The following is a 60,948-nucleotide window of genomic DNA, read 5'->3' as shown; positions in this document are numbered from 1 at the left end:
CGGTGAGCAGAGTTTGGGTAATAGAAGCTGATAAACATAAATGATCTTATCGATAAACTATGTACATAAATGTGTAGATCAAACAAATGTAGCAAGTGTGTGCCATAGGACCCATTGCGATGTTTGTATATTTCTGCATAGACCATACTTTTTCCAATGATGTTGACTACTTCAAGCATTTTTAAAAGAAAGTATGCATGTCATATCAGATCTTATTACGACACACCCATCCACACGTAGGCCTACCTAGTTATGTACGCCTATATTATACATGTATGCACGTACTAGTACATCATTTATATGCACGGTGTTATTCAATACCATGGTAGATTTATAAAAAATATTAGTATGCATGAGAAAGACACTGTATCGGGAAAAAAATTGTGAATGAATTTAATCCCTAACCCTTTTCCATGTCCACCCCCGTCCATTAAATTATCACTTAGGCCTATTAGTATGGTTGTACATGTATTTCAAATGGAAAAAGAAATTGTGAGTGAATTGATTAATAACTACATCCTCCCCCCCCCATTATACAAGTTATTACTATCTATGAAAAATAGACAGTGTTGCATTTTTTTTAAATTGATTGAACGACCCCCCCCCCCCCTCCAACAAGTACCATCATATTGCTTGTTATATAGCCATTAACGAACCGCAAAGATTCACCTTTCTTTTTAAATCAACTGTGCTATATATTAGACCACTTGATACAGCCGAGTACCTGTAGAATCATGATTTGATATAGCCTAGTATATCATATATATATTACAATACACAAAAATAACTCTTATTCAAAATCTAACTTTAAAAATAATCAAGTTAATTCCCTTGATATTGGAAATCTTTAATTAGTATTAAGATAATTAGGAATATATATATAATTTGAGATCAAATAATAAGTCTAATTATTCATATAATATGTATGTATTAGCACAGCTAACTTATAAGCAATCTGACACCCACCCACCCCACCTTAGTGTTATAACTCGAATATAAATGCATGTGTATATACAATGTATCTAAAACAAAATGCTTGCTCATAACATACTGTGCAGTAATTAAGAATTGTTTATATGTACATGTATTGATCAGCTTCAAATGGTTAACATTCAATCAACAGATTTTGGCTACAGTCAGGTGCCCCCCCCCCCTCCCCTTTTGATTTTTTTTTTTTGCGGCGATATTTTCTTCAAAATGTGTGGATTCCCGGTCTATTCCATCCCAATTTAGGCAATCGTTTCACGTTAGGGATTGGCCTTCTTCCGGTAAAATAAATCTAGCGTCAAAAAAAGAAAAAAGAAAAAAAAATAAGAAGAAGAAAGGAGGGGGGAGTAGTAATGTCCATACTTCAGGTGCCTGTGATTACAATGATGGATCATCAATATGTTTGTACATTTAATGGGTGAGAAGAAATTATTTAACAATACTTATGTGAAGCTTCTTAATTTCGGAAGGGGGGGGTACAGTATATCATCAGAAAGGTAAATATAGGCATTAAAATCTCGTATCTTTAATAATAGAAAGAACAATGAATATTACACGACTATTTGAAATTTCCAACTGCGAAAGTAGTACGGTCTAAATTAACAAAGCTAAAAATATCTGCCCACCCTTTATAAATTGAAACTGGCAGATATTCAAAACCATGTATTTCAAAAGATAATCGTTTTTTGACAGTTTTGTAAAACTACTGTTGAAAATTAGTTACATTTAACTAATGTTATATGCAATACTAAATTGTATACATACAGATTGATGTCACAGATACATGTCAAATATATATACTTGTATATGAACTGTTAGTATGAATTAGTTTATTAATTAATGTATCAATTAAGATTGCATATGTCAACACGTTGGTAAATCAATAGATTTAATTGAATAAATTTACTTCGCTTAATTATAATTCAAAGTTAATTTGGTGATCGTACGTTCAAATACACTGCTAATATGAAATTTTCTTACCTTCGTTTTCATAGTCTAATAATATAAATTTTAATTACCCCTGCCGAATTTCCTGTGCTTTCTTCTCTGCTGTAAGAAAGGGTGAAAATTTACCCTTAATTATATATATCATACCGTTCCGCAACACCATCGACGAGTGCGGTCCAATTTTCTTTCCTCCCAGTGTCTGCGCGTCAAAGCGTCGGGTTTCAGCAGGTGACCCACGAGTTACTTGCCCCTGTTCATAGATAGAAAGATGTATGTAAGTCGTACGTCGAATAATATTTCGTAAAGAAATGTGTTTACGATAAAGACGACGAAGAAAATTGTTGGGACTTTTTACTAATTAAGATTACTAATTAAACCCTAATTAGCTCTATCGGGTTTCGCGCGGTATCTATGTTCATTTCTACAACTTCATGCGCTGAAGAGTTCCATATACGACGATATACGATTACGATACGTTTTGTAAAACGGTCCTACGATCTGTCGTAAATTCTTCAAAATGACTTAGGACGTAAGATTTACGACTTTTTGTAAAACGCGCCCCAGGTTTTGTCGTGGCGGCTCACTTTATTCACACAGGTTATTAATTAGTAAACCTTTCGTTTGTAAAGACTGGTGGATTTGTAAAATTGTCAATATTCATTGGGGGATATGAAGAGGAGTTTGTGTCTGTATATTATAAAATTGAACACCAGATTTCTGAACAGGGATTTAAATTTTCTTCGGCAAAATTTTGGGTAGAACTGGATACAATTTCCTCAGATGCTTGCAAATCATCACTTGACGTATAAATTACTTCTGCGGATGAGAATGTAAATTCGTCTGCTAGTTTCGGTGTGATGTCTCTGGACTTGGCTCTGTCAACTCATTCAAGTGAGTGTTGACATGTTTTAGCCCAGGAAAGTATACCTGGTATTGTACTTTTCTGTAATATTTTACTTAAGGAGTCGTTCCTAAAAATTGAATGATTTGTTTGTTTTGAACATATTTTATTGATGAAATCAAAAGGATTGGGAACAAGTTCTGACAACTTACAAGTTACAATGATTTGTATTAAGGATGTTCATTAGCTTTTAATCAATTATTAAAAACAAACTCAATTTGTAACGTCATGCATGCTAAGCTTCAATTTAGAACTTACATTGGAATTCATTATAGAGTAGAAAATAATTTAACTACAAAATCTATATCAATATGAACTTAATATACGCAAAACAATCACAATAGGAGATTTTCGAGTTCTTCCGTTCCGTGCGTATTTTGTGTTTTAGAATCTACCTAAGTCACGTGATTTGGCGATATTTTAAGGCATGCTTTCTACCGGTTTAGTTAACAATCAGACGATTTCGTTCATTTATTTTACTCACTGGTTTTGATACCTAATTTAAGTACCAGCTGGGCCCATATTTACTAAAGTTCGTAGACGTAAACGTAGCGTAAATCTAGACGTAGCGTACGTTTACGTGTGGGACGGTATTCACGAACAGTCGTAGACGTAGATTTACGTCAGAAATAAGCGTAACTCTACGTGTGCTATACTAGTACACGTAAGCTGATCGCAACTTTAAGAATAAACAAAGCAAATGGCGACTTGTCATTTTTATCGATAATTTCTTGCGTAAAGACCTTACAAACCCTCTAGATGCATATAAGCTGGTTAGTAATACACAAATTAATTGTATTTATTCAGATTATCGTTTTCTTTGAGATCATCTGCAATTGTGTGACAATTCTCAAAATTTTGAGCCCGATCTAATTTACCTTGTGGCGGATCTCAGTCTGATTTAAAATCAAACCTCTCACTTCGCTCGATATACGGACAGTCGCTGTCCGTATATCGAGCAAAGTGCGAAATTTGATTTTAATCAGACTGGGTGGATCTAACCTTGCCTCTAGAAATAATTGGGAAGCTTTTTATTTTAGTCATGCAGGTTATTTAAAAAAGAAGAATATTTGCCATTTATCTTATTATGTAGGGTAGGTCTAGCATCTTTCAGGGAAATACATTTTTTTTAATTTTCCAAACATGGTGGAATTAATGTATATATATGCAATCAAACATGCAATGTTTTAGATTTGAAAAGAAGAGATTCACTCTCTTGTACAAGAATACATGGTGATCGACAGCTATAGAAAAACTATTTCTACTTATAGATATGTGATCTTTACTTTGTGGTCATAAGCAAATATTGGTAGTCCAAATAACTATTTGTTACATTGTAACTTACACAACAGGGAAATGAGCCTCTAAATAAATATTTCTTTAAAAAACAAGAGGCCCATGGGCCACATCGCTCACCTTAGTCACCTTGGCCCATATCTGAAGACTTTCCATATATATTTGCATGTAAAACCTTAGTCCCTATTATAGCCCAAACTACCCTTTGCAAACTTGAATCTACACTATGTCAGAAAGCTTTCATGTAAATGTTAACTTCTTTGGCCCAATGGTTCTTGAGAAGAAGATTTTAAAGCTTTTTCCTATATTTGTATGTAAAACTTTGACCCTCCCCCACTTGTGGCCCCATCCTACCCCCCGGGGGCCATGATTTGAACAAACTTGAATCTGCACTATATCAGAAAGTTTTCTTGTAAATATCAGCTTTTCTGACTCAGTGGTTATTGAGAAAAAGATTTTAACTATATATTTGTATGTAAAACTTTGATCCCTCTTGTGGCCCCATCCTACCCCCGGGGGCCATGATTTGAACAAACTTGAATCTGCACTATGTCAGAAAGTTTTCATGTAAAAATCAGCTTTTCTGTCTCAGTGGTTCTTGAGAAGAAGAATTTTCCTATATATTTGTATGTAAAACTTTGATCCCCTATTGTGGCCCCATTCAACCCCCGGGGCCCATGATTTGAACAAACTTAAATCTGCATTATGTCAGGAAGCTTTCATGTAAATCTCAGCTTTTCTGGCTTAGTGGTTCTTGAGAAGAAGATTTTTAAAGTGTTTCCCTATATATTTGTGTGCAAAACTTTGATCCCCCTTTGGGGCCCCATCATATCCCCGGGGGCCATGATTTGAACAAACTTGAATCTGCACTATGTCAGGAAGCTTTCGGGTAAATTTCAGCTCTTCTGGTCCAGTGGTTCTTGAGAAGATTTTTAAATGACCCCACCCTATTTTTGCATTTTTGTGATTATCTCCCCTTTGAAAGGGACATGGCCCTTCATTTGAAGAACTTGAAAGCCCTTTACCGAAGGGTGCTTATGGCCATGTTTGGTTGAAATTGGCCCAGTGGTTCTGGAGAAGAAGTCGAAAATGTGAAAAGTTTAACAGACAGACGGACAGACGACGGACAAAAAGCGATCAGAAAAGCTCACTTGAGCTTTCAGCTCAGGTGAGCTAAAAAGATATGCATTTCATTCCAAGAATACAATTTTGTGTAATTTGTTTCAGAGAGCAATTGTGATGCCTACTAGTGTAGTCATGTGTAGACTTTCAATCTTTCAGAGTGCCATTTCCTATTAACTATAATCCTACAGGAGTCAAACCTTCATTGATAATGCATCTATGAATCTTTCTACAATTCATGATTTGTATGTAATTGACCTTTATATGTGATCAGCTAGGTAAAAGTCTTTGCAGTGTATATTACCAAACTCCAAGGATGATGCCTTCAACATACATATTTTTTGTTGAAGGCCCCTCACCCCCAATTTACAAAAATCTCACTGATAAAAGTTCATTCTGAAGGCTTCTCACATTAAACCGACATATGTACTAATGCTCCTCTTTAACCCACCAGACAACTTTGTTGACAAATATTTAAGATTTATTTATTTTGTCATCTTTTTAATATCAAGATGTTAAAATCATTCTAGAAATGGAAGTAATACATGTACATATCAATATCAATAACAACATGAAAATTCATTTAAAAATTTATCTATTAACAAATATAATTACATGTACATAATTGTATGCATAACAATGCATGTACATGTACTTAATTTCTTAAACATGTATTGTAACAAATTCTATTTTGGTGAATATCAAACTTTTTTTTTTACTTTACTGTCAAATGTTCATATGATATAAATGAATAAATAAATATATAAGATGACATCAATGTAGCAGATGGACCATCAGCATGGATTGGTCAGTGGATAGAGTACCAGACTACGGGTCATGGGTTGGATTCTCAATCCTGCCATATATTTTTGAATCATTCCTCTGCTCGTCCTTTTACACAATCATGGCAATGGAAGATGAGCATTTCTCGGTTTTGCAAAAGATTTTTCAGGCCATTACAGCATTGTACCCATAGACCTAGAAAAATAATAGTATTACATTGATTTAAACAACTGTCATTACACTGCAATCAAATTTCATAAGGCTTGAAAAATACATGCAACATAATTGTTAGTTAATTAAACTGTAAAATTGTGATAATACTGATTTTATTTACAGTATATTTATCTACACCATATCTGGGAAGATATCAGCAAGTGTCACCTACAATTTCTAATTTTAATAATTCATACAAGATCCCATATTAAGAAAAAGATTTCAAATGACCCCAAGGTCAACTTTAGTATTTTTTCATTAACCATTCCCCTTGTAATGAAATTGGCTTCTTTCCAAAACAGAAAAAAAAACCTTTTTAACCAAGAATGGTAAGTTTCAGTTAAGGACATACACGTTTCTAAATAAAAAATAATTTTTCGTGACATTTCAGGTACAATTCACTTGCATTCTATTTTCTTTCTACAAAATTCTCAGGTTTAATTAGTCTAGAGTTAACATATTTTGATAGTTCCTGGTTGTGGCAAGTAAAAATGTAAAATCAGCTGATATGTACTGCAGTAAGGTATATGAATGGGATTTTACTGTAGCAAAGAAGGTGAGAAAAATCTTTAGCACAATTGAGTATTGAACCTGGTACCTTTGCACTGAGCTACTCAGGCTGACATATAATGCATGGTAGTACAACATTAGAAGGGGCATATTTGCTGTGAAAGTGATGGCAACCATTTTTATCTCTCAAAATCTCCCAATGGCAAAGGAACATGTATTACTGACTAATAAAAATATTTCTTTAGTAAAAGAAAACTAGAACTGTCCTAATGGGATTAATACCCCCCGCGGGGCATATAAGATGATGGGAAATATTTAATGCAAACACATTGGATATTTTCACATTATCGACAGGGCAATCAATGTGAATGCAGAAGTGTATATTCTACAGTACAGCAGTACATGAAATATTAATGAAAATAGAAGATGCACAACTACATTATATATATAAGATGAGAATAAAGTTTGAATCAAATCTGTTCAACAGTATTAGAATTAAGGTAGATCTATACTCGGCCTTAAATGGACTCAGTCATGAAAAAATTGCCTTTACAAGATAAATATACATTCCAGTAATAGATAGACATTGAAAAATATATATGTTGACATGCTATTTTCGTTGTTATTGCTTCTCAAAAGTAAGCACCCCATCAACATTAATGAAAATGCACTCCTCCTTCTTTATTTTTCTTATTAATTATTATTTTCCCAAACAAATGGGCTGTAATAAGCAACATAGACTATATACCCTTTATTTAATGGTATGTAATCATTTATTCTAATAAATTGGAATAAATATTTTCACAATGTATACTTTATGAGCCCAAACATGTGAAAGGAAATACTGTAGGAGATACCATTTGACGTCAATATTGGTCTTTTCCCTAATTTTGATGGACTAAACCTTGAATAAATTGATTTTGATTTACAGATTATTATCTTAGAATAGGGATTTGAGCAAGAGAATCATATGTTGACATATTATTTTAGAAGCTATCAGCTCTACAACAAGTACACCCCCCCCCCCCCTTAAAATCTTGAAAAATTATACATTATCATATTTTCGTAAGACGTGTGAGCATATTTACAACCTTGAATAATAATTTGAACTTTATATGTATGCTGAACTATAACTATTATAAGATACATGTGGTTTACAATTAAATTTTACATTTTATCGGAAAAAAATTCTAGAGAGGCTTTGCACAATGTAAATGTAAAACGAAAGTAACAAACTGAATTTTGATGATTTTGCTTATATGATTAATGTATACGTGTAATGTGTGATATATCTTATATCCTGAGACAAAGTTTTATATGAATCTCTACAGGTCATGAAATCATTTACATGTACATAAATTGGATGTATGCACATGTACACGTACACCACTTACGCCGGTCTAAGTAGATGCAATCTCAATAAGGAACTAAAAGATGCCGCCCTAATAATTTTGAAAAAGGAGAGAGGATGAGGAAAAAATGACAAATTCATGACGGTCGGTGAAATAAAACAAATTATTTGCAGCTGATCTTTGAAGCTTGTGTCAATATCAGTAACAATGTAGCAGCGAACACAACTAGGATATCTGTGGTCACTGGAGCAGCAAAATGTGAACTTTTCTTTTTTACACAGCGTACCATGTATTTGTTGATGATAATTTGGAACCTATTCTAACCCGGATCCTCATAAATGAAATATTATCATGATGCTCGTGGAAATCTGAATTGGTCTGACCTCCCCCCCTTTCCCATCTGTCCCCCCCCCCCCCCCCACTTTCTGATGTCCCGCAATTCCATATGTTGAACATTTGGATCATAGTAAAACAATTACATACATAAATAGTCAGTGTACACTAAATGCCTCACGGACATGTACAATGTAATTGACACACCTTCATCCACCAAAATGTTGTTTGTTCTTCAACCGATTTTTTTTCTAAAGCTATAATCATCTCTATCCCCCCCCCTTTAAAAAAAACCACACACCACATAATCTCAACTTAAGATTTGACTGATAAGAAAATAAGAACACCCAGGAAGGAATTGATATCGGATATTCATATCTCGTATCGCCATGTAAAAATCAAATGGATATCGTTAAAGTATCACATTTCGGAAAACGGAAGCGTGGTTCCGCATTTACATTTGATTGTGACGTAGGCCGAGTATAGGTCTACTTTAAACTGGACAAAGTGTGCAACCCCCAAAATGAGAAGAAAATGTGCGTAACTTCTATAACTGTTAAAATATTTCAATGAAAATAGGAGATGCACAATTACATAATATATAGAAGATATGCATAAAATTTGAATGAAATATGTCCAGTGGTATTAGAAATAAACTTCGGACAAATTGCGTCTACGGACGGACAGACGGACAAAGTGATTCCAGTATACACCCCCCCCCCCCAAACTTCGTTTGCGGGGGGTATAAAAAACAAAAAAACAAGAGAAACCTAACAAGAGGCCCACAGGCCTTATTGGTCACCTGAATACTAGTGGAAAAGTATCTCTACTTCCATGGACTATGAAATCTAGAAAAAAATTCCTGTTCTAAATATCTAATCTAATTAAATTCTAAAGTTCAGCAAGAGTATAAAACAAGATGTGTTCTTAAAACTTCACAGCCCTCAAAAGTGCATACACTGATGAAAGGCTTTAAATAGGTGTACATGTATTCGCATTAAAACATCAAAAGATATGACTAATTTGGACCCATCTTAAAGTCATAACCCTGGGTTGTGAAATTCACCATTTTTTGTACATCCTTTTCTGCTATTCCTAAGTATGCATTTATATTTTATACAGTATCAGCAAACTTATACATAAATACTATATACTAAGTTTGGCACCACCCTGGGGTCAAAACCCTTACTCTGGGGGAAATCAAATTTACAATTTTGGTAAAAGTCTACCTGCTCTATCCATTTAGTTTCAATTTAGTATCAATAGCATTAAAGAAGATGTAATTTAAGTGTTTTATACACATAAACACTATATAACAAGATTTGCCCCGCCCTGGGGTCAGAACCCTACCCCGGGGATCATAAAATTTACAATTTTGGTAGAGGCCTGCCTGCTCTACATCACTATGCATTTAGTTTTTCTTATATATGTGTGGTTCTTGATAAGAAGATTTTTGAAAATTGGTCAATTTTGGGCAGTTTTTGCCTCACCCCTAGGGTCCTAGGGGTGCTGGAGTCCTGAAATTTACAATGTATGTCCCCCTTGTCCCAATGATGCTTCATACCAAATTTGAAAAGAATTGGACTAGTAGTTATTAAGAAGAAGTTAAAAATGTTCAATTGTTAACGCACGACGGATGAAAACTAATTGCAATAGGTTACTGAGTAAACTCAGGTGACCTAATAAAAGTACATTTGATAACCGCTTTTAGTGTAAAGAAATATATAAAGAAGAATTATTGGCTTGCAAGATAATAATTATTTAATCACCAAAATTACATATATTCATTTGCTTGCTTTGAGATTAAAAGGTGTTTCAAATAACTGAATACATGTGTTATTACTGATCAGAAATATATAATATAGAGCAATTTTTATTGAGTGTTGATTTCAAATTTTGGTGACAAAATTACAGCTATTATTTTGGAAATCATGCAAGAATTTTTGATATCGAGGAGATAAAAAATAATTTCAGAGAAACATAGTGTATGTCCTTAGATTGGTTAAATTTCTATTCGCTAAAAAGGTGAAGATATGCTTAGACAGACAGGTACAAAACATGTAAAATGGACAAACTTTGATCATAAAAACTCATAAATTTATGTTCTTAAATCTTTACCTAAGGTTTTAATCATCAATGCATTACGAAAATCATTACATCATGTACCATAATTTGTTTTGGATTTTTTAAAACTTTGTAAGTACAGAAATGATTAAATGTGTACAAACAGTGGATATACTTACATCATATATATGTACTGTACATCTTGCATCCCAATCCTAACCCTGATACATTATGGAAAAACTTTCAGGAGAGGACATGAAGAGAAATGCATCTAAATCAAGGAATGCTGCTGTCTGTTGGCAATTTATTTAGTTAGGGGGTAGGGTACTAGCGTATCATGTATATTGCATAAGAACTCTGATCACTTGAATCGTAGGGAGAACACATTATGGATTCACTTCATAAATTGCATTCGTACCATTCACTTCTGCCGCCATAAAAAGTCGGAAGGGGGGGGGGGGAATTGGTGGTTGTCTCAAGAAATATATCTTTATTTGTATATATAAATAATAGAAATAGAAAGTTATGGTTGTTAAAATGGGGACCATTCCCTCCCCCCTCATTCTACGTGCATGCCTCAGATGTACCCATATATCTATTATCGGATTTGCAATGCTGAAGTCGCCGTTCATTCCAATGGTGCCCAATAGTTGTAAAGATAAATCATGACATAATAACTTCAATAGCTGGTATATGTCTTCATTCAATTTCCCCCCATAATTGTATTGATGATTTCCGACAACTCAGTCAGTTTTCTTTACCGATCGGCGATTGACTTTCAAGAGCTTGAGATCAATTCTTTTTACGTATAGATCTACACAAACATTTCTGGAAAGGATTTCCAAATTTAGATTATAGGATCAATCACAAGCTTACATAGCCTTTGTATATTAATTTTACGGTAAAAGAAACAAGAAACACTTATCTATTACAAAAATTTCTTTAGTTCGATTATACTTGCATAGAATCAACGTCCATTTCAATAGTGTATTTACGTTAACTACGATAAACCGGATATGACCATGCCTAAAAAAGTATGACGTAATAGTGACTAAATGCAGAATAAACACGGACATGGAAGAACTAAAAAATCCCCTATTGTCTTTCGATTTTAATTGAAATCTGTCAAATTTGTAAGCAGAGTTCTAATTAGACATAAATTTCTAAACACAGTATCTCATGCTAGCAGATATGCATAGATTATCAACAAGAGGGTTATGGCACGCGCGAATCACATCAATTAGATTATCCTACTTTAACGGAGATAAACTAACTATATCGACCGTTATTCCTAGTTTTTCAATTCGATAAATTAAGTTTATCGTCGCTTTAATTCAAATTAACGACCGTTAATTCAAATTAACGACCGTTAATTTGAATTAACGATCGATAATACAAGTTACCCACTTTATCTGTTTTTAATGCCTTATCGATCGTTAATTCGAGTTCACGACAGATAATGCGGGTTTTTCAAGTCGTCAATGCTAATTAATGGACAGCCAATCACAGCCGTCGATGCAAACACAAACAGACACCCCCGCCATTTTAAAATGAATCGTTTGGAGAGATCCCACCAGCCGTCTGTTAACAGCATTTTTGAGAGTGTGGATTCTTTTGGTTTTGTGATGTCAAGAGATATGATGGGTAGAAATAATTGGCCAGTAATTGAAATTGTCAGTGGGGGATTCAGCATGTGACAGTGTTCGTAACCTTATCAGATTAATCTGCACGTGCAACAAATAGCAGATCCTATTTGCAGTTTTTCTTTCTTAGTAATGGTGATATAATTACTACACAAATACTATATATCAACGTTACTTTGTAGATGTATATGTATGATATATCAAAGGCTTTAAAAATAGTTAACAGTTTTCAGTCAAATAGTTGTCCGATTTAAAATATGGTCTGCAAACAACAGCATGAGTTGACGAAGTCCAGCTTTGAAAACGAGTTTCACCACTTTTAATACCGTGATTTATTCTTAACGATTCTGATGGAAATGCATGAACATCCCTATTACAACAATACGGCACACAAAAGCAAGTTCCGGGCATGTTTCACAAGCATGTTGTTTGACAGCAGATTGTGTTTTTCTTCGATCGGTAAATACAGATAAAGCGCGTGTGTATTCCGATTAAGGACCATATTTGCCTGTGGTGCCCTCTAATGAAAAGATAATCGGAGAAGGTACCTCGTTGAGATCTGACGTATTATCTTAGCTCCGTGAAAAACATAACAATTTCTATATGTAACATTGTTTATTCCTAGCGTTTGTAGTTTAGTATCAGTGCTATTTTAGTCTTCGATTTTTTAATTTGACTTTCGATCCGATGTAAATATTCTGTTGTCCTGATGAAGGGACGGGTCGTCCAAAAACCAAAATTTTGACTATTCCATATATATATATATATATATATATATATATATATATTACAACGTGTTGTCATATTTTATATATTTAACACTGAACAGATCATGAATCGAATATATATGGTCATATATCCATTTCCATTCCTCTGCACTACACGTATTGTTGTTGGCGCAGTAAGTGTCCCAATTAAACATATAATACTTAAATATAGAACTGACATATGGCAAAAGTCAATTCAGACATATGTATTTAACCTAATAAATCGATGATTAGTATACACTCAAGTAAGAGCTCTTGTATATTGATTTATACTCTTATTCAGTTGGTCATCGGGTATTTAAAGGATAAATCCGGATTTTCTGCTTGATGAAATTGGGTCAATAAAACGTCAACCTTAAACCCTTTTGACCAACAACTATTCAATTAAAGAGGTGCTGCTGTGCTGCCACTTGTAAGACTATCCAGCAGAAAGACACCGTGCATGCTTTTACAAGTAAGTAACATGTTATCATTTTCATGACAAACATCATTGATGTGAGGCAGTTAGATGTTTGAATTAACTGGCTGGAAGTAATAGCACAATTACAATATGTAAACTTTGGTATTTGCCTCCAAGCAGTAATTTCAAACTTTCATTATTTTGTTTACATATGCTCCAATCCTGAAGAATTATTTTATAAGAGCATTGATTTATTGAAATTTAAATGTACATGTATATTCGATAGAATTGTTTTCCAAATATTTTTATTCTACAGGCCTTTTCTCTTTTAAAACTCCACAATTAATTCGAATCTTTCTATCAAAATGATATTTAGATAAAAGAATTCCTACATTTGAATAGTAGTATAAGTATTAAAAATTATTTGTATGAAATTCAGTAATTTCAGTATGGAAATAGTCAACTATCAAACAGTTACCAAAATTGTTTGATTTCTCTTGTTGGCGTCACAAAATTGGCAGTTTCTGAGGTTTTCTTGAAAATTTTCAAAGATGCTAACTTTCAGACAGTAGAGAATTTGGTCATTACAATGGAAATGTCCGGGAATCTAGATAGGTGTGTGATGGCATAAACAGTTATGTATTGTGAATTTATAATACCCTGCTAAAAGTAAGTAAACTATGACGATTTGTGAATCTAGTTCTGTTAAAGATATTACATCATATGCTCGGCATTCAGATACTCCAAAACATTGGCCAGAATTATTCACTCTTTCATTTAATTTTTTTTTTTAAAGATTATAATATAATATATTATAGTGTTGAGAATTAAATTGTGATAGACACTAAGAGTTGATAAAATATATGTTGAACCTTTTGAGTTTTGAGGCTGATCTTAATTTGCATTACAAATATTTTGTGTACATTTAGGAACATTTTAGCTTTCTTATACTGTGGAATAATTTAAATTGGGGGCGGGGCAGGGGTCCACTGTCGAGATTTTACACTTGCGTTGGATATGGTTTCTGTAGTTTTTAACATTATTTATTGTGTAGTTCCTTGTGGTTTGGAATTTGATGAATTGGGATGCTTACTAATTCCACAAAACTGAAACCTAAGTGAAATTCAATGCAAAATTCTGATGACAAGATATTTATGGGAATGGACAGGACAAAGGGGGTGGGTGGAAGAACAGAAAGAGAAGGATGAAAGAAGGGTTAGATGGACAAAAAAGAGACGTACCAGAAAGAGGGATAGACCCCGGTGTACTCCCTCCCGTATTAGATTCCGCTATTTCTACGTGGTTAAGTTATCCGATGTACATTTTAATACTCCCCCCCCCCCCCCAATATTTTCAACATTAGAAAACTTTACAGAAAACCCCTTGAAAATGTTTGAGCTATGAGAGATCATTCTTTCCTTAATAATTGTAAATGTAACATCGTAGAATTCATCTTCCCTTTTGATCCACCACAATTAATAAATGGAAAGATAATATAGCAGATTGGATTATATTCTACTTAAGATGTGTAATACTCTTTATTTAAGTCCCCCTTTTCTGATCCCCATTTTTGTACTTGTTAATCATATTTTACTACTTTTCGTCATTTACTTCAATACATGACATTTTTTCACTTCTACATGGTGTTACGTGTTGTTTGCCTGTTTTTAACAAAAAACAAGTCCAGTCGCTTGGCAGGAGAACTAAGGAACATAAAAGATAATATAACGTCTGCTACAAGTATTTTCCATGCTACGCGCAACTGCACTATTTTATGCCTTTCCATATTTGTATCCTCGAATTTCTTACAAATACAACGAACGTTTCTAATAATGTCATTTACATGTAAGAGAAATTAACCCTAATCGGTAGAGAAATCAAATACATGTCTCGTTTTTGGAAACGTAGTCCGCACTAACGAAAATCGTGGGATCGATGGTGTTGTCAATTGAAAAGGTCCTTCTGACACCAGGAAAATTACGGCTAAAACGACCCCAATCATCATAAATAGTTTTAAAATTCCAGGTAAGGTTTATTGAAAGCCGAATTATTTTGATAACTGCTCAAAGACCCACTTTAGAATCTTTTAAGTAGCATTACAGTCTTGTAATTCTAATAGTGTCATTGCAATAACAATATTGGTACACGTAAATTCAGTGCGATGTCTTATCAACATGGTATAATGAATAATTCTAAAAGTCATTAAATAGTAGCTATAAGTCTGTCCTTTTGAAGCTACACAATATTAATTAAAAAAAAAAGAAAGATAAGAATTATATTTTTCAACAAAGATGGAATACGACACGAGCGCATACTCTAATATCATCTTTCGAAAATTCTTCAAGAACTCTAGAGTTACAGTCTTGCAGTCAGCTAATACCTGGTATCATGAACGGATCCAGAATTTATTTCACGAGATAGGGTTCATCAGGATAATTTTCCCAGGAAGTTCAGGCTATTCAAACTGTCCAATTGAGAATCTTATACACCCTGATATATTGCATCAAACTAGTACCATGTAATTTCTTTTGCAGGATGAGCAGGCGGTCTTACATTGCCGTGGCGATGGTAATCGGTATCGGAGTGGGTGTGTTTTCTGCCTATTACTACGGAGGTCGTACAAAAACTGTACAAAAAGTCTACATCATGCCAAAACCTGACAAAAATCCTATAATGCCACCCCATTCTGTACACAATTACACTACAAATCCACCCTCCAAAACCCCCCACGGTGCTATACTCAAGCCAAAGACGGTGGTTAAGAAATTCAGGTCCAATCCAGATACCAACTGCATTGCAACGATACCTCCAAAATACATCACGAATGGTGAAGAACCTTTTAGAATACCAGAAGAAAAAGAACTGTCCTCACTGTCAAATGAGATTGTTACCTGCTTGTACCATCGTTATGTAACCACGCTTCAATATTACTGCGGATATAAAGAACGCATCGGTATGATAGCACGAAACGGCTGGTACGTCTGCTTGGACCCCTCCTTCGCTCCTAAAAATGACTGTGTTGTTTTCTCCTCCAACAGGAGGTTTAATGATAATGCCTTCTTGTATGATATCAAGGCACGTTATAAGTGTAGAACGTTCAATACACCCCTTTCCGACAAAGATTCTCTACAGAGTTGGATTGCAAAAACCAATACTTCAGACAACATCATTGATGTTCTTACTCTTTCAATAAGTAGCTATGGAGAACTTTTCATCATTGATAAAATGGTGGAAGAGAGGTCCATTGGGAGAGTGAAGCAACTGCTTTTAGAACTTCATTTTGACCCTGCCGTGACGAAGAAATCAGATTACGTAAAAATTTTAAAACGTTTGAAAATGCTGTTCCGAGCAGGTTTACGTATAATTTGGTACGACAGGCCATTTCAGTGTGCATCAATGAACAAATATAACAGATGTTATACAATCTATTTTGTTCAAAGATCTTTAGCAGACAGAACACACAAGTATAGAGAACTTAGTTTACCGTCAGAGGAGGAAATTCGAAAGATGAAAGGTCCAGAGTGCTCAGACCTCTACTATAAATATCTCACGACTACGCAGTTCTTCTGTAAACAAATAGTGAGAATTGGGAGAATAACGGATGGTGGCTGGGATGTCTGTCACGATATGATGCTTAAGATTGACGAGAAACCTTGCATTGCCTATTCGTTTGGTATAAACAATGACTTTTCGTTTGATGATGATATGGTAAAAACATACGGCTGCAACGTATATTCATTCGATCCTACAATGAGAAAGGAAACTCACAAACATGCGCCCAAAGTTTGGTTCTACAACAGAGGTATAGGAGAAACATACAGAAAATATGGTACCGGTGACATTGCACCTCTGAATAAAATCAGGAAGGATCTTAATCATGTGAAAGTTCCCATAGCAGTCATGAAAGGAGACACAGAGGGTGCGGAATGGCCTTCAACGCCACAGATGTTAAAAACCAATCAACTCTCCGATGTATCCCAGTTTTACCTAGAACTGCATTCAAATGGGTACGCGCCGGAACATTTGCTTCTTCTAAAGAAACTGCATGATGCTGGATTCCGTTTATTCTGGTTTCACACAAATCCATCTTGTATATTTAAGTACAAGAGTGGTCAACGTACGCTCTGTATGGAAGTGTATTTCATGAATACTCGATATCCATATACATCATAAACTGCGTCACACCATCAAGTGCATGTCCAAGGACACTAAATCACATTTGATACATTGTTATTGGAAAGACACATGTTGTTTTCACTAAATGACACCATTAAAAAGGCCCTAAAGGAGGTATGCTACACCAGAGAAATTTGATGTGGATGAAAAGTAGAGGATATGTATAACAATATTTTGAAATTAAAAACTTTCAAATTTATTTTATGTAGTCAAAAAATTCAGTTTTAGTAGAAAGCAATATGAAAAAAAATTATAACCCCTGCTGGACTTGAACACAAAATCTAAAGTTCAGCAGTCGACGTGCTTACCTACTCAGCTAGGTGGTGGGTTTTTTTTAATGAACAGACAAATATTGTTGATACACGTTGTATTTATATTTTCATCCATGTTTTAAAAGGACGTCAGCCATTATGACGATGTAGAGTACCTCCTTAAATTCATAATCATCGCATTGTCGTTCTTGGCACACTGATTTTGATTACGGATAACTCTGTTTATCTGATCAAAATATAGGGTTCACTTCACGGCAAGTGTGACCGGTCAACAGGGGATGCTTACTCCTCCTAGGCACCTGATCCCACCTCTGGTGTGTCCAGGGGTCCGTGTTTGCCCGACTGTCTATTTTGTATTGCTTGTGGGAGTTATGAGATTGATCACTGTTCGTTATCTTCACCTTGCATAGGGGCTGCTGAACCTGACTTGATACGAGACTTTCCCCGTCTGACAAAACAGGGGTGTCCTTGTTGAAGAATGAGTTAGCGTTCCTATACTGGATTTCAAACCTTCACAAAACAACCAGAGATGGATTGGATGCAGTAAATGTTCCACCAAGCCCTTATCTTTGCTCCTCGTGAACATAGTAACTGCCGCGATGGAGACTTCAAACGTAGTGTACTATGCGAGAAGTGGTGTAAATGAATGTGGATTCTAAACTTTTTTGAAGAACTTTTAGTAAATTTCAATTTCAAAACATTTTCCAAATCTACATGAGAATGTATCACACTTTATACAACCATTCCTCGCGACAGATTAAAGGCTAGGCTTTCTAACATTACGGACTTTATCTTGTCTTCAACAATAATGGAACATCGAAATATCCATACTTTGTTATCGGTCATCCAAAATTTATTAAATACCACTCTAATTCTACGAACAAGTACTTCTTATAAATATATATATATTTTTTTCATATCTTTGGTGATAGAAATTTATAAAAACAATAATATATATATATTTTCTTTTCATATTTTTTTCATATCTTTGGTGATAGAAATTTATAAAAACGATATTTATGGGGTCAAAATATAAAAAATACATTCACATTGAAGCATATTTTGCTATTATTATTTCATTCCATATCCAAGTGTAAAGTACAAAATACCTTGATCAATCTATGGAGTGAGATTATATACACATATATATAGTATACAAAGATAATTAAAAAAATTCTCTGTGCTTTTTTGCCCGGGGGTTATTAATAGTGCAGGTTTCAATAAAAATGTACGAGTACACCCAAAGTAAGGAATGGATAACAAACAAAAAAATTTAAGGATGTGTTATGCATGTAAATATTTATATTCACAAATTTTCTGCAGTAAGAGGAAAATAATTCTGGCTATTTGCAGCTTTGTTTTTGCTCAAATTATCATATACTGCATATTTCATATCAATGAAGAAAAGGACTCAAATCATGAGACAATGTCATAAATGACAAAAAAACTATCTACAATTAATTATAATTAATTGGCTGGGCTTAAAAAACAAAATATAGCAATACTACAAATTGACTAGTTAAAGTGTAAAACATACAACCAAAAACATGCTGACTAGTCACATCACACAAATATGACTAATCACATGACATGACAAAAGTAGCCCAGCCAGTGGATATATGTTAAGAATATTTACGTTCTCCAAATCTTTTCTTTTACTGATATGAATGATTAACAACATAAACATCTGTTGAGGTTTTTCCATGATATAAAAAATTCGGCATTTAAGAGATAGAGGTTCTTGTACTTTATATTGCAAATAATCAGGGTAACAAAGAAAACACTTACATACGAGAATAATTTTCCGGATAAAGTCACATTGTTATATCAAGTTTTTTTCTTTCTTTTTCCTCCCCTATTTACTAATCAAACAATGCAAAACAATACAAAGCATATACAAAACAAAGAAATACGTACTTATAGGTGTGTAACTGCAAGAGGAAACACACAAATACCAACAGTCCATAGAAGTATCCTCTTGATCTTCAAGTGAAGGACACCCCCCCCCTCCATCTTCAAATGGTGGGTTTAAGACATTCAGTTTTGATATCTCTAAATTTAGCTAACATCTTTTTAAAAAATAGAGAATGTTTGGTATTTCTAGCAGCAAATAATATTTCTGAATACTGTAAAATACATGCATAAAAATCCTTCAGATTTTTCATCAATATCTTAAAGTCTACAATACATTATACATTCGTATATCCTTAGAGCAGCAAAGGATAAAAGCAAATTGAAAACGACCGTATTTTCATTTCTGACAGAAAAATCCAACTACAACATGTTTCCATTTTACGTCAAAACTCATGAAATTACTATCTTCCATACAATTTGTACATGTGCACAATAAACTAGATGCTGTCATAAGACAGTAATACCCGCACACAAGTGTTTGCCTTTAAATATACTCTTCGTCATATTGGTGTTACTGGCAAAGAAGCTACAATCGTTATTTTATAATTTACTTGATTATACATGATTAAATTAAGCATACAATGTTCAGATGAGAATGTAGCCGATGGGCTTCCGGGGGTATACATTACTACTTATATATTTTCATGCCGATTTCAGATGTTTTACTTACTTTATAGATTAACATGCAGAATACATAAACCATTGACTAATAAAAATATGAAATGATCTCCACCTTTACATCATATTACTGTTGGCACTGGCTTCAAGTTATGATAAAATCTCTCTCTCTCTCTCTCCTCTCTCTCTCTCTCTCTCTACACTAGGGTTATATGTATATTGTTGATCAATACACATTGAAAGTACCAATGCAACGGTACTTTCAATACTTCAGTATGGATCAAAACAGCAATCGAAGTATTCTTACTTTTAAACTTTTCTTTATAATTTGGTGTTTTTCAAAACTCTATTTTCCTGAATGATTTTTTTAAATTTGTTTTTATAAAGCTCCTGATACCAAATTTGTGAATTGTTATTCAAGTTGTAAGGATGTAAAACTTATTTAATTATTTCTCTTCTTCAATTTGTTTGCTTATTGATGTTATCTCTCTGCCCCTCTCCAAAAAGTTAAACTAAATATGACAGTAGAAGTTCTGTTTGTTAATTTGTTTGTTTTAATTTAAAAAAAAAAAGAAGTGAAAAATAGATACTGAATTGAAATATGTAAAATTTTTGTAAATTAAATTGTCTCATTTTAATACACATCCCTAATATATATAGACCGTAAGTACTTAAGCTAATTTAAAATTAAAAAGATAACTTATCTAGATCTATTTGTAGAAAGGATTTCTGCTTCAAAGTCTGAAACTCAGGAGCAATTGAGATCTAATGTTTAGTGACTAGGTATTTAAATCCTAATGAGTAGTACCGGTAGTCACTAGCATGAATAGCCAGTGAAATCATTGAGTACAGTAGTAAATACTTCACAGAAAAGTTGTATGCATGGATGATTTTTGTTGATATATCTAGGGGTGAACTTTTTAAATATGTTTGATAAAATTATTGGCTCCAAAGTTCAGGAAAAATCTCTCAAACCATTTGAAACCTTTTATAATAATTGAAAAAAATTATATTTCAAGAACAAGAGGTATACACCTTTTCAATACTTTATGCCAGAATGATGAAGTGTTATAAAATTGTGATCTATTGCTATTCTTAACTTTTACTGCTTTTTGAGTGAAAATGAAGCATATATATGAATTAGTTATAATTTTGTAGTGGAGAGTCATTGGAAGTTTGTACTTTGTACAAATATTTTTTATGACCTGGGAGTGTGTCATAACCTTGACTCAAGGTCATTGTGACAAGTTCAAGGTCATTGATACCTTCCAAAAATGATTTGGTCCATGCATAAATTGTAAGAGGAGTTCTGGGAACCAAGGTTTTTTGTACAGAAAGCATCATTTTCGACCCCCATTTGGCCCCCAGGGCAAAAATAAAAATTCCAAAACCTTATTGCGCATCTACAGCACACCAGCAACCAATTTCCTAAAGATTATCAGGATACTGCTTAAAACGTAAAAAGAGTTCTGGGGACCTGAGTGTTCTTTTGTGCAAAAATGTCATTTTTCAACCCTCATTTGACCCCAGGGGTGAAAACAAAAATTCCAAAACCTTATTGCACATCTACAGGGCACCAGCAATCATCATCCAAAAGATTATTAGGATACTGCTTAAAATGTAAGAGGAGTTCTGGGAACAAGGGTTTTTTGTACAAAATCGTCATTTTTCGACCCCCACTTGGCCCCCAGGGCAAAAATAAAAATTCCGAAACCCTATTGTGCATCTACAGGACACCAGCAACCATCTCCCTAAAGATTAATAGGATACTGCTTAAAATGTAAGAGGGGTTCTGGGAACCAGGGTTCTTTTGTGCAAAAAAACCCCCCCGTCATTTTTCGACCCTCATCTGACTCCAGGGGTGAAAATGAAAATTCCAAAACCTTATTGCACATCTACAGGACACCAGCAATCATTTTCCAAAAGATTATTAGGCTACTGTGTAAATAGTAAGAGCGGTTCTGGGAACCAGGGTTGTGTTTAAAAGCATCATTTTCGACCCCCATTTGGCCCCCAGGGTGAAAATGAAAATTCTGAAACCTTATTGCACATCTACAGGACCCAACCAATCATCTTCCAAAAGATGATTGTGCTACTGCATGAAATGTAGGAGGAGTTCTGGGAACCTGGTTGTTGTTGAAAAAACGTCATTTTTTGACCCCCGTTTTACCCCCAGGGTAAAATTGAATATTCTAAAACCTTATCATATATCTACAGTACACCACCTATCATATTCCAAAAGATCAATTGGTTACCACTTGAAATAAAAGAGCAGTTTGAGGAAGAAGAAAGTGTGGCAGACGGACGGACGGACCAGGGTAACAATATACTCGAACTTTCTCTTGAAAGTGCGGGTATAAAAATTCAGTGTTGTGAATTCTCAATCTCATCACTGCACTACACGTTTTACATACGCGGGCTGAATTTCTGCTGATTTTTCTGTTAATGATTTTACTAATGTGTAATCCAGCTAGAGGCAGCGAAATTTCCAGTTTACGTAATGTCGCCGGTTCTGACCTTTTCCTGGCACGGTGAATATCAAAATCATAAAAAAACCCAGGAAAACGTCCAATATTTCGGACTATTCGGGGCTCTTGCAATCGGTGTATGAAGCGTATAAAACACAAAGGAACCACACGATCACTGAACATGTCCGGGCAATTAACGGACATTACCGTCTGAATAACGGATAAGTATATAAAATGTTTATCATACCGGTAGAAGGCCAGTCTTTAAAGCTTACAAAAAGCGTGAAAGAATTACATAAATCGAAATTGGGATGGGATAGACAGGGAATCCACACATTTCGGGGAAATCGCAAAAAAAAGAAAGAAATAAGGAATAGGTAATATCCATATCTCAGGTGCCTGTGGTAATGGTCACGTGACTGACAAAATGAATATAATTGAAAGTGGATACATCACCCTCGCGAACCTATTTCCATGATACCTCAGAAAGGAAGGTCTACAAATGTTGGGAAGGGAAGCAGGGCCCGAGGAAAGGCTACAAGACCCCACCTCCTCCCTTTGACAATGCTGGGGAAGAGCAGACTGCTCAAGATTCATAGCTAGAACTCCTACCTGAACCTGGAGAGATTCCCGAAGGCATTACTGTCTAAATAACGGACATTTACTGGGTTAAATGAACGTGGGGCGCATGAGAAACTGATATAACGTTCTTTCAACGTTAGATGACTAGTACCGGTCCCGTGGACCTCCGTTTGACAACAGTTATTCGCCAGTTTCATGCGTTTCTTGTCCGTAAACATACGGTTGGTGTGTATTACGTCTTCGGTTGACCCGCTGAATGTCCAGTAGTAGTCCGGACGTGACTCATGTACACCGGATATTAACGGATGTGACCCGGACATGTACCGGAAAAGAAGCGTATGCAATCCGATTAAAACGCATAACAACGGATATGTATTGTACAGTAAGCGGACTCCAGATAGATCAGACTTCGCCGGACAGGACAAGGAACGCGTTGGCCGAAGGAGAAACGGAAGGAAACCGAAAGAAACGGAGACGAATGGATTGACAAATTTGTTATCCAATAATTTAAAATTAAGATTACTGTACATATTCATATTTCAATTCGTATTTTTGAAAATTGGTTTTATCATTAATTATTTGAAGATAGGTTGAAATATTTGAATATACGTTAATGGCGTTCCATAGTTAACAGGCACTGTCCCTTGGTGCCCTCTGTAATCAAGTCAACAAATCATGCTTTCTTTAACTTCTTTTTATTCATATAGTACAATTATTTTCATGTATGAAAGGTCAAGATAACGAATAGTGATCAATATCATAACTCCTATAAGCAATATAAAAAAGATAGTTGGGCAAACACGGACCCCTGGACACACGTGCCTAGGAGGAGTAAGCATCCCCTGTCGACCGGTCACACCTGCCGTGAGCCCTATATCCTGTCAGGTAAATGGAGTTATTTGTAGTCAAAATCAGTGTGCCAAGAACGGCCCAACAATCGGTATGAAACATGTCAGACAGCACTTGACCCAATGATAGGTTGTATTGACGAACTAGATCGTTATGACGACCACAGAATTTGCGAAATGCTGACTTCAATCGAGACTGTTGAAACCCTTGTACCATCAACTTGTTTGTCAGTAGCTTGCCTCGATTTAATAAATGACTATACGCACAACAAGCTCCTTCGTATTGAATCAGTTGAGAGATATAAACACCATATGCAGGTGATAAAGGAATATTGCTACATAAATATGGGAAGTTGACGATGGAGAAGCTGAAATCATCCCGTTTGTCATACAGTTGATTTGTCAGCTTGTCGTTAACGTCTACTTTCAATAAAATATCTAAGTATGGAGCAGAAGTGGATGACTCGGTGGTGTCTTATGTTTCGAGCTCACAGGGATATATCGAATCGACATATGAATGAAGGTTATTATTGTTAATAGACAAAACGTCATCGATATATTTAGATATCGAATCGAAGTCCACAGCAGAGATTTGTTCTTCTTACGTAGAAGATTTGGAATAAATTCTGCTTCATATGGATATAAAAACAGGTCAGCTAACAAAGGAGCACAATTCGTGCCCATGGGAATTCCAACTGACTGTTGGAAGACCTGATCACCAAAGATCACGAAGATATTGTCAATGAGGAAGTCTAGCATATTTTTTATTTCAACTTCAGAGTACTTATGCGTGGAATCAGAGTGGTGTTTAACAAAGTAAGTTTTTGGATGACTGATCACTAGATATGAATATTCTCATTTTCCATTTTTGTTGAAGAAGTAACTGTCTATGATGTCAAAAAGTCTAGTCTTTAATTCATCGTGAGGAATGGTCGTGTATAGTGTTAAAAAGTAATAGGTTTTGATGTTATTGATTTGGGAAAAGTTTTGCGATTTCAAGTTTATTAAAAGTTCTTTAGAATGTTTTTAGAATCCACATTTGATTAACACCACTCCTGGCATTCATGTATGTAGTCGCACAGTAAGTTTGAAGTTTCTCCTTCACAGCTGTTGATATTTTCGTGAGGAGAAAAGATAGGTGCTTGGTAGAGCACTTACTGGATCCAGCAATATATCTTTGTTTGTAAGGGTTTTTATGTAGTTTAGGAATCCAGTATAGGTACGGTAACTCATATTCATTCGACCCATTGACTGAGATATTTAATGTGTCTAAAACTGAAGCATAGTTTTGAAAAATTTCCTGTTTTGAAAGAGCAGTTGGAGTACAAGTACGATTACCAAAAGTGGAATTAATGCCAAGTTCGTTTGAAATACAGTTGTAATAATTAACCTTACAAACAAAGACAATGTTGTTACTAGCTTTGTCAGTTGGAACCAAAACATATTCCTCATGTAACCTATCTATTTTTTTTCACATCTGTTGCTTCTTCACCAAAAACGAAAAACGGAAATATTCATATCTAGCGATCAGTCATTCAAAAACTTACTTTGTTAAACACCACTCTGATTCCACACACAAGTTCTCTGAAGTTGAAATAAAAAATATGCTAGACTTCCTCATTGACAATATCTTCGTGGTCTTTGGTGATCAGGTCTTCCAACAGTCAGTTGGAATTCCCATGGGCACGAATTGTGCTCCTTTGTTAGCTGACCTGTTTTTATATTCATATGAAGCAGAATTAATTAAAAAACTTCTACGCGAGAAGAAAAAATCTCTCGCTGTGGCCTTCAATTCGACATTTAGATATAATGATGACGTTTTGTCTATTAACAATAATGGCTTTCATTCATATCTCGACTTAATATATCACTGTGAGCTCGAAATAAAGGACATCACAGAGTCGTCCACTTCTGCTTCATACTTAGATATTTTATACCAAAACGTTTGATAATCTGACTTGTAAATCTTCTAACGTTGTCTACGCCATTGAGTGTAACCTGTGTGGCTTAATTTATGTGGGAGAAACCAAGGGTTCACTTAATAAAAGAATATCGGGGCACAGATTTCAAATTAATAATGGTGGTAACCAACTTCTTTACAAGCATTTTAATGCACCGGACCACTCCATCTTGTCCATGAGGGTAAGGATTTTAGAAAAAATTTACCATCACACAAACAATCCTACATTAAGCACCCCTTTTCGTAGACAACGAGAAGATCACTGGATCAGGACCCTAGGCACTGCATTTCCATATGGATGCAATGATAATGTATATGATGTGGGAAATTTGACTAGTCCACAAGGAAATAACGTTAATGTGATGGGACTCTTTCCCAATACCCAAAGACGAAAACGCTGTCACGGACATCGTTCATATAAAAGACCAAGTATAAATGATGTCACGTTTGATTCACTTTTGCCTCACGTCAACAGACAATTGGGTCCACATCATATTCGTACAAAACTTTACTCTATTCCATTGAGGGTTTTACATACGTTATTTGAAGAAGCTATGGCTAGTCTATACTTGGATTTTTCAACACCTGAATATAGACTTAACTCTATGATTATGGATGTTGCCTACCACAGGCTCTATAAACCAGCACGGACCATGAATGATATTCCTTCCAAATCATGCCGTCAGTTCCTTAAGCTCAAATTTACAAACAAAGGAATAGATGCCGTCAACATAAGCAACATTCTTCGTCATAAAAGGGTTCAGTCGTGTATTCCAACTTATTTCAAGTTCAAGTCTACACCCTGTATTTCCTACAGCTATACTTCTACTATTGCATCCAAACTTTTTAATTATAAACAAACTTTGCAGTGCTTAGATATAGACCATCTTATACGTAATCCACCAACATGTTCTTGTTCTTCATCTTCTTTCAACTACAGTCCAGCTGGACATGTCATTACTGGTGATGTTGATATAGTTGAAAATGAGGACCTCAAATCACTTATTCTTAAAGGTCCTAAATACAGAGAACCTCGGTCTTTTAATTGGCGACAGAACTTCATCTTTATTATGAGTTCTGTCGAAGTTTATGCCAGACGATGGGCTAGATATGAAAAAGAAGAACTTGATACATTGTCAGAATGGGTTAAAAGCATAAGAGGGATATTAAAATCCCGCATTAGACACATGAAAACAAAAGTACGTACCATCTATCCTTCTGTGTTTAGTAAACCAGACGTGATAAAAGAATTAGATAGGTTACATGAGGAATATGTTTTGGTTCCAGCTGACAAAGCTAGTGACAACATTGTCTTTGTTTGTAAGGCTCATTATTACAACTGTATTTTAAACGAACTTGGCATTAATTCCACTTTTGTTAATCATACTTATATTCCAACTGCCCTTTCAAAAGACGAAATTCTTCAAAACTATGCTTCAGATTTAGACACATTTAATATTCCAGTCGAATGAATATGAGTTACCGTACCTATACTGGATTCCTAAACTACATAAAAACCCTTACAAACAAAGATACATTGCTGGATCCAGTAAGTGTTCTACCAAGCCCCTATCTTTGCTCCTCACGAAAATGTTAACAGCTGTGAAGGAGAAACTTCAAACTTACTGTGCGACTACATATGCCAGAAGTGGTGTTAATCAAATGTGGATTCTAAAAAATTCTAAAGAACTTTTAGTAAACTTGAAATCACAGAATTTTTCCCAAATCAATAGCATTAAAACCTATGACTTTTCAACACTATACACGACCATTCCTCACGATAAATTAAAGACTAGACTTTTTGACATCATCAACAGTTGCTTCTTCAACAAAAACGGAAAACGGAAATATTCATATCTAGTGATTGGTCATTCAAAAACTTACTTTGTTAAACACCACTCTGATTCCACGCACAAGTACTCTGAAGTTGAAATAAAAAATATGCTAGAGTTCCTCATTGACAATATCTTCGTGGTCTTTGGTGATCAGGTCTTCTAACAGTCTGTTGGAATTCCCATGGGCACGAATTGTGCTCCTTTGTTAGCTGACCTGTTTTTATATTCATATGAAGCAGAATTTATTCAAAAACTTCTACGTGAGAAGAAAAAATCTCTCGCTGTGACCTTCAATTCGACTTTTAGATATATAGATGGCGTTTTGTCTATTAACAATGATAGCTTTCATTCATATGTCGATTTGATATATCCCTGTGAGCTCGAAATAAAGGACACCACAGAGTCGTCCACTTCTGCTTCATACTTAGATATTTTATTGAAAGTAGACATTAACGGCAAACTAACAACTCAACTGTATGACAAACGGGATGATTTCAGCTTCTCCATCGTCAACTTCCCATATTTATGTAGCAATATTCCATTATCACCTGCATATGGTGTTTATATATCTCAACTGATTCGATATGCAAGAGCTTGTTCTGGGTATAGTCAGTTTTTAAATCGAGGTAAGCTACTGACAAACAAGTTGATGGTACAGGGATTTCAACAGTCTCGATTGAAGTCAGCATTTCGCAAATTCTATGGTCGTTATAACGATCTAGTTCGTCAATACAACCTCGCATTGGGTCAAATGCTGTCTGACGTGTTTCATACCGATTGTTAAGCCGTTCTTGGCACACTGATTTTGACTGCGGGATATAGGGCTCACGGCGGGTGTGACCGGTCGGCGGGGATGCTTACTCCTCCTGGGCACCTGATCCCACCTCTGGTGTGTCCAGGGGTCCGTGTTTGCCCAACCGTCTATTTTGTATTGGTTGTGGGAGTTGTGAGATTGATCACTGTTCGTTATCTTCACCTTGCATCTGGTTTACTAAACACAGAAGGATAGATGGTACGTGCTTTTATTTTTATATATAATTATTCTAACCTTCCTGCTTTAGACATAACTGAAATATTCAGAACAACTAGACCCTGCATGAACATGTGTATTGTACTGTAAACTCTTATAAATACTTATTACAATTTTGTATGTATTCACATAACATTGCCATTATCCACCAGGGGTGGATCCAGGAGTTGCGATTAAAGACCAAATTCTAAGTTAACACCCACAAATTGTAAGGTGCTTGTCAATGAAACATTTAACAATAGATCTCAGGTGGAGTGACATTTGTAGTCACTGTTGTCTGGAGTTACCCCAGAGAGGTGTTTTGATAACGATAACAGCCAGTGAGACATTATTTGTCGAAATGCGCATCTGGTGCATCAAAATTGGTACCGTATAAGTTTTATATCTTGAGGAAGCCCAGTATACCTGAGTTTTGATAGCATTGACCTGTATACAACTGCTATTTTCTTGTAATTCAATTGTTTTTAAAAAGACCCCTGAACAAAGCAATTTCAATATAATTGTAGTTTTTTCCCTCTAGGCCATCATTAAATTTTTTTTTTGATGTACTCCGACCCACATTTTTCAAGTCGGGTAGGTAGGTCGGTATTTTTTTTTTTGAATGTCATGGAAATCAGATTTACAAATTTACTGATGTTTTCATTAAACACATAACGCTGCCAGACAGAATAGAGTTTAGAACATTCATTTTGTACAGTTGTATATAATACACGTAAATCTTACAATGTCTTCTGAAATTTTCTCAGGACGTTTTGTATTCGTCACGGATGAGGACCTCTACCAGTAAAGTTGAGTAAACCGTTGTTAAGAAATAAATTAACACCGCTTTTTATTACCACCGATTGATTCTTCTATTTGTGGTTCGACATTCATAATAGTAATCACTTAAACACATAAATGTGATCCATGAATATCCAAGTGAATTACATGATGATGGCAATTTACAATCAGTTTTAATATTGCCCAATATAATTTTAATGCCGACTTGTCCGCATCGTTCAGTTTGTTGTGACGATCATGTTCCATTCGTTTGTCTCAGTTTAAGAGCAAAGTAAAAGTGCCTTTCACCTATTAAATCGTACTAACATTTAAATAATCCCATATCAAAATTTTATGCGTGCTTTTTCAGAAATATATATAGACCATCAATTTGAACGCAGACTCGTGGTCCGCCATAATTTTGGTGCGCTATCTCACGTGATTTTTGATTTAAGTAACATGGCTTTCAAACTTTTGTACACAAATACGATCAGCCTCGACGGGGGAGTTCGTAGCTCCTTCTTCTATCTTGTTGGTAGATAATGTGGTAATTTGGGACAGAGATGCGGTATATTTGATCGTTCATATAGATAAGTGTTTGAAAAGTTCCCGGATTAACAAATGGTCATTATCAAAGTGAAAATAAAACCGAAAGACGCCCAAAGAACATTTTGATACAGTGTTACAACAATTCTGTAAAACATTTAAGTGTGGAAAAAACGATTGGGTCGGGACAAATTTCACGGCTCGGTCGGAGTACATCAAACAAATCAATTTTTATTTTAAGCCCTATATACATGTATTATAAATTACACAATCAGAAATCAAACAATAATTTGCACAATAATTTCTAAAATTTGTAACTTATTGAAATAATTTGTCATCAATTTATGATACCTCCATATTTATAAATGAAATTATTCATTGAGTCAATGACTGAGAGTAAGAGAGAGAAAGAGAGGGTGGGTGTATACTGTGTGTCAGCTACCCTTAGAAATATAACCATTATTCAAACACTATTACCATGGAAACTCTGCAGAGGTCCCTGAGACAGGTCCTGTGTATATCAAAACTATATCTTAAAAAGTATTTCTTTGAGTTCCATGGGATGTACCAATTAACACCTTGGTAGACCCTGGCCACTCCAGGTAAATAACATCTGTTTAGATTAGGCTCCACCTACATTTTTACCAACCGTACGGTCATGAGATGGGTCTTTAAGGGGGGGAGTTTTTGAGACGGAGGGGGGTCTGGGAGCCCCCAAGTTTTTGAGACGGAGGGGGGTCTGGGAGCCCCCTTCAGGCTCCCAGTGGGTCTAGGGCGAAGCCCTGGTGGGGGCCCAGATATCGAAGCCCCCGGATTTTACAGTGTGATGTATTCATGATCCATTCTATGTTTGTTTAGAGTTGTTTCCCTTTGTGCTCTCCTGGATAATGAGATTGATAAATCAGTTAGTAAACGCAAATGGCGTGAATTGTACTGTACACCACATGGTGTCAGAAGTTGGATAAAATTCACACCCATCCATCGTCATCCATAGAAATAGAATACAGAGAAATTTAGATAGGATCGAGCGTGCACCATGGACATGATTAGTTCACATAGCACACCAATATTTAACTGGGAGGCCCCGGACCTCGTAGAAGAATGGCACACATTTATTCAACACGTGGAATTTTGGATAAAAGGCCCTTTGAACCCGAAAAATGAAGATGAGCATTGTAACTACTTGATGATTTGGATTGGCGATAAGGGGAGAGCCATACATTCCACTTGGAACCTGTCGGAGGATGACAGTAAGAATTTCTCTGTGATCAAGGAGAAATTCGAGAACCACGTGAAACTGAAGTCGAATTGAGTATATTAAAGATACAAGTTTCTTAGTAGGACACAGAGAGAAGGTGAGACTTTTGAAAAATCTTCACATACCTCAGACTTCTTTTTAAAGAATGTGGATATAAGGATCCAGACGATATGATACGTGATGCTATTGTGTTTGGAACCAAAGACCATAAAGTACGTAAAAATATTAATGTTATTGAGGGGTCAGATTTGACACTGGAGAAAGCTATTAGCTTCGCTAAAACGTCTGAGCTGTCTAAGCAACAAGTACAGTCCATGGAGGACAAATCTGTTCCTGGTAACTCAGTGAAAGCGAACAGGGGACAGACACAATACAGGAAACCGATATAGCATGCCAAAAATGAAAGTACAAAGCAGAAAGTGAGATACTGTAGAAACTGTGGCAAGACTCATGGTTACAAACGATGCCCTGCTTATGATGAAACATGTAGAAAATGTGGACAACCTAAATCACTTTGCTGTAAAGTGTCGATCAAGCAACAAGAACTGTGCAAGCTTAATTAAAACAAAAGGAAAAGTATGCAGGCAGTAGACACGTCTGAAGAAGACGTTTTTATTGGAACTGTGGATGTGGGGTATGAAAGAGACAAAGACTGGTTTAAGACCATTCAAGTGAATGACATAAATATTCAGTTTCATCTCGATACAGGAGCCAAATGTAATGTGATTTCTTGCACTCTACTACAGAAAATAGACAGGAATGCAGAACTCATACCTACCTCTTCATCACTGAAGTTATTCTCAGGACACTACATTCCTTGTGCTGGAACTGTTAAGTTACCTTGTTCATAGAAAAATATTACTCTGCAAAGTGTGAAATTCCACATTGTTGACAAACCAGTGAACACTGTACTGGGAGCTGACATATGCACCAAACTAGGACTTATACAGAGAGTGCATAGCATTCACAAGGAGAACAGTTCTGTTGTACCAGATAACATCTTAAAGGAGTATCGGAATTTATTTACCGGACTCGGTTGCTTACCAGGCACTTACACCATCAAGGTTAACAAAGATGTGCAGCCGGTGATACATCCTCCACGCAAGATCCCATTAGCCTTAAAGGACAAGGTCAAGGATGAGTTGGACAGAATGGAGAGTGAAGGAGTGATTGTTAAGCAGCGTGAACCTACTAAGTGGGTCAATTTCATGGTAACTGATACCAAGCCCAATGGAAAGATTAGGATCTGTATTGATCCTCGGGACTTAATCCGTGCTATATTGCGTGAACATTCTCCTTTGCAAACAGTAGAGGAAGTAGCAGCAATGATGCCTGTAGCCAACGTTTTCAGTAAATTGGACACCACATCTGGATTTTGGCAGATCAAACAAGACTAAGAGAGTTCGCAGTTGTGAACATTTAACTCGCCATTTGGACGTTATCATTTCATCAGAATGCCGTTTTGAATCAGGTCTGCTCCGGAAGTGTTCCAATGTACTATTTCCGAGATGGTCCAGGATCTTAATGGAACTGAAGCGATTATTGATGTTATCATCATATGGGATACCATGGTGGAAGAACGTGACTGGCGATTAAAAGTGGTATTGGAAAGTGCTTGTCAATTCAACTTCAAGCTCAGTGCAGACAAGTATGAGATTAGACGTTCGGAACTTACCTATGTTGGACATAGATTTACTGACTCTGGCTTGAATCCTGATCCAGAGAAAGTGCGTGCGGTACTGGAAATGGACCGTCCAGAAAATGCGATAGATTAATTAATTGCTGTTTTCCGCCACACTCAACAATTTTTTCAGTTATCTGGTTATCCAGGTTTTGTTGGTGGAAGAGAGAACCCAGATACAATGTACCTGGGAAAAGACCACCGACCTTCCAAAAGTAAACGGGAAACTTTCTCACTTACCGGCATGAGCGGGATTCGAACCAACGCCAACCAGAGGTGAGAGGCCGTGTGATTTTGAGCACGGTGCTCTAACCACTCGTCCACGAAGGCCCCTTGAAAATGGGAGGAACCTCCAAACATGTATGAGCTTTGTACAATACCTATAGGAAAGTTTATGCCTAATCTGTCAGAAGTCGGCAGTTCGTTACGTCAGCTATTGGAGAAAAACACAGCTTGGATATGGAAACAGGAACAAGAGGAGAGCTTCCAGAAACTGAAACATATGACAACTGGTACACCAATTCTACAATACTATGACCCGAACAAACCAGTCCAGGAAAGAAAATGTTCCAAGCCGATCATTTGAGTCGTTCTTTTCTCAAGGAGACAAAGGGGATACTCGTTCCGGATCTTCAATTGAATGAAATTAATCTTACATGATACTCACCTGCCTCACTAGAAATACAAGACGGATCAGGAAATAAACCAGTCATGATATGGAGTTACAGAAGCTCATGGATACGGTCTTAGTTGGATGGCCGGACAACAAAGCTGATCTATCACCAGAAATTAGGACTTACTGGAATTTCAAAGACGGCATTTCTTGTATTGATAGTTTTCTGTATAATTCTGATAAACTCATTGTTCCGAAGTCGCTGCAAAACGAAATGCTGGAGAAACTTCATGTCGGACATCAAGGAATCGTCAAGTCTAAAAACCGTGCAAAAGAAATTCTGTTTTGGAATTGTATGGGAAAAGACATTGGAAACCTTGTGAGTTCCTGTGAGATTTGTGCAAAGCACCAAGCCAAGAATCCTAAATAACTGATCATCCCAAGCGAATTACCTACAAGACCTTGGTCAAAGATTGGTATGGATCTTTTTGAACTCGATAGAACCCATCATTTACTCACTGTTGATTACTTGTCAAAGTGGCCAGAGGTGTCTAGACTCGAATCATTGACATCTAAGTGTGCATGATTGCCAAATACGGAATTCCGAACATCATCAAAAGCGATAATGGGCCGCAGTTTAGCAGCTTTGAATTTAGGGAATTCGTAAAGTGATATCAGATCACACATTCAACTACTAGTCCTTACTATGCTCAGTCTAATGGACAAACAGAAGATATGGCCCAGACGATGAAACGTATAATCACCAAATCTCATTATCCATATGTAGCTCTGCTAGAGTACAGAAATACCAAAATTGATGGTATTGATATTTCGCCTGCTCAGATGATTCTAGCGCGAAGACTGAAATCTATCGTACCGCCTTTGTTGAAATCGAACATAATTGAGGATACCCTGGTCAAGCTTAAATTTCGTCAGGAAAAACAGGAGGAAAACTTCAACAAGAATCCATCTGGACAGTGGACAAGCGGGCACATCGAAGACTTCCTTTCGGCTAAACGTTCGTACATCGTTCAGAGTACTGGAAAACATTATAGAAGAAACCGCAAGTTCTTGAGGCCAACTCTAGTTGGAAGTAACTTTGAATGCACAGTTACAGAGAATACTCCAATATCCAGTGCTCCGTCGTGCAGTCGGAGTCTGCCAAAATCAGAAGTCAATAGAACCGAAACTTCTTTGTCGCATTCTACAGCTTCTGATGAAACTATTACGGTAACACCTGATGTAAAACTGCCAGCTTATTAGCCCTGCTCATGTGACCCGTAGTGGCCGATGCATAAATATTCCTGTGTGTTACCGCGAGTGAATTCAGTGATTGGAGTGAATAGTGTATCATTGTGATCGGTGCTGATATATTCTGCATAGTTATGTATAATGTGTTCATTTATTTTACTTTAACAATCAAGTAGATTGTTGGATTGAATTTTGACATGATTGATTTGAGTGATTATATTTTGTCAGTAAGTAATTTACAACTTGATTGCTGATTTCTTTCATATAACTTGAAGTATATTTTGGGACTGGATTGGAAAAACAGCTTATATTGTCATTCTTTGAGATGGTGTTATACATAAGTACATGTATATTTACAGGCCAATAATCAAATGCATGTTTAAATATATTTTGTAGCAATTGGATGTCCATTTTAAAACAGTTCAAAAATATCATTTTTATAAGGGGAAGGATGTGATGTATTCATGATCCATTCTATGTTTGTTTAGAGTTGTTTCCCTTTGTTTGTGCTCTCCTGGATAATGAGATTAATAAATCAGTAAACACAAATGCCGTGATTTGTACTGTACACCACATATAGGGCTTGAAATACATGTATGTCTCCTAAGCAGTAATTTTTACTATATTTTCAGTCATTTTTCAAGATGAAATTAATAAAATAATGCAAATTTTAACGGTTTTTGGGAAGAAAATGTAAGTTCTCCCAATAAAAGTAATCCAAGAAATCAAAGGATTTTGTCATTTATTTCTCCGAGAGTAAAAGAAATTACTGCTTCTTTTATCGTTCACATTTTTTGAGACCGCGATTTACCTTAATTTTGCTGTGACCCCCCTCCCCTCCCCCCCTTAAATCCACCACTGTGCACAGGGGCTCAGTTGTCAGATATTGAAGTTTTGTATTATTTGTTCCCGAATAATAAATTGAAGTTTTGCATGATTTGTGTCCGAATAATAAATTATATAAATAAAATCCACCACCAAAATCCGCTTTTTTCCAGGTTTTAAAAAAGGTGTATCATGTGTACATTAAAAAAAGCATAATGTCCTTTAGCTTAAATAAAAAAAAATATTATGAAAAGCACTTAATGCCTTAACTTTTCTAATGGCATCATCCAAAAGGTCGTATTAAATCATGAGGTAATGGTTCGGTTCTCGTTCCCAGCTCCGCGTCTGGCGTCAAACCTATGATATGTAGTGACTGTTCCTTTGCCAAGTGCCCGGCCTAGTGTCGTTTAAAGTGCTTTACCGGTATTTGTTGACGACTCATACGAGTGAAAAAATCTCGCATGGGACGACTGATCAAAAGGTATCTAATATGTGTGACCTTGACTAACTTTCAAGGTCTAATAATTCATTAGATAGCTTGTTCATAGAAACTTCATCTTGATACAAAAATGTCTATGCCCAACTGCCCAAATACCAGTTCAACGTTTGTATATATTTAAAATCTTTTTGTAAAGCTAATATGATGAATTGTTGACTTTTTTATCATCACAGTTTTTATGGTAAAGGTAAACCCGACAATGTGTGAAGTACTATTTATCAGTGACTTAACACCCCCAATGTGACGTAGGTCATGACGTGTAACAACTAAAGTCTCAGGCTGTCAAGACCTGTTTCATTCTTGGTTCAAGAGTAGACACTATCGTATCAGTGTAAGATCAACCTTCCACACAGTTTTAACTTTGATTATATTTCACAATGTATGCCCAGACGGACGAAAGAAAGGCATTTTTCGAAAAAGTGCACGAAGAAGCAAGGAATGCAGGAAAAAAGGGGATGGGGAGCACTAAGTTTTCTTGTTAGACTCAAAGGGCAAATATTTAAAAAACATCCTCTTCCAACCTAATATCCCAACTTCGAATATTCGAAAAGATGCTGTTTCCTCGGAGCTTTATACAAATGATACTCCTGATGAGCTTATCCCGATTCAGATATATGGTGATGGGAAGTGTTTATTCAGAACTCTCTCTTTTTTTTGTGTTTGGACATGAGGACAATTTTAAGCTGCTTTTAGCTGGCATAAAATCTAGATTTGACCAACCAGGTTACAAAGCTTATGTTAATCTTGAAAACCTCGTAATTAAGGCTTGCACAGGTCAAACGTTTGAAGAAGAATTCAATTTTGTCACGACCCTATATCATACAGATTTGAAGCCAAAGGATCTTTACTGTCAGCTTATAATGTTAAAGACTGTTTTGCCAAAACACTTTACGCCAGCTATACCAAGTGTGGTTCAATTTTTCAGACATTCAAATGAAAAAAGTCTGTTTGCCGAGCTCCTCAAAATTCTCAAACTAATTTTGGTACTTCCTGCAACTAACGCTACCAGTGAGCGCTCATTCAGCGCCATGAAAAGATTGAAAACATCACTGAGATCAACAATGAGCCAAATACGAACAAATAATTTGCTTTTATTGCATGTTCATAAAAATGAGACTGATGAACTGAATCCAGAAAAAATAGTTGAGGAGTTCGTAAGTGAAAGTGAACACAGACTGGCGATTTTTGGAAAGTTTACCGAGTACTAAATACCTTATGACTCAGAAATGATTGATAACAAAATGATAAAGATATATATATATATATATAAATGATATATATATATATATATATATATATATATATATATATATATATATAAAGATAAAAAAAATCCTTAACACCCCCTCCAAAAAATAACAAAAAACCAAACAAAACTTAAAATTAAAGTTGAGGGGTTTTCTGGGAAACTAATTAGATTATATGTACATAATTAGATTTATGTATATGACGTACACCTCAATGCTTGCACATATTTATGCAGTTATCTTTTTACTATTGGTTTTGTCGATATCACTTTTTTGTCGTAAATTACTTTGGTGTGGTGCCCCCCCCCCCCCCCCCCCCCCAAGTGAAATTGCTTCCTACGGGCCTGATATATACATGTATTATTCAAAATCATTATTGATATGCATTAAGTTTATTTGGGGTGTTGCTAAAATGGGGAAATTAAAACAGAACGAAAAACGGAAAATATTTAATGCAATGATATATGGACTGAGGAGGTCCGCATTTTGTAAAATCAAAAGGATTATGAGCAAGGGAAGCAGAAATTACAAAGAAAACGGGAAGATATACTCAGAATCTACCGTTTGATATACTACATACACATGTATAAATATATTTGTCTTTAGAGCAAAAAATACTGAAACATATATTTATGCCCAATGGCGGATCCAACGCAGGCGATACTACCCTCGTTTAGCATGTTTCACCAGACCTCCGACCTGTGAGACTGTAACCCTCCGTTCTGAAACTTCTGGATCCGAAACTGATTGCTTTAATCAACTTCGGATATGTACTTTGTGCTTACTCACCCCCCTCCCTCCCCCTTCCAACTTTTTTGTATCAGTCAATCCGAAAGCCCACATCCACGGGGGAGGTTATTCATTTGTGGTAACTTTCACAGGGGCATGTTATACCATTTTTAATTATTATTAATTAAAAGTGTTCGGTTCTACAATCTGTTTCGTTTCGGTAGGTTTCGTTTCGGTAGATTTTGGTTTGTTTCGTTTCGATTTTGTTTCGCACTTTACAGGTACCCGTGTAGCAGTTTGGTTATCTGTTATTGAACATTTCATTGTGTTAAATTAACTTTTGTCTAAAATCAGTATTACCAATCAGATTTCTTAGATTCGCACTGTATACTCTGCATTGTGAGCGTATCTTAGGCTCTGTCAGTATTACATATATATTATATACAAATCAGAAAATCAAAGGGACGAGCCAATGCGAATTTTTTTTTTTTTAGGTTAGAATGTTTAACGAAAGGGAGTTGCGCCTCCTGTAATCTCCCTTCAAATCCGCCACTGGAAATGAAATGATTTTTGAAATAAAATCGATAAATTCGGAGAGTTGTCATGCCGTTCTGTGATCATTCTATAGTTTAGTGCCCGAGGAATCGTTTCCGGGAGAATTTCAATATGGCGGCGGCTGGAAGACTGTTACGAAAACTTTCTCCAGTGTCAAGAGTAACCCATTGGCAATCTCTTCTATTCAAAACTGCCACTCCAGCGTGGTAAGTTAAGGAGACATTAGAATATTTCTTTTTAATGCATTGCTTAATTCTCTGGAATTGGGAGCAAAACAATGTCCTTGACAGTAAAATGGATGTAATTTCGAATTTTCTCGTGTATTTATGATGTTTATTTACGGTGTGACCGTCGGACCGATCGAAGCATGACATGATCATTGGAGTGTCACAACTAGTGATAAACATAATTTAATGGAGTACAATTAATCAAAAATAAAAATATTCATTCGCTTGAAAATATATAGACCTAATATGATATGTTAACGTCCGTGGGAGCGAACGCAGAGCTCTACATATTTATTAGGTAATGTTCGTTTTTTTTTATCACGTTCAATTTAAACAATATTTATTTACCAAATATTCCATACATGAATGGGATTGGGCAGCAGAAACGGCTTAATTTAGTAGTTTGGCTCTCTCCCAGGATTTTTTGTTCAATCATAAACAATTAAAAGTCCTGTACTAGGTTCTTTGCTGGATTTAGATCACTTTAAAACACCCGGCATGTAATTACAATCATATGTACATGAATGTGGTTGAAAGATATATATACTCTATCTATTATCTTCCTGCTGCCTTCAATGTGACATGCTTAACTTTTGACGATTTGCTTTGAACTTTATGTTTTAGACTGCCTCTACTTTCCTTATTTCTACTCCCAATCTTTCAAAGTCACCATGTAAGGTCACAATCATGATAATCCAAGGTGCGGTAGGTATTTTACCGCATGACACAGCCGAACATATTGTGTATATATTAAAATAAATCCCCAAAACGGACCATATGTGAATAATTCAACGTATTTAATTCATATACTGAACTTATATGTATTAATAACGTGATAGAATACTGTAAAAGTTATGTACAACCACCGCCGAACATCTGTATACTACCGCCGAACACCTAAGATGTGCTTTATAGTATGAAAGATGGGTATCATGATTATTGTAACAAATATCACAAATAATTTATGATGTTTTCAGCATTTTTTAAAACCTAAAATAGGAAAATGCAACAAATTTCATGTGTAACTAGATCTAGGCCTTTTTTTTGGAAATACATCAGACTACAGTTTAGCGTTTGACTCCGATCCCGATCAAATTTAAGCACATTGCTGACCACCAAATTAACGAGTACAATGGGGAAAAAAATGAATAAATAAATAAAATAATTAAATAAATAAATAAATCTCTACTTCAATAATTCAATGTATCGTTTGTGTTTGTATCAATAACTAAAGTTTATGTATATGTAGCTACCACTGAACACTTACTCTCCACCGCCGAACTCTTTTTCTTTATCTAAATTGAAAATAATTGCCCTGTTGATACAAGTAGACTACCCATTTACTTTCTTATAATGTGTTTAGTAATCCCATAAATTTCAGGAGGATAATATTTACTGGTATAAAAGTTATGTCATAAAAGAACATGTAAAAAAAAATGTCCCACGGAGTGTAACGCTTTTTTTGTGACATTTTATGCAAACTACAAAATGCACTGTCTATTCTACTCTTACACGATACACTTGTAACAATTTGGAGAGAAAAAATATTCTCTTTTTCATTAATATCATTAACTATAGCTATTTGTCTTTTTTATTTTTTTGGTTGACATACTAGCTGTTATTAGAATATTTCAAAATTTTATTTGTCTTCATTTATCTTAATTTGAATTTGACTCCACTTTTTTGGCACACTGTTTTTCCCTATAATAGCTCTAAAACTTCATGATTAGTTATTTCGGATTTCAAACATTTCGGTTGAGCATCACTGAAGAGACATTGTTTGTCGAAATGCGCATCTGGTGCATCAAAATTGGTACCGTATAAGTTTTACATTAATGCAACTTTGAATAATCAAACTTAGATCTAGGTACAATATGGTCATTTATTAATTATAATGATTCAGCGAAGTTGAAAAATTAAAAAAAAATAACCCGGACAACAGCAGTCTTTTTAGGTCACCTGAATTCATTCAGGTGACCTATTGCTATCTGTTTTTGTCCGTCGTCGTGCGTTAACATTTGAACATTTTCAGCTTCTTCTCTGAAACCCCATAACCAATTTCAACCAATTTTGGCATATAGCATCTGTGGGTGGAGGGGAACAAAAATTGTGAAATTCGTGGTCCCTGTCCCCCTGGGGCCTGAGGGGTGGGGCAAAAACCATCAAAATGAGTGTAATTTTAAAAAATCTTCTTTACTCCTGGACATCAAGAAGCCAAACTGTGGGCATAATTATAATGAGCATTGAGCCCTCTACCAAAATTGTGAAATTCATGGCCCCTGGGGCAGGGGTTCTTGTGTTAGGGTGGGGCTCTATTGGTCATATAGTGAAAATGTAGAAATTCTTTGAAAATCTTCTCTGTCTCTGGGTATTAAGTAGACAAACTAATAGCATGGTAATGATGAGCAAGGATGCCTCTTTATAACCCCCCCGCAACAAGTTGCGGGGGGTATACTGGAATCGGGTTGTCCGTCTGTCCGTCCGTCCGTCTGTAGACGCAATGGTTTCCGGGCTCTAAAGCATTATCCTTTCCACCTACAGTCACCATATCATATAATGGACTACCCATGGGATGAAGATGTTCCCTATCGATTTTGGGGTCAAAAGGTCAAAGGTCAAGCACACTGGACATCGAAGTAGCAATATGGTTTCCGGGCTCTAAAGTGTTATCCTTTCAACCTACAGTCACCATATCATATATATGGACTACCCATGGGATGAAGATGATCCCTATCGATTTTGGGGTCAAAAGGTCAAAGGTCAAGCGCACTGGACATTGAAGTAGCAATATGGTTTCCGGGCTCTAAAGCGTTATCTTTTCCACCTACAGTCACCATATCATACATATGGACTACCCATGGGATGAAGATGTTCCCTATCGATTTTGGGGTCAAAAGGTCAAAGGTCATGCGCACTAGACATCAAGGTAGCAACACTCAGAAAAGAGGTAGTTTATACCTATTACCAACACCCTTTGGGAGATTGGGGTAAGCGGGGGGTATTCTTAGTGAGTATTGCTCACAGTACCTCTTGTTAAAAATTGTGAAATTCATGGCCCCTGGATCAGGGGTTCTGGTGCTAGGGTGGGGCTCTATAAGTCATATAGTGAAAATGCATTATTTCTTTGAAAATCTTCTTCTCTGTCCTTGGGTATTAAGTAGACAAACCAATAGCATGATTATGATGAGCAAGGATACCTCTTTCAAAATTGTGAAATTCATGGCCCCTGGGTCAGGGGTTCTGGTATTAGGATGGAGCCCTATTGATCATATAGTGAAAATGCATTTTATTTCTTTGAAAATCTTCTCCTCTGCTGCTGGGTATTAAGTAGACAAACTAATAGTATGATAATGATGATCAAGGATGCTTCTTTCAAAACTGAAATTTATGGCCCCTGGGTCAGGGGTTCTGGTGCAAAGGCGGGGCTGACCACATAGCTATTCAATGTTTCTTCCATCCAAAAGTAAAATTCTTATATTTAAACACAAACCTAATTCAAACATTGGAAGGTTGTTACATGATACTCAGGTGACCTATAAGGCCCCTGGGCCTCTTGTTTAAAAAAAAAAATCACCCTTATGCAGCCACCGCCGAACACTTGTAGATTGCTAATAAAATTGCTGATCACCAAATAATGTAAATCATATACGCTATCGATCATCAAAATTTTTCATTTCTATATGAAATCATTTTTTAATTTAGATGCATTGAATAATGAAAGCAACATCATGAGAGAGAGAGAGAGAGAGAGAGAGAGAGAGAGAGAGAGAGAGAGAGACCCTTCTAAAACGAAGTTACAATGTACGTTCTTAACCGTCTATCTCCCTCTAGGTGGTCACACAGTCATGTAATTTTTTTATCAAGTCTGGAGTAGATCCACAGCTACTTCAACAACGTGATTTATACTTTAAGTTATAATAATAATAATGTGCGGCATTATAGTTGTTATTTGTCAATAGTTTTTGTCCAACTTCGTCATTGTCTCGTCTTGGTAGATTGACAAAAGATTCATTATATTATTTGAAACGCATGCTCTATATTTCGTGCTTATTTTTTTATTTTTTTTTATCATAACTCATTTTTAATTTAAACATATTTTATTGAGAAACTCAACAGGATTGGGCAACAGGCAGAGCCTATGTTGATGTTATTATTGTAATATATGTTCTTTGTAACCTATCAGCAGTACTGCTTTTGGTAGTAAATAATACAATACTTGTATGGATAATTTCTTCATTTATTTTTATTTTGTTTTTGGTATCAGTTCCTCATCTTTCCTTTGATCTTTTTACATATATACAAACGCCTGGCCTTAGAGACTCTGTATATTTCTTGTACATGTATATTGTATGTGTATTGTACAGTCTAATTAAAATTAGCCCTATGTTCTATTTGTTATAATAAAACGTAGGGGCTAACTTTAAAATAATACCAGTGAAGTTGTTTCGATTTTTTAAATATACAAAAAAATGCCCCCGTGAAACAAAATTTCAAAGCAACAGTTTTTTAGAGGAAAACTCGAAGAACATGTTCATGCTAAATTTATTTTGTTTCATGGAGGCAGTTTTTCTGAAATTCAGGGATACCTCTCCATTTTAACGCTAAAAATCATATAAATCGCTTATGGCTTGATTTAAACTCGAAATATTTTGGCTAATTTGGTCAATACATGTCTTTCAAACTTATTTTCAAAAATTATTGAATCAAGACATATGTTCCAATTTCTTTTATCATATATTTGAATAACTTCAATTTTTCGATTTTTCATGCAACACCTTTAGGGAAATTAACATGAGATGTGCAACACCTTCTTTGTTTCATTTTCCTATTTTTAGGTAAAACAAAAATGCTCAAAACATAAATTATTTGTGATATTTCTTACAAACCCACATTTCATACTATAAAGCACATCTTAGGTGTTTGGCGGTAGTATATAGATGTTCGGCGGTGGTTGTACATGTACATATAACTTTACAGTATCTTATCACATTATTGATGCATATAAGTTCATGATGTGAATTAAATACGTTGAATTATTCACATATTCAGTGCATTTTTTCCTGGAACATGTGGAATGACTGTTTTATGAACAGGTTAGGCCTACTTCTGAGATACATAAAGAGTTCAATGTTGATATCAATTCACGGATAGACATAAAATGTTGCAAACACTCTCTTAAACTTTATTTTATTTTGTTATCAGCGTGTAAAATATTCCTTTATTTGCTTCAATCTTTAAATGATAACATTATATAATAGATTCACATTTTACCACCACCAAACACTAATTCAAAAGATATAGACCGGGATACACCGTGTTTTCATTTCTATTCTTAAGTCCAAAATTGCTACAAAAACATCGTGAATAATTCGTGAAATTTATTGCAAGAATCGTGATACACACTTCTGAGACTGTAAATAAAATTTTCTTAACATTCTTAAGTGTTCGGTGGTAGTATTCAGATGTTCGGCGGTGGAGAGCAAGTGTTCAGCGGTAGCTACATATACATAAACTTTAGTTATTGATACAAACACAAACGATACATTGAATTATTGAAGTAGAGATTTATTTATTTATTTAATTATTTTATTTATTTATTCATTTTTTTCCCCATTGTACTCGTTAATTTGGTGATCAGCAATGTGCTTAAATTTGATCGGAATCAGAGTCAAACGCTAAACTGTAGTCTGATGTATTTCCAAAAAAAGGCCTAGTTACACATGAAATTTGTTGCATTTTCCTATTTTTAGGTTTTAAAAAATGCTAAAAACATCATAAATTATTTGTGATATTTGTTACAATAATCATGATACCCACCTTTCATACAATAAAGCACATCTTAGGTGTTAGGCAATAGTATACAGATGTTCGGCGGTGGTTGTACATAACTTTTACAGTATTCTATCACGTTATTAATACATATAAGTTCAGTATATGAATTAAATACGTTGAATTATTCACATATGGTCTGTTTTGGGGATTTATTTTAATAGATACACAATATTTTTGGTGGTCGGCAGTGTTCGGCTGTGTCCGGCGGTAAAAATACCCACCCTCCAAGGTGTGACTTTGTGAGACCTCATATTTGATGAGGGACTTCTGGGATTGAATTCTAGATGTACATACAGCTCTATCACTTACATTTTTGCATGTTTTAAATTAGTCAGTACAACTCTCAGTACAAGCCAGTGGGTTGCACTAGCTTGCTGTTATGTTTTTAAAAATTCCTTTTATGCTAAATGCCCAGTAACGTCCAAATATTAAAAAGGAATAACTATACATTCTATTCATTTAAACCAAATTGGGTGTTTAAATTATAGATTGCAAGCAATAGTCTTGTATTTTTGGCTGTCAAATTTAAAACTTGAATAACCGTTGAAGCAACTAATGAACAAGAAAATGGCGGCACCCATACAGCTTAAAGAAATATTGAGTGATTGTTCAGTATAAAAGCATAAGGAATTACATGACTTTTGTTGAAGAAAAATTGCATACCTACCAGGTACTCTGATGTAAATTCCTTTTTTTTATTTTTTACATTTTAGCCAAGTTCGGTTTGCTGGAACAGCAAGATGGGATCCTTTGAGAGACCCAGAATGGATAGATAAACTTTCACAACCAGTCTTGTACCCAGACCCAGAGATATCCAATTGGCACCCACCACAATGTGAGTATTTCTATTTTAATATGAAAGAAAAGGAGTGTTCGAGGACATTGGGTATTCTCTTATTGAGATGCTGTGTTGTAAATTCTTGGTGAGATCCACTTGGCTGTGATATTTTGACTAACGCTTACATCAGTATTTGTCATCAGTCAAAATGTCTCTAGTCAAGCCAAATCTCACTTACATTAAGATTGATTTTGCTGCATGTTTCCAACAGCAACATTTTCATGACCGTGAGACTTGTAACTACATGATCTACTAGTCCTAAAAACATTAATCATGTTCTTTCATAGCAGTCACACTTTACATGTATATGTATCGGCCTAATCATATTTATTGCATTACATAACAAAAGATTTAATGTACACCATTTATTTTCTTTCTTGCAAAAAACATTTTCAAATTTGCAATTACATGTACCATGATTACATGAAGATAAATTTGCAGCTTTAATGAATGATACAAGTGTTTGGGTCTTTTTTTTTTTTTTTTTTGCAGTTTTTAATAAGATAATCAGTATTACAAATAGGAGTTTTGTTTCTTGGCATTTTAAACTTTGTTCAAAATTTGTAGTGTTTACCAGGACAACATTTAATATTTATTGATGACATTGATTCGTACCAGTAATATAAAGAACACCATCAACCTTGTTTTGGAGCATGGTATATGAAAATTTCCACCAGTAAATTACAAAAGATTGATCCACACACTTCAAACAAATTGATGTTTTTATGCCCCCGAGATCGAAGATCGGGGGGCACATTGTTTTTGTCCTGTTTGTCATTCTGTCTGAAACTTTAACCTTGCTAATAACTTTTGAACAGTAAGTGATAGAGCTTTGATATTTCACATGAGTATTCCTTGTGACAAGACCTTTCCGTGGGTATAACATTTTTTACCCCATGACCTTAACCTTGGAATTTGACCTACTTTTTGAAAACTTTAACCTTAATTGCTAATAACTTTTGAACAGTAAGTGATAGAGCTTTGATATTTTACATGAGTATTCCTTGTGACAAGACCTTTCCGTGGGTACCAATATTTTTGACCCTGTGACCTTGACCTTGGAATTTGACCTACTTTTTGAAAACTTTAACCTTGCTAATAACTTTTGAACAGTAAGAGATAGAGCTTTGATATTTCACATGAGTATTCCTTGTTACAAGACCTTTCCGTTGGTATTGAACCTTTTGACCTTGACATTTGACCTACTTTTAATTTTTTTTTTACATTGATCATAACTTCTAAATGGTAAATATTAGAGCTTTCATATTGTACGTGAGCATTTCTTTTGACAAGATCTTTCTACTGGTACCAAGATATTTGCCCTTGTGACCTTGGCCATCTTCGGAATTGGCCATTATCAGGGGCATTTGTGTTTCACAAACACATCTTGTTTTTTTATTATATGGCGTGTCTTGTACTTTTGCAGTGGATGAAGAGGATGTTGATATGTCAATCTCAAATTACACTTTAAACTTCGGACCTCAGCATCCAGCAGCCCACGGTGTATTACGACTCATACTTACACTACAGAATGAGGTATGAGAATACTTACACTACAGAATGAGGTACGGTAATAGTTATAATAGATACGTACATCTGTGGAAGAGCACACAAAAGTCTGGTGTCTCAGGCAAAGTCTCTATTTTCAAGGCAGTGTAGAAAGAATTTTGGTTTTCGAAGTGTACCAAATCTTAATAACTCCCACAGTGATGTGCTCAAACTGTTTTTAGCTCACCTGAGCTGAAAGCTGAAGTGAGCTTTTCTGATTACCCATTGTCCGTCGTCTGTCTGTTTGTAAACTTTTCACATTTTCAACTTCTTCTCCAGAACCACTAAGTCAATTTCAACCAAACTTGGCAAAAAAGCATCCTTAGGTAAAAGGCTTTCATGTTTGTTCTAATGAAAGGCCATGTCCCTTTCAAAGGGGAGATAAACACAAAAATGCAAAATAGGGTCAGGTCATTTAAAAATCTTCTCAAAAACCAATTGGCCAGAAAAGTTTACATTTACAAGAAAGCTTCCTGGCATAGTGCAGATTCAAGTTTATTAACACCATGGCCCCGAGGGTTATTCGAGTTTTGTGTTTCTTGACTTTTATTATTTTATATGTTTACTCTATCAAATACTGCATTGTTTTTACAAACTATATATATATAAGAAATGATTGAGTTGCTTGAAATCATGGCCCCAGTGGGTAGGATGGGGCTACAATGGGTGATCCAATTTTATATGGGGGAAAAAAATCTTTAAAACTTTTCTTCTCAAGAACAACAGAACCATGATATGCAAGTGTCCTCAGGTAGTACAGATTTAAGTTTATTCATGACCCTGTGGTTTGGATGGGGCTTCAATGGAGGATAAAAGTCTTTTGTGATATTATATGGGAAAACATCTTCCACAGATTCATATTTAGTCAAATCATGGGCTAGGATGGGCAAAAATAGGAATTCGAAATTTTACATGGGAATATGTAGAAGATTTTTTGAAAATCTTTACAAGAGTAGTGGGGCTACTTTAGATCAAATTAATATGCAAACATTCCCAAGTTGTGTGGATTTATGTGTATTCTTATGATTTCCCCTTCAGATATGGATCCTGGGGTTAGGATGGGGATCATGTTATATTTTGCATGATACAGGAATAAAGTTTGAATTTCTTTTTAAATCTCCAAAACAGCAAGGTTATGTTAGTAATATTGATATTGAAATATCCCCATGTTGTAAGGATTCAAGTTCAGTTAAGTTAGGACCCCAGTTCGGGGGGGTCTAGGATGGGATAATGATATCAAATCTAAAAAATTTGTGGGGATAAAAAAGGTTAAAAATTCTTTTTGAAACATCTGAAGAATATCAGGGCCAAGATGACTCAGGTGAGCATAGTGACCTAGGAGCTTAGTGTTCACAATGCATTAAATTTCAGCAGAAAGATGTATATTGAGGTGTAGTAAACAATTAACATTAAAGGATTTTTAAAACATTTTGTATCAGTATCTGTGGTACTGAGTAAAGGGTTTTGTTAAAGCACCGTGATAATTACATTTAAATGTACATTACAGTGTTCAGTTTGATGTTTTTGTTTTCTGTGTAGACTGTCATCAAGTCAGATCCACACATAGGATTACTTCACAGAGCCACTGAGAAATTAATCGAGTACAAGACATACACTCAGGTAAATATCAAAGTCTGCAAGGTCGGGGAAAGTTTTACATCGTCCTTAAATTTAAAATATATCTATAAAAGGAATTTTCAAAAATACATTCCTCAAAACAAAGGAAGACTGATTTGATCTGTAGTTAGAAATAGGCACTTATTGATTTGACATTTCAAACCATGTTCAGTTAAATTTATCACCCTGGACTTTGAATTCTTTTAATCTTTGGTATGGAATGGGGGCATTTATATCATTCTATCATCTATCAGTGTTTTTGTTTTTTATTGTTTAAAAAAAGAGCTGTGATTGACTCAGTAGCACAGCTTCCAGGTAAAAAAAAATGAGTCTGTGAGTCACATGTTGATTGTTTCTATTTCAGGCCCTGCCATACTTTGATAGATTGGACTATGTATCCATGATGTGTAATGAACAAGCATATTCTTTAGCTGTGGAAAAGTTACTCAACATAGATGTGCCAATCAGAGCCAAGTATATTCGAAGTAAGCGCATACAGTCTATAGTATTAATTAAGTATTGATTGAATGATTTCATACACATTGCTTATCAAAATATCAACAGCTGAGTATTTTAGTCTGTTGTGTCATTGTTTATCAAACATCTGTTAGAATACTATGTTGTATTAAGGATAAACAACAAACTTACCCATCTCTGAACATGCTTATCTGAAAAGTGTTATAGAAAGGTGGGAGGTGATACTGGAGAATATGTTTATTCATAGAGTGTTATAGGGAGGTGATATTAAAGAATATGTTTATTCACAGTGTTATAGGGAGGTGATATTGGGGAATATGTTTATTCATAGAGTGTTATCGGGAGGTGATATTGGAGAATATGTTTATTCATAGAGTGCTATAGGGAGGTGATATTGGAGAATATGTTTATTCATAGAGTGTTATAGGGAGGTGATATTAAAGAATATGTTTATTCATAGAGTGTTATAGGGAGGTGATATTGGAGAATATGTTTATTCATAGAGTGTTATAGGGAGGTGATATTGGAGAATATGTTTATTCATAGAGTGCTATAGGGAGGTGATATTGGAGAATATGTTTATTCATAGAGTGTTATAGGGAGGTGATATTAAAGAATATGTTTATTCATAGAGTGTTATAGGGAGGTGATATTGGAGAATATGTTTATTCATAGAGTGTTATAGGGAGGTGATATTGGGGAATATGTTTATTCATAGAGTGTTATAGGGAGGTGATATTGGGGAATATGTTTATTCATAGAGTGTTATAGGGAGGTGATATTAAAGAATATGTTTATTCATAGAGTGTTATAGGGAGGTGATATTAAAGAATATGTTTATTCATAGAGTGTTATAGGGAGGTGATATTGGAGAATATGTTTATTCATAGAGTGTTATAGGGAGGTGATATTGGAGAATATGTTTATTCATAGAGTGCTATAGGGAGGTGATACTAGGGAACTTGTCTATAGGAGTTAATACTGTACTTCATAGCATGTACATTTGTATGGTGTAGTAGTCAATTTCTAAAGATAAAACTCACTTGTAAAGAAAGAGATTTTCATCACATTCTACATTAATATAATTAAGATTTTGATCGCATGATCTTATTTGTTTGTTATAAGTCAATATGTATTATTCATCCTAAATGTGAATTAGTAGTCTTTGTAAATGCATCTAAACCAAATTTTAAAGAAAAAAAAAAGGAATTGCAGTATCTTTCCTAACAAAAACATATCCTGTATATATCTGACTGAGTTGAATGTGGATGTTTATATCTGGTCATCACAGCAATGTTTGGGGAGATTACACGTATTCTGAATCACCTGATGTCAATAGGAACACATGCCCTAGACGTAGGAGCCATGTCCCCATTCTTCTGGCTGTTTGAGGAGAGAGAAAAGGTGAGCTTGTCAGTTTTCGTCTTATATCATAAACACAGGCAATTCTATTGTTTGGGTTCAAATTTACTACTCTTAAGTAGTAAATTCAAACCCAAGAGATATAATTGCCTGGGATCATAATACATTGTTTTTTTTTATGCATTCAAATACTGTAGATTCCCAAATATACTTGAGGAATTTATTATTGTATTATTCAATGAGAAATACCACTCTTGAAATATAATGAGTTGCTTTTCTTTTTACATTGCTGAAATGAACGTAAAAACTCGTGATCAACAGGCCACTCAAGAAGTCGTGTTCTCGAATTTGACGCCTATGAGTCATTTTGCGATATTAAGAACTGGCATGAAATTAGAAATCAACAGTAACCTTTCCATACAATTCCTTCCTTTATACACATAATCTTTCCATACAATTCCTTCGTTTATACACATAATCTTTCCATACAGTTCCTTCCTTTATATGCGTAATCTTTCCATACAATTCCTTCCTTTATACGCATAATCTTTCCATACAATTCCTTCCTTTATACGCATAATCTTTCCATACAATTCCTTCCTTTATACGCGTAATCTTTCCATGCAATTCCTTCCTTTATACGCATAATCTTTCCATACAATTCCTTCCTTTATACGCGTAATCTTTCCATGCAATTCCTTTCCTTTATACGCATTGCTGATTAATAATGCATAGTAACACACCAGAAAAAGTATGATAGACTCATACATTACAATATTTTTGGACTTCAAATACATGAAGTAGCATATAAGCCCTATGGGCTGGGTGCAAATTATATACATGCATATAGTTACAATACATTTGTATTTGTGATTTTGTGAAGATACACATCTCGCTATAATAGATAATTATTTTATTTTCTGTTTCTTTTACTCGTGGAACAGTTAATGGAGTTTTATGAGCGGGCATCTGGAGCAAGAATGCATGCTGCTTATGTAAGACCAGGAGGGGTGGCTCTTGTAAGTGTTGAACTTAAATTCAGTACATCAAACGACCTATCAGGGATTTACAGTTGGTTGAGATTGCACAAAAAAGATTTATATACAGCAGGCCTGTGTATTATAAACTAAGACAAAATGTTGAATTGTCTTGCAGGATATACCACTAGGATTGATGGATGACATTTATGACTTTCTTACGAAATTTAACTTGCGTTTGGAAGAACTCGAAAATGTGTTGACAGAAAACAGGATCTGGATAGATCGAACAGTGGACATTGGTGTGGTCACTGCTAAAGATGCTCTGGCTTATGGATTCAGGTCAGATAGGGGTCTCATTTGATGTACTGTAAAACTGTTTTGCTGTGATTAAAGCACATTTTGTCTTGATAAATAACTTTGGTGCGTTAAGTAATATGTTTTTATTCATGATTTTCAGTGGAGTCATGCTTCGGGGCTCAGGCATTATGTGGGATCTCAGAAAGACCCAACCATACGATGCCTATGACAGGATGGAGTTTGATGTGCCCATTGGTGTACATGGGGACTGTTACGATAGGTAAAAAAGATAACCAGCATGAAAATCTAAAGAAAGATTACAATACACAGACTTAAGATTACCATACACAGACTTAAGATTACAATACATAGATCTAAGATTACAATATACATGGCTAAGATTACAATACTTTGACCGAAGATTACAATACACAGGGCTGAGATTACAATACTTTGACCGAAGATTACAATACACAGACCTAAGATTACAATACACAGATCAAAGACTACCATACACAAACTTAAGATTACCATACATAGAGCTAAGATTACAATACACAGACCTAAAATTACAATACACAGACCTAAGATTACAATACACAGACCTAAGATTACCATACATAGACCTAAGATTACAATACACAGGGCTAAGATTACAATACACAGGGCTAAGACTACCATACATAGACCTAAGATTACCATACATAGACCTAAGGTTACAATACATAGATCTAAGATTACAATACACAGGGCTAAGATTACAATACACAGGACTAAGATTACAATACACAGGGCTAAGATTACCATACATAGACCTAAGATTACAATACACAGACCTAAGATTACCATACATAGACCTAAGATTACAATACATAGATCTAAGATTACAATACACAGGGCTAAGATTGCTATACACAGATCTAAGATTACAATACACAGGGCTAAGATTACAATTCACAAACCTAAGGTTACAATACACAGACCTAAGATTACCATACATAGACCTAAGATTACAATACATAGATCTAAGATTACAATACACAGGGCTAAGATTACTATACACAGACCTAAGATTACAATACACAGGGCTAAGATTACAATACACAGGACTAAGGTTACAATACACAGACCTAAGATTACAATACACAGGCCTAAGACTACAATACACAGGCCTAAGATTACCATACACAGACCTAAGATTACAATACATAGACCTAAGACTACAATACACAGACCTAAGATTACCATACACAGACCTAAGACTACCATACACAGACCTAAGATTACAATACACAGACCTAAGATTATAATACACAGACCTAAGATTACAATTCACAGGCCTAAGACTACAATACACAGGCTTAAGATTATAATACACAGGCCTAAGATTACCATACACAGACCTAAGATTACAATACACAGGCTTAAGATTACAATTCACAGGCCTAAGACTACAATACACAGGCTTAAGATTACAATACACAGGCCTAAGATTACCATACACAAACCTAAGATTACAATACACAGGCCTAAGATTACCATACACAGACCTAAGATTACAATACACAGACCTAAGATTACAATACACAGACCTAAGACTACAATACACAAGACTAAGATTACCATACACAGACCTAAGACTACAATACACAGGCCTAAGATTACAATACACAGACCTAAGATTACCATACACAGACCTAAGATTACAATACACAGATCTAAGATTACAATACACAGACCTAAGATTACAATACACAGACCTAAGATTACAAGACACAGGACTAAGATTACAATACACAGATCTAAGACTACAATACACAGGACTAAGATTACAATACACAGACCTAAGACTACAATACACAGACCTAAGATTACCATACACAGGACTAAGATTACAATACACAGACCTAAGATTACAATACACAGACCTAAGATTACAATACACAGGACTAAGATTACAATACACAGACCTAAGATTACAAGACACAGGACTAAGATTACAATACACAGATCTAAGACTACAATACACAGACCTAAGATTACAATACACAGGACTAAGATTACAATACACAGACCTAAGACTACAATACACAGGCCTAAGATTACCATACACAGACCTAAGATTACAATACATAGACTTAAGACTACAATACACAGACCTAAGATTACAATACACAGACCTAAGACTACAATACACAGGACTAAGATTACAATACACAGACCTAAGACTACAATACACAGACCTAAGATTACAATACACAGACCTAAGATTACAATACACAGACCCAAGATTACCATATACAGGACTAAGATTACAATACACAGACCTAAGATTACAATACATAGACCTAAGATTACCATACACAGGACTAAGATTACCATACATAGACCTAAGATTACAATACATAGATCTAAGATTACAATGCACAGACCTAAGATTACAATACACAGACCTAAGATTACAATACACAGGACTAAGATTACAATACACAGACCTAAGATTACAATACACAAACCTAAGATTACCATACACAGGCCTAAGACTACAATACACAGACCTAAGATTACCATACACAGACCTAAGATTACAATACATAGATCTAAGATTACAATACACAGACCTAAGATTACAATACACAGGACTAAGATTACAATACACAGACCTAAGATTACCATACACAGACCTAAGATTACCATACACAGGACTAAGATTACAATACACAAACCTAAGATTACAATACACAGACCTAAGATTACAATACATAGATCTAAGATTACAATACACAGACCTAAGATTACAATACACAGATCTAAGATTACAATACACAGGACTAAGATTACAATACACAGGACTAAGATTACAATACATAGACCTAAGACTACAATACACAGACCTAAGACTACAATACACAGACCTAAGACTACAATACACAGACCTAAGATTACAATACACAGACCCAAGATTACCATATACAGGACTAAGATTACAATACACAGACCTAAGATTACAATACATAGACCTAAGATTACCATACACAGGACTAAGATTACCATACACAGACCTAAGATTACAATACATAGATCTAAGATTACAATGCACAGACCTAAGATTACAATACACAGACCTAAGATTACAATACACAGACCTAAGATTACCATACACAGGACTAAGATTACAATACACAGACCTAAGATTACAATACACAAACCTAAGATTACCATACACAGGCCTAAGACTACAATACACAGACCTAAGATTACCATACACAGACCTAAGATTACAATACATAGACCTAAGACTACAATACACAGACCTAAGATTACCATACACAGACCTAAGACTACCATACACAGACCTAAGATTACAATACATAGACCTAAGGCTACAATGCACAGACCTAAGATTACCATACACAGACCTAAGACTACCATACAGAGACCTAATATTACAATACACAGACCTAATATTACAATACACAGGCCTAAGACTACAATACACAGGACGATAATTACAATACACTGACCTAAGATTACAATACACAGGACGATAATTACAATACACAGGACTAAGATTACAATACACAAGACTAAGATTACAATACACAGACCTAAGATTACAATACACAGACCTAAGATTACAATACACAGACCTAAGATTACAATTCACAGGCCTAAGATTACCATACACAGACCTAAGATTACAATACATAGACCTAAAATTACAATACACAGACCTAAGATTACCATACACAGGACTAAGATTACAATACACAGACCTAAGACTACCATACACAAGACTAAGATTACAATACACAGGACTAAGATTACAATATACAGATGTATTATTACTTTATACAAAGTTAACATTATACCAACTTAAGAGTACAGCATACAGAACTGAGATTAATAGTATCCTTCATTAGTACAAGTATGGGATGGGGAAATATCACAACGGGGACAAGATTCGCATTCTAGGACGAGGCTTTGTCGATTGTGAGATAGGGAAATTCCACTAAGGAGACAAGATTCGCATTCTAGGACGAGGCTTTGTCGATTGTGAGATAGGGAAATTCCACCAAGGAGACAAGATTCGCAATCTAGGACGAGGCTTTGTCAAGTCCTAGACAGGGCATCTTGTTCCAAAGGTGGAATTTCAATATCCCACCCGAATAAATAATGAAGGATTATTTTCTCACATTTTACCCACAGTTTAGTGCTTAAATTCAGGAGCTTTCAGAAAATTCAAAATCGTCAAAATCCTTATTTGAACTTTGGTGCAAAAACAAATCAGACAGACAGAAAGAGCATGTCCAAAAATGATTTACACTGTTAAGTGTAAACTAAAATACTCAAAGTTGTCTGCCAGAAAGATGTTAAAGAAAACAATACAAAATATTTTACTTCACCGTATAACATAAATCATAGAAAATATATTGCATCACAATCATTGATGTCTCAGCAGTGTGAAGCAGAAAAATCTCACATGGCTGTCTCGCATGGGTAAAGTCGATCTCACACTGGTGATAATGTGAGAATAATAAATGCAGACCTGAATTTACAATTTATGGACCTAAATTACAACATACCTAAGAGTATTATTCTAATATTGAGATGAAAGATTGCAATATACAATCTGAGATTACAAAATACAAAGATGACAATATACAGATTTGAGATTAATACAGATCTCTGACATTATATGAGATCTAACCATGTGATGCTTATTCATTATTCAGACTTATAATTACAACATACAGACTTAAGATTTACAATATGCAAACTTAATATTACAATATAGAGACATAAGAATTACAATATGCAAACTTAATATTACAATATAGAGACATAAGAATTACAATATGCAAACTTAATATTACAATATAGAGACATATAAATTACAATATGCAAACTTAATATTACAATATAGAGACATAAGATTTCACCTAGTCACAAATGTGATAAACCATAATTCTCAATTTCAAATTGCCCATTCTACCACAGTTATTGCAAAGATCAAAGGAATACTGAGGTCATTATTCTACGATTTACCTTCATATGTAATAACTGATTATGAGAAAATTGATACACATCTCGCTTGCACTTAAGAATTTTGCTAATACAGCATTAAAGTTGACTAATAATTCAATTTTATAATCATAAAAATGAATCAGTATATGTTGTAAAACAAATTCATAAAGGACTGAAGACTCTTTGTCATTCAAAACCAATCGTCTGCATTCTGAGAGCGATACACATATAAACATGGCGATGCACAGACAAGTTTTTCTGAATTTATATTCAAAGCAATTGATATAATTTGTTAATACATTAAACTAAATACTTGAAATATTTTTTCAAAATAGATTTAGAATACCCTACCATCTCACCTTTATCATCAGCAAAAAGCAATGTAGACAGTTTTGGATGACATCACAGTGACCTAATTCATAGCTATATAGGAAAACAATCGGCAATATATTTCTGAGCCATAGTACAATAGAAATAAAGTTCTTGTTTTTGTGTATGTTGCAGGATAACCTCCTTGGTCTCGATATGTTGTTTGAAATACATGTAAAACAACATATTTCGACCTTGGAGATTATCCTGCAACATACACGAAAACATGATCATTATTTCTTAATTAAACATTGTATGATTTCTTTAGGTACAACATGACTTGCTGATATTCCAAGTTTCATTTTGTAATACCCTGTTGAATGAAAATAAAATGAGTGAAAACAAGAACTGAGATCCTGTACCTGTAATATATATATATATACATGGAATCATTTAAATTTTTCACAATAATCAAGTTCCCACGAAATCTAATGATTCCTCGATTTTTGTAGAATTTTTACCATGTTAGTAGTACAGTACATGCACAGTAGAAATAGTAACCACAGGTTTTGTTCAAGTGTTCGATTTTTACTCAGTTTGAATACTAGTCGTTATATTACAAAGTTACAATGTAACAAGATCGACAGTTTATGCAACCAATCACACTGTATTTACTAATGTATTGATATATTGAGATATTTTAATGTGTGAGGATGGTATTGGAACTAGAGATGGGACGATACCCTTTCTAGCCGATACGATACATATCGCAATGCTTTGCATATCAAGAAAAACTAGAAAAAAGAATTTCAAATTTAATCAGTTCAGAACAAACAAAAAATATCACTTGGTTCAGCTAGTTACTTGATTAGAATAAAAGAAATATCACAATGCTCAAGAAACTTTACAATAATGAGTCTTGCATCATTTTCCCTTTCGTAAACTTGCAAGCCAATACTCTCCTATACCTCTGACTTGCTTCCAGTCGGTTTTATTAATGTTATATAGTCTGCTTTGTTTTTTTGGGTTCTACTTTCATTTTTTGCTAGGCGGACTAAAAATACTCAACTTGAAATGTGCAGATATTTTTGGAAAATGCTATGACAGGCAATGTCATTTAATAGACATGTATCGATCCATATATCGCTAATCGGAAGAGTATTCAGTGCCCCACGTTTGTGTTTTTATAGATATTTGGTTAGGATGGAGGAGATGCGACAGAGTGCAAGAATTGTTCACCAATGTTTGAACGAAATGCCGGAGGGAGAAGTCAGGACAGATGATAACAAAGTTGTTCCTCCAAAACGTGCAGAAATGAAGGTGAGAAATGTCAATCAAATATAAATAAATTGAAAAATCATGTATTACGAGCAAATTCAAAAGATCAATATTAGATAAAAATGGCAAATTCAAATTCAGTGGTGGTGGTTAAAAACATAAGTTTTTGTTGTCCTACATTGCTTACATGATTTTTCCCCCACAAATTAACTTTTTTAAAAGTGACATATTTAAAATTAAAAACTACATTTCATTTGTGAATAAACAGTAGAAAAGTGTATAGAGTGTTAGTAGTATTTGATGACTGACTTGGATCAACATTCATCATATTTCGTTTTAAGGGGTGGGTCTGGATGAGAACTATGTGAATTTAGTTTTTTGTCAGACATTGAACTATTGATCTTGCTCCTTAAGGGGGCTCACTACATCCTGAAATAGTTTCTCAGATTAGTACAAATTGATTTAATCATAAAAGATATGATAATATATAATATCTATGCCAAAAAGGCAGAAAATATGCAAATTTGGATAAAAACGTGATTTTCAAAAAAATTACTTCAACACATATGAACAAAAAACTCTGGTGGATTTGAACTCGAGATCTGCGGTTCACAAGCCCAATGCTTTAACCACTGAGCTATGATGATAGACAAACTAACTGATCGATACAAATAACTTCACAAAACATTTAAATTGCCATCTTGTGACGTAGTGCCATAAAGAGGATAAGCTTTAGTGTAGTGAGCTACCTTAAGATTAAATGTTCATGTTTGGTTCAGTAGGAGATAAAGGAGAAATATATACATATTGCAAATTTATCCAACACACTTTTGGATAAAACTCATTCTTTGTAACCCACATTTTAAATTATGATGATTTTAAATTAAATTTTCTCATTTAGAATGTAAATGAAAATAAGGCTAAAGCAAGTAACAAAGTACTCATCTTGGATCTTGCCAGAAGAATAAAAAGTTAGATTTCTTTTTAGCTCACCTGAGCTGAAAGCTCAAGTGAGCTTTTCTGATCGCTTGTTATCCGTCGTCTGTGCGTCTGTCTGTAAACTTTTTACATTTTTGACTTCTTCTCCAGAACCACTGGGCCAATTTCAACCAAACTTGGCCAAAAGCATCCTTGGGAGAAAGGCTTTTAAGTTTGTTCAAATGAAGGGCCATGTCCCTTTCAAAGGGGAGATAATCACAAAAATGCAAAAATTGGGTGGGGTCATTTAAAAATCTTCTCAAGAACCACTAAGCCAGAAAAGTTGATATATACATAAAAGCTTTCTGACATAGTGCAGATTCAAGTTTTTTCAAATCATGGCCCCTGGCGGTAGGATGGGGCAACAAGGGGGGATTAAAGTTTTGCATATAAATATATAGGGAAAATCTTTAAAAGCCTTCTTCTCCAGAACCACTGGGCCAGAAAAGCTGATATTTACATGAAAGCTTCCTAACATAGTGCAGATTTAAGTTTGTTCAAAGTATGGCCCCCGGGGGTATGATGCAGCCACAATAGGGGATCAAAGTTTTACATACAAATATATAAGGAAAGTCTTTTAAAAAGCTTCTTCTCAAGAACCACTGAGCCAGAAAAGCTGATATTTACATGAAAGCTTTCTGACACAGTGCTGATTCAAGTTTGTTCAAATCATGTCCCCTGGGGTTAGGTATGGGCCACAATAGGGGATCAAAGTTTTACATTGAAATATATAGGAAAAATCTTTAAATACTTTCTTCTCAAGAACCAATGAGCTAGAAGAGCTGAGATTCACATGAAAGCTTCCTGACATAGTGCAGATTCAAGTTTGTTCAAAGTATGGCCCCCAGGGTTAGGTTGGGGTCACAATAGGGGATCAAAGTTTTACATACAAATATATAGGGAAAATCTTTAAATATCTTCTCAAGAACCATTGGGCCAATGAAGTTGAAATTTACATGAAAGCTTTCTGATATAGTGCAGATTGAAGTTTGTAAAAATCAAGGCCTCCAGGTGTAGGATGGGCCACAATAGAGACTACGGTTTTACATGCAAATATATATGGAAAGTCTTCAGATATGGGCCAAGGTGACTCAGGTGAGCGATGTGGCCCATGGGCCTCTTGTTTTAATTGGTTGTAATTTGAATAGGAAAGTATGGAAGCTCTTATCCACCACTTCAAGCTGTACACAGA

The 60,948-nt window shown here is 35.1% G+C and overlaps 2 protein-coding genes and 1 long non-coding RNA gene across 3 annotated transcripts in view; 2 read left to right on the top strand and 1 right to left on the bottom strand.

The window, feature by feature from the left end:
- Positions 1-407: 407 nt before the first annotated feature.
- On the bottom strand, positions 408-32,489 carry LOC130052011 (uncharacterized). Its single transcript, XR_008800326.1, has 2 exons — positions 32,364-32,489; positions 408-6,232 (listed from the first exon to the last, which is right to left on the bottom strand). It is a non-coding gene; the product is annotated as an uncharacterized LOC130052011 (long non-coding RNA).
- Positions 13,106-17,552, top strand: LOC125680788 (uncharacterized). Its single transcript, XM_048920557.2, has 2 exons — positions 13,106-13,373; positions 15,854-17,552. The coding sequence occupies exon 2, from the start codon at positions 15,855-15,857 to the stop codon at positions 17,490-17,492; it is 1,638 nt and encodes a 545-aa protein (XP_048776514.1). The 5' UTR covers positions 13,106-13,373; position 15,854; the 3' UTR covers positions 17,493-17,552.
- A 6,559-nt stretch (positions 32,490-39,048) lies between the features above and the next one.
- Positions 39,049-60,948, top strand: part of LOC125680789 (NADH-ubiquinone oxidoreductase 49 kDa subunit-like) — a 32,435-nt gene continuing 10,535 nt past the window's right edge. The window contains exons 1-11 of the mRNA XM_048920558.2: positions 39,049-39,191; positions 45,758-45,879; positions 47,309-47,418; positions 48,970-49,050; positions 49,412-49,532; positions 50,816-50,928; positions 51,831-51,905; positions 52,042-52,205; positions 52,324-52,443; positions 58,691-58,820; positions 60,905-60,948. The exon at positions 60,905-60,948 is cut by the window's right edge and continues 52 nt beyond it. Of these exons, the coding sequence (XP_048776515.1) occupies positions 39,097-39,191; positions 45,758-45,879; positions 47,309-47,418; positions 48,970-49,050; positions 49,412-49,532; positions 50,816-50,928; positions 51,831-51,905; positions 52,042-52,205; positions 52,324-52,443; positions 58,691-58,820; positions 60,905-60,948 (1,175 nt within the window). The 5' untranslated portion in view covers positions 39,049-39,096. The remainder of the gene's footprint in view (positions 39,192-45,757; positions 45,880-47,308; positions 47,419-48,969; positions 49,051-49,411; positions 49,533-50,815; positions 50,929-51,830; positions 51,906-52,041; positions 52,206-52,323; positions 52,444-58,690; positions 58,821-60,904) is intronic.

This window comes from Ostrea edulis, chromosome 2 (assembly GCF_947568905.1).
Source record: "Ostrea edulis chromosome 2, xbOstEdul1.1, whole genome shotgun sequence".
In the NCBI taxonomy this organism is placed as follows: domain Eukaryota; kingdom Metazoa; phylum Mollusca; class Bivalvia; order Ostreida; family Ostreidae; genus Ostrea; species Ostrea edulis.
This window is presented reverse-complemented; position numbering and strand designations above follow the sequence as displayed.

Excerpts from the sequence above, each read along its gene's own strand:
- LOC125680788 (XM_048920557.2), top strand. The coding sequence starts at position 15,855 with ATGAGCAGGCGGTCTTACATTGCCGTGGCGATGGTAATCGGTATCGGA.